We start from the raw sequence: 72,089 nt of genomic DNA, 5'->3' as shown, positions 1-72,089 counted from the left end.
TTGTTCTTTTTAGTTATACATGACAGTGGATTGTACTTTGATATTGCATGTATACATGGAGTATAACTTCCCATTTTTGTGGTTGTACATGATATGGAGTTAACTGGTCATTTATTCATATATGAACATAGGAAAACTATGTCCTCTTCCTTCTACTGTCTTCCCTATTCCCATCCTCCCTCTCTTCCCCCCACTCCACTCTGTCTAATTTGTGGAACTTCCCCTTCTCCCTCCCGCTACCATGCATTTTTTTTTAATCACTGCACCCCTCATTTATATAACATCCTCATTTATTGATTAAAAATTAACATTTTCCAGAGATGAAAAATTAAAAAAGGTTATGAATTAGAAGGATCAGGAATGTGTGTATATGTACAAAAAAGAGATTGTATAGAATATGAGCAAATGACAAAAACTAATATTTATTCATTTCTAAAGACATGGATCAGAGATACAGAAATAATCTTTTATTTTAGGTTTCAATCTTTCTACTGAATGTTTATATTGGAATATAAAAGGAAATGGGCACCGGAAATAAGAGTTGTTTTTTTTTTTTTTTTTTGACAGTGCTAAGGATTGAACATAGTGCCTATTACATATGAGATGTGCAAGACAGGTGCTCTGAGCTAGTGAGTTAGCTTCCCAATCCCTTTTTTAAGTTCATTTTGATAGTCTCACTGAGTTGCCTAGCCTCAAACTTACTATTCTCCTGCCTCAGCCTATGGAGTACTTGGGTTTATAGATGTGCGCCACTGTGCCCCACTAGTAAATGAGTTTTACCATTACCCTTTGTGCTCCAGCCTTTTCTGCCTTTAGGTCTACAGGGCTGTGAAATTTCCTGACAAGTATGTTGTCTTATTACCCTTGGAATCTTATCTAGTTTCATGCCTGGCACATAGTTGTTGTTCAAAAGATATCTGCTAAATGAATATCTTTTTAAAAAAATATTTATTTTTTAGTTGTAGTTGGACACAATACCTTTGTTTCACTTATTTATTTTTATGTGGTGCTGAGGATGGAACCCAGGGTAGCACACATGCGAGGCGAGCGCTGTACCACTGAACCACAACCCCAGCCCTAAATGAATATCTTATTTATTTTTTGTATCTTGATTTATACAGTAAGGGGATTTGTATTTTAAAAAAAATTATTCAACACATTTATTAAGTTCCTACTATGTTTTAGGTAGTTGGCTAGTTTTGGGGTGAGATTCAATGCTGAATAAAGACTAACACAATTTAGGATTCTTCTACACATTCAGGGCCCATATATTCTAAGAATACAGGCTAGATGAGTTATTTGATGGAGGACTCATTAGAGTTGATAGAGGCGTATAACTGAAAGGAAGTTTAGGTGTAATCTAATCTAATGGGCTTATTTTATAGATGAGGTAATAGAAGTCAAGAAAGTTGAAGTGATTTGCCCTTGTTATGACATCTTATTATTGCAGCTCCTGTCATAGCTATGAACTCCCTTCTCAGGGCTTTATCCGTTAACATTCATCTTGCTGCCAAGCATTTAAATATGTAGAGAAGCTTTTTTATTTTTTCAAAATGAAGGTATTAATTTGCTCTTTGCAATTTGTCATTTATTTGGTATTTATGATAATATCTTGATTTGGAATAAGATGGGCTGTTTACTTTCAGAGGACTTAAAAAATGCTGATTCATTTAAAAAGCAAACAATGAATCTTTTACAGCAGGAGTGGGTAAACTACTGATCACAGGCCTGATTAACTATGTTAGCTTGTTTTTTTGTATGATTTGTGAGCTAAGAATGGGGTTTTTTTTTTTTTGTTTGTTTTTAAGTAGTTAAAAGCAATTAAAAGAACTGTGTTTTGTGACATGTGAAAATTCAAATTTTAGTGTCCTTTAATTTAGTTTTATCAGAACACAACCATGCTCATTTGGTTAAGTATTTTTTCTGCTTTTTTCGTTCAACAGTGATTGTGAATAATTGGTACAAACATAAAGCTTAAAGTATTTACTATCTGGCCCTTTACAGAAAAAGTTTACTCTTGCATTATAGCAAAAAACATCATACTATACTTCCATCCCACTCTCAATACTTATGAAACATTTTATAGATTATTTAATAAGAACCAGTGGTTTCAATCTTTGAGGACTAAACCAAAATTAAATTGCAAATAACCCAAAATTGGCCCATATTTTTTCTTATTTTCTCTTTTTTCTTCGATACTCTGTTTAATGTCTGTATATTTCTTTCCTCAAAAAATTAAAACTTACAAGGGATGTTTACATCTGGAAAACATAAAAGCTTTCTACAGCATACCAACAGAAGGTATGTATTGAAATAATTTCTTAATGAGATAGGAAAGAACAGACTCTCCGTGGGATGTGACTACTTGTCTGCAGTGGGGAATTCTTGTGGGTGTGTGTGTGTATGGTTACTCTGTCTACAGTTTCTTATGCTCTATGCCTAGATAATGAAAATTAAATATTTTATGTGGATTTAAAAGCTTAAGGTTTTTTGAGAAGGAAGTTCTGGACTGACAAGGGAAATAGTCAAGAAACATTTTCTTCTTTTACTCAAAGAGACTTCTCAAGTTATTGAAACACATCATATAACAATTGTACCTTCAGCCCCAATAAAATTTACTAACAGTGAAGTGAGAAAGAAATAAAAATAAATGAATAAACATATGAAAATGTTTGCTTACATTAGAATTTAAATACTATTTATAACAGTTATGGGATGACATTTTTCCCATGTTAAATTGCAAAGCTTAAAAGATTACATTTCTGGGCTGGAGTTGTAGCTTAGTGGTAGAGCACTTGCTTAGCATGTGTGAGGCACTGGGTTCAATCCTTAGTACTACATAAAAATAAATTTAAAGAAAGGTATTGTGTCCATCTACAACTTAAAAAGAATTTTTAAAAAAGACTACATTTTCTAATGTTGGCCATTGTGTAGTAGCACAATAAGTGTTAATGTTCTGTTCTGAGACAAAGTTTATTATTTGCCTCAAAGAATTTAAAAAAGATGTAAAAAAGATATAAATTGCCATTCAAAAGAATTTACTTCAACACTGCAGGTTTTGGGTACTATAAAAAATACAAGAATGAACAGTAGGGGGCAATTCACATTCTAAATTAAATTCCACCTTGGATATACTGTTATGTAACTAAGGTGCAAATCTAACATGCTGCTCTTCTGCTTAAAATCCTTTGAGGTTCGGGATAACCTGCTGAGCCAGTCCAGCATCTCTACAGAGACATTTAAAGTCTGTCATATTGGCATGGACTCTCTTACTTTCTATTATTTTACTTACACAAAAAATCTTTTCTCCCTTTGCCTACCTAAATTCTTTTCTCCATCAGTTATCTCCCAATTTCTTCCTTATCATCCCTCCAGCTTCTTTACTGGATTTTTTTTTTTTTTTTTTGCAAATGTTATACTTTCTCTTATCTTTTTGATTTTTTCCTCTAGATCTCAGACACTCTCCTATTGCTATCCACCTTTTCTCTTTTTCTTTAAAATAAACTTTTGAAAGGGTTGCCTATACTCTTCCCATGTTCTGCCTTGAATTTTTCTCTTCCCATTTTTTCTTGAATCCATTTTTAGTTTTTTTATTATGAAAAAATTTAAATATATAAAAAAAGAATCATACAAATCACTCTACACCCATCATCCATTTTCCACTGGATGCTGGAAGCTGATCACAGATATGTAAGCATACTCTAAATAACCTGCTAGACTCATCCCCTGCCAAACTGCTCTTGTCAAAGTGAATAGTGACTTTGATAGCCCTGTGCAGTGGCAATGGTGCACACCTGCAAGATCTGTCTCAAAATATAAAAATAAAAAAGGCTGGGGATGTTGCTCAGTGGTAGAGTACTCCTGGGTTAAACCCCAAGTGCCTCAAACAAACAAACAAAATCCCTCAATGACTATCATGTCATTTATTTTGTGGAGTAGAATACACATAGTCTTCCACAAAGCAAGAGTATAGATTGAAAAACATTTATCTATAAAAACTAAAAAACGAAGAAATAATGCCACTTAGAGAAGATCATCAAACAAAACAAACTCTTAATTTGACAAAGATAAAATAGCCCAAAGGATTTATCAATAAACACCCCTTGGAACGGTGAAACACTTGGTAACATTTTAGTGTCTCATCCCAAATTTTTTTTGAATATTAAAACGTACTTAAAAAAACATTATACTTTTTTTTTTCTTTAACTACCAGGTAGTAAAATGAATTATTTAAGTTTAATCATTAAAACAGCAGATTGCAGACATAACAATAGATTTGAGTACAGTAAACAGACTCTATAATAATTTACTTATGTACTATATGGAAAAATTGGAATTCCAAAGGCAGTATATAGGAAAGAAAGTTTTATTTGACAAATAATTGTTAGATAATATTTTTTAAAATTCCATTAAAAAGAAATTAAATTTAGATACATTTCAAGTTAAATTTAAATGAAAATAAGGAAAAGGGAAAAAATAGAAAAGTGTTCCAAAGAGGGTAAAACAAAAACAATCTTAAAGCAGTAATTAAAGTGTAAAAGGAAAATATTAATAGATTTGATAACAAATCTATGAAATAATTCTGTACATCAAAAAATGAAAAAACATTATACTTTTTATACATTTTTTTTCCTTTTTCCTTTTAGTACTGGGGATTGAACCCACGGGTGTGTTTACTAATGAGCCTCATCCCCATACCTTTTTATTCTTTAATTTTGAGATAAGGTCTTGCAGTTGCTGAGGCTAGCTTCAGATTGTGGCTGTGTGCCATCACACCTGGCTAATCAATTTTATTTTGTGATTTTTCCAAATTATCTATACTTGTACATTTGTGTTTCTGTTTTTAACCTTTTGAGTATTGAACCCATGGGCATTCTACCTCTGAGCTATATCTAGTCCCTTATATTTTATTTTGAGACAGGGTCTCACAAAGTTGCTCAGGCCTTGAACTTGAGATTCTCCTGTCTTAGCCTCCTGAGTAGCTGGGATTTCAGATATGCACCACTATGCTTAGCTTCCAATTTTAGCTTTGATAAACATTATGTGAATGATCATTCAGATAAAGATCTTTGTGTTTGCATGCTGTATTTCTATAGGATAAAGAAGATAATTTGGTAGGAGCTGGATGATAGGCAGAGGGGTGTGTTGTTGTACAATTCTTTTTGTTTTGTTTAAAATTTTCTGTAATAGAAAATCAAAAGAACAAAAAAGAATGGGTTCAAGAGAAAATGGGAGGGCAATTAAAAAAAAATTAGTATTTAGAACTGGGGATTGAACTCAGTGGGGCTTTACCACTGAGTTATATCCTCAATCCTTTTATTTTTTATTTTGAGACAGGGCCTTCCTAAATTGCTGAGAGTGTCCTTAAATTTGAGATTGTCCTGTCTCACCTTCTTGAGTTGCTTGGATTACAGGAATATACCACCGCGCCCAGCTCGAAAGAATGTTTTCATTTTTATTTATTTATTTTTGTACCAGGGATTGAATCCAGGAGTGCTTAACTATGGAGCCACATCCCTAGCCCATTTTTAAGTTTTTTATTCTGAGACAAGGTCTTGCTTAGTTGCTTAGGGCCTCTCTAAATTGCTAAGGCTGGCTTTGAACCTTTCATTCTCCTGCCTCAGCCTCCCGAGCTTCAGATTACAAATATGTATCACTTTGCCATCCAAAGCAATGTTTTTAAAGCTACAAGTATTTAACCTATAGAATCCTAGCCAGTTAGCAAAAGAAATAACATGTTGTAACATATCGTTTAATGGTAACTTGGGGTTATAGGGAAACGACAAGGAGTGTGAAAATACAGTGCTTCTTAAAATCTTGCACCATTTCTAAGAAAATTGTGGTGAATGGTGAATGGGTGATGAGCCTGAGCTAGAGGTTTTCCCTAAGCCCACCCAAGCCTAATAGAGGAGGATAAGCCTTTTTTATAAGCAGTCTCAGATTTCTCATTAATAACGGGGGTTTTGAAAGCTGGCCAGCTCTTTGCTGTAGATGTGTACCTAGTTTTGATGGGAATGGACCATCAGAAACAAAAGCTGAGCCCTCTTACAGAATGAGCTGGTTTGGGGAACAAATCTTCAGTTTCTTTTTTGATTTTTCAAAATCTCATTAGCCATAATATTCTTACTTGTGGGTTTTAAATACATAGTCTAGCTCAAAAAAAATGGCTATAAAATATTTGAGAAAGTATCAGAAATGCTTTCAAACAAAACAAACTCTTAATGTGACAAAGATAAAATAGCCCAAAGGACTTACCAATAAATACCCCTCAGGATGGTGGAACACTTGCCTAGCAGGTGTGAGGGTCTGCATTGAATTCCTAGCACTGCAAAAACAAAAAGACCAAAAGCAGGGCTGGGGTTGTGGCTTAATGGTAGGACGCTTGCCTAGCATGTGTTAGGCACTGGGTTTGAATTTCAGCATCACATATAAATAAATAAATGAAGGTCATTGACAACTAAAAAAAAAGACCAAGAAAAATAAGTAAACAAATAAATAAATAAAACACCCCCCGCACGCGCTTCAAAGAGTCTGTAGAAGGTAACCAGTTCCTTGTCTAAGGAAGTTTTTCTTTGGGGAAGGGAAAACTAATTTTACTCATAGAGGAAGTTGGTTCCTAAGTGAACCTGTTTTATATGTAAAAAATACTCATAGAAAATCACACATTAACCTTCCTGAGAAAAGAAACAGTCATCACGAAGTCTGTTCACTCTTCTAACTTGAATTCTCAAGTGACCTTTAATTCTGAAATTGTGAAAAGGGGTCTTAATATTGCTTCTGTGTCTGATTTCAAATGTTTTCCAAATGCTGAGAGAAGCCTAATAACTGACATTTTGCCCTGAGTTTGCAGTCATTTCCATCAGCTTTCAGAGAAAGCTTTTGAAATGCAGAATGCTAAACTAGATCTTAGAATTGATTAGCATAGTTTAAATAATAATGGAAACTTAAAAAAAGTCAATAGTAAATCATACTTTTACTTTTATAACTGCAATTTACAAGCCTAAATAACATTGTTTTGTTTTGTTTTTAAAACAAGCTCTGCCAAGTTTTATTAAAGAAAAATTTTGCATGGTTTACTTTTCACCAGTCTGTTCTGGCATGCTTCTAATGATATCAGAATCATCTGGACCAATGATAGTGTGCACACTCTGAAGTATTTTCTGCATGCTGTGCCCAACTCAATTTTATTGCCACTGCACTGATGGTGAGGCAAGAGGATCAGCCTGGACAATTTGTCAGGATTGAGCCGGGGGTCCTTACCACTGAGCTATATCCCCAGGAGATATGTCTCCTGTTTTTTCTTTTTTTGATTTTGAGATAGGGTCTCCTAAGATGCTGAAGGTCTTGCTAAGTTGCTGAGGCTGGCCTAGAATTTATGATCTTCCTGCCTCAGCCTTTTGAGTTGCTGGGATTATAGGTATGTACTACCACACCTGGCTCAGCCTATATAAATTAGGAAAATTGCCCCCCATTCCACCCCTCAAAAAACAGTTGACTGGTTATTTTACATGAAACTTTTCTGATAAGTCTAATGAGACTTAAGCTATGACTTTTCATAGTTACAGGACTAGAAGTTACCATAGATGTATTGAGTAGAGCCTTTCACCCTGTGGAAGGATTTCTTTTAAAAGTATCCATTCTCTGAAATGGTCATCTTCAGTTTTTTATTAAGAAATTATTTAGTCATAAAAGTCCATTAGAATAGATTTACCTTTAAAATGTATTTTTAATTTCAAAAGTTAAAATTTTTAATAAAATCATTTTCTAAGGTGATAAATGAATCAGACCTTTGTAAAATATCTGATCATTGTTTGTAGTTCTGTACTTTGTGGCATCCCATAATTAATGTAGTTCCTCTTTAAAAATAATATTTTAGATAAAATATCTTTCAGTGTTCTGAGAAAAACTTTGTGATGCCTCCAAAGGTTTCTATTCTGTCATTTAGGCATCTTTAGTTTCCTCAAGAAATCTTCCTACGACATGATCTGTATATTTTATCCTTTGCTATTCTGAAGGATCTTCATTTTTTTTCCTTCAGTTTTTCAAATGCAAAGTCAAAATCAGAAAACAAGACTTGGGGCTGGGGATGTGGCTCAAGTGGTAGCGCGCTCGTCTGGCATGCGTGCGGCCGGGGTTGGATCCTCAGCACCACATACAAACAACAATGTTGTGTCTGCCGAGAACTAAAAAATAAATATTAAAATTCTCTCTCTTTCTCTTTAAAAAACAAACAAGACTTTACGTTAGATGTGAAGTCTGTCAGGTCCAGAGTTTTTGTTGCTCTATGTGGGTCAATGTATGCTACAAATGCATTTATTAGTAGTGATCTTTGAATAGAGCCAAGTACTGGTTTTTATCATGCCAATTTCACTAACAAGCAAATGTCTTTTTTTCCCTGTCTAGTAAGAAGTAAAGATGTGTTGATTTTTAAAGAATTTGCTTTTTTTTTTTTAATTAAATGAATCACAAATGTGGTAAATGTTCACAAGAGAAATGTTGACTTAGAACACGAACTTTTCTGTAATCTCTCTCTCCCTCATAAACAATGTAAATAATTGGCAAACAAAATTTTATAGATTTTCTCCCATGTGTTTATATTTAGTGCACATATAGGAAAAGAACTTTCTAGGAACTTGGATTTTGAAGTCTGATGGTTTTAAATTCCGACTCTGGCAATCATTAGTGGATGCTCTTTCCTCTTATCTAAGGTGATGATAAAATAATATACATATATGATTAGGATGTTGTGAATATGCAAAGAGATGATATATAACATGTTCAATATACATTGCAAAAATCGTTTTCACTTAAAGTAAGCCTGTTTATGTTTTTCTGGTGATTCAACCCAGGGCCTCACACATGCTATGCACGTCCACTGAGTCACACCCCAGCCCAGGGTTCCCTTTTTGCTCCTCTGCTGGAGCACACCAATGCTGGTCTTTGTTTTGAGGAATTATGGTGATTCAGTATTAATATTGTCATTACTTTCAATTAACATAGGGGCCTATATGCACAGAAAGCAGTGATTGAAAACTTTTGGCTTTAGAAATAACTATTAGATGTTCACTGGGGAAAGACATATATTTTCCCAGACATCTTTCTTTAGTTTTTCCCATCTTGAAGTGTATGGATCACAGAGAGGGAGAAAGGAGATGTAAATTTGAACCCTAACTAAATTCCATTCCTATTCTGCAATTCTATTGCTGTCACCTCACAAAAACAAACTTCTTTTTACTTATTCTCGGAACAAGAAGCAGGCTTGTAAAACGCAGATTAGTTCTCGAAGGTACATAGAGATGTACAATGGAGAAGATCTATCAAGGAAACATCAGGAGGGCTAATAAACTATGGGCATAGAAGAAAGTAAGCTAATCCCCTGTGTTCACTGCTGGTACTCCTCCCACCCTCACACCCCATCCGGGAGGGTATTGTAAAAGCAGTGTGGGCGGAATGAGAAACACATGGCTAGTTTGTGCCGGAAGGTTTTGTGCCATTCATACTAGTCCTACTTATTTTGAAATACTTAGATAATTTATTTGACAGTTTTAGATAGGGTTGTCACTTAAGGGGTAAAAAGAAAAAGAAGAAAAGCCAGAAAAGCCAGGCTCCACAGTAAGCCTGGCTAAGTAGCCTGAAAGGACAGGGGCCAGCAGAGACCAGAATACACTTTACCCTCATTTGCATACCAGAGCTCCAGAGTGCAATTGACTGAGTTGTCTCTGAAATGCACAGCAGCAATTTTAATAAGAGTATAGTTATACATTTAGTTTACAGAAAAATGTTAAGTGAAAGTTCTAAATTTTAGAGAAAAAAAAAGGTCGTATATATACAGTGCCTTTTTAAGATTAAACATTAGAGCAGCCAGAGGAGGAGTGCAGAGAGGGAAAAAGAGTAATTTCACTGGATGTTTCTCATCTTATTGGAATATCAAATATTTCTACACAGATACCCAGCTGTTTAAATGAGAGGTTAAGACATCCTTATTTTTCTCTATTTTATCCTGAAATTAATGTTATCTCTTTTTTTATATGAATTAAAAACAGCAGATTTAAAATAATTGATGATTTCTGCTTCTAAAAGATGGAGTGTGTTTACTGTGGGCTGGGGTCACTGTGGGTAAAAAAGAATTGTTAGGAAGGTTAAAGAAATCAGTTAAACATTAAATTATTTACTACCAATGCTGTGTGTTGATATTTTTGGGAAAAAAAGAAAGTAGATGGGAAATCCTCATTACTAGTAATTTGAACAAACCTTGAATATAACCAAAACGCTTTTTATTTGCACCTGTAACTTTTTAGACTTTTCCTTTGGTTTCAGTTCATGAAGTCTCAGCCCCATGACCCTTTAGCAAGCTGAGTGACCTCCAACAACAAAACTCAGTCACAGGTGACTTGAAAGTGGGAGGGGTACACAAAAAACATAGGGCTCAGACTGAGATTATATTTTATCAGTATCTCTGTTTTGTGTAAATAGTGTGAAAGGGTGCTGTGGGCCATAACTTGATTGGGTCAGGGTACACTAGTAAGTTTGCAGATACGTGTTGAGGTCGGGCAGTTGTTACCTATCATAGCTTCCCTACTTGCCACTTGTCAAACAAAGAGCGATGTCAAAAATAATCATAGGGAACCAAATGACATCAGTTTGTGATCACTCAATATTACTATTTTTTTCCATATCATTTTATGATAGTGACAACTTCTGAGTGATTTCACTGTTTCTGTTTACAGAAAACAGTTATCTCATGTAATTTATGAGTAATCTTAAGTAGTGATTGTGTCTGTTTTCTGGTTAAAGTAGATTGCCAGTACCTTTTTATTTTATTTTATTTTTTTTTCTAAACCCGTTTAGTATAATTTCATTGACTTTTAGGTATACCTATTTGTTTAAAAATATGTATTTAGTTGTAGATGAACACACAGTGTCTTTATTTATTTTTATGTGGTGCTGAGGATTGAATCCAGTGCCTCACACATATGAGGCAAGCACTTTACCACTGAGCTACAGCCTCAGCCCTGAGGTATACTTATTTTTAATGTGACTAACAGTATTCCTAATGACAAGAATACTGTTGAGAAAGTAGGGGGAAAAAAAATGTAAACAGGACTGTGGCCATCTCCTGTGACATGATCACATCTTCAATAAAACCACATTCCCATAGTTCAGCCTGGGAAGTTTGTTATACACTGGTTAAAAAGGCACAATACTCCTTTTCTCTCTTCCTGTCATGAAATGTACAATAGTGCTGTTCAAAAGGCACTGAGCACCTTAGTACCTTAGTGCATTAAATAATATTACCCTGTTCCAAATATAGCACAGCCTCAACTATTTGCCAGGGTTTATTTTTGGCAATTAAATGAAATGTGGTTGAGGTTAGTATTGGTGCTCTGGGTTGTTGTCTGCATGGTTTATCTCTACAGTGCTTTTCAGCTGCTTTCATATTTCTCACTCTTACAAGTAATATCACTTAATAAAAAAATAATAAAAGCTTTCCCCCACTGCTCTCAATGTATGGGAAAGGGAGAAGGGGGTTAAATTCCTTGCATTTGAATGACCTTTAGGTGTTCTTTTGTGTATCTATTATGTGTAAAAATGGCTAACAGCATAATGGAAAACTTTGTACAATAATAAAATGAAGAAGCAGTTCCAAAGAAAAAGCAATCATAGGGCTGGGGATGTGGCTCAAGTGGTAGCGCTCTCGCCTGGCATGTGTGCGGCCCGGGTTCGATCCTCAGCACCACATACAGACAAAGATGTTGTGTCCGCCAAATACTAAAAAAACAAATATTAAAATTCTCTCTCTCTCCCTCTCTCTCATTCTCTCTCACTCTTTCTTAAAAAAGAAAAAAAAAAAAAAAGAAAAAGCAATCATAAATGGGAGTATTAAAGTGCAATGAGAGGGGCTGTGGTTGTGACTCAGTGGTAGAGTGCTCGCCTAGCATAGTGAGGCACTGGGTTTGATCCCCAGTACCACATAAAAACAAAATAAAGATATTATGTCCACCCAAAACTAACAAATAAAAAAAAATTTTCTGTTTCTTGTTGTAGAGAAATAATAAATAACTTAAACAACAAACAAAACTGCCATGGAGACTAGATTCAAACCATGGGCATAGGAAAACCATCAAGAAAGATATTTTATAAGGGTTGGGGTTGTGGCTCAGTGGTAGGTTGCTCGCCCAGCATGCATGAGGCACTGAGTTTGATCCTTAGCACCACATGAATATAAAATAAAGATATTATGTCCACCTACAACTAAAAAATAGATATTAAAAAATAAGTTTAAAAAAAGATATTTTATAAGATGGATATTGATAACGGCTACCATTTACTGATCTTATGGGTAGTTGCTGTGTTGGATACACATCATAGCCTTTAAACTTCTCAAACTAGTAGGAGGAAGCTGTGAATTAAGCTATTCATCTTTCCCAGGATGAAACAAAGGTAGGCTGGGAGAAGTTGAATAACTTGTCCATGGACTTAAAGCCAGTAGCAGAGCTAGGACTGACCCATCCTTCACTGTGGATGGTCCTGCTGACCTCCTTTGATGCTTGCCCTGCTATCAACTGTGAGATGAAGAAAGATTATGAGCTTCCCATTTGTTCAAGTCAGATCTTATCAAGTTTGGTCAGATTTTCATGTCTTAGGAGTAAAGAGGAAACATTTGATTTTCTAATTTTTGGATTCTGGAATTATGATAAGGGATAAAAGCATAAACTTACTCTTGTAAGTGCAATATTTAAAAGATTTTTTTAAAGTTTTTTTTTTTTTTTTGTCAGTGCACCTTTATTTTATTTGTATGTGGTGCTGAGAATCAAACCCAGTGCCTCACACATGCCAGGCAAGTGTTCTACCACTGAGTTACAACCGTAGCCCTTAAAACTGTTTTTGAGCATGTTAGCCTTGTGGAAAGGGATGTGTTTTTCCAGAAGAGAAAAATAGTCTCTGAAGCCTCTCATGTGAAGTAATATTTAATGAAGGAGCCACTTTTATTTGATTAATTTATTAATTTTGTGGTACTGGGGATTAAACCCACTTGATCTCTACCACTGAGCTACACCCCCAGCCCTTTTTATTTACTTATTTATGTATATTACTTTGAGACACAGTCTTACTAAGTTGCTCAGGTTAGCTTCAAACTTGGCATCCTTGTGCCTCAGCCTCCTGAGTTGCTGGAATTACAGGCGTGAGCCACTATGCCAGGCTAAAAAAGATCTTTTGGTTCAATATTTGTGGAGCTTTATTGTTCTATATAATATCAGGAAGTTTCAGGTTTTTGAGTTGGAAACTGCTTGTTTTTCTGAATGTGATTTGAATTTATGTTAGAATTGTTACTATGAAGGATTCAAGCAAGAACAATGTCTTTTATGAGTTTAGAGCACAATATAGACAGATAATATATGCAGTGGCTCATCGGTAATTGAGGCAACTATCACAGGACAGAACACAGTAACTAGAAAATTATTAGCTCTGTTAGTACACATTGGAAGTCATGAATTATGGCTTGCTTGTATATTACCTGTAGATTTAGTTTCTTGAATGATGTTAGTATATGCTCATTATTTATTTTATTTTTTTGGTACTGAGGATTGAATCTAGAGGCACTTTACCTCTGAGCTACATCTGCAGCCTTTTTAATTTTTATTTTGATACAGGATCTCCCTAAGTTGCTTAGGCCCTTGCTGAATTGCTGAGGCTGGCCATGAACTTGCAATCCTCCTGTTTTAGCCTTCCAAACTTCTGGGATTATTGGCATGCACCACCAAACCTGGCAGTATGTGCTTATTTAAAAGTTATTGAATAAGTTGTTGGTGTAGCTCAGTGGTAGAGCATTTGCCTAGTATGCTCAAAGTCCTGAATTTGATCCCTAGTACCATGCCCAAAAAGAAAAGTTATTAAATAAAGAAAATAAAAATTTCAAAATAAGTTATAAACTACTTTGCCAGTGATTTTCAGATTAAGTGATATGTGTGTATATATTATCTATTACTTTATTAATGTATTTAAAAATTTATATATTTTTATTTAAAAAATTACTGAACAGCCAAATAAAATATAGAGCATAATGTTTTAATTTTTCCTTCTTTCTGAATGCATCTTAGATAAGTAATCTGAAGTCTTCTCCCTTCTTTGGGCCATGACACAGTTCCATATTACATATGAGATATTTCCCTATGCTTCACTTTAAGGCCTTGCAAGATTAAATATTAAAGTAACAGTGTAGTTAAACATATAGTAGCTTGAAATGGTAGGTAAAAGAGTTAATCCTGGTGTTATGGGAAATGATTAATTTGTTGATATTAGAATAGATTTTAGCTGCTCTGTGTCTCAAAGTTATTCCCAGACATATCTTTGGAATTACTCAATTATTACCACATATGGTGTGAATATCTACATTTTCATAGATCCTTTACAGTGGAAAAGTCATTTAATTTTCAGTTTCATACTATACCTGTGGATGATTTAAGAAATGATCAGTGAACATAATTGAGCTATAACTCAGGCTAAAGGCCTGAATGCATGTGTAATTTCATTTGTTGTAAGTGGATGCTAGTTACACAGCTAGGCTGTGGCTCAGTGGTAGAACACTTGCCTGGCACATGTGAAGCACTCTGGGTTTGATCCTCAGCACCACATGAAAATAAAATAAAGATATTGTGTCCACCTACAACTAAAAGAATACATATTAAAAAAAAGACAAAAAAAAAAAAAAAAAGACCTGATGCTATTATTTTCATTAACTATGTGATGTTTTATTCCAGGAATTTTTAATTTTAGTTTTGGGTTATTTATAAAACTTGGCTTTGAAATGTCTCTTTTGTTTAATGATGTTGGGGATTAAGTCCAGGGGTGCTTTACCACTGAGCTATATACCCAGTCCTTTCTATTTTTTTTTTGAGACAGGTTCTCCTTAAATTACCCAGCCTGGCCTTGAACTTGCAATACTCATATCTCAATCTCTCCAATCTCTGGGATTACAGGTATGTGCTGCTATGCCCAACTTGAAATCTCTAATTTTTCTTTATGAGTGTGCTCAAATCTACTTTATTTTTTTTCAAGTCTAGTTTAAACTGAACAATTTTCAGATTAAAAAAGAGCAAGGTGATTTTATTTGATAAATCATCAAAACCTAAAAATTAAAAAGAAATAATAGAAATTGAATTAAAAGAAAGACTTTTCTTTGTAAGCTTTGTAATCTTAGTATGTTCTAGTAACATTTATTGTTCATCTTCTAACTTCATAACCTTTTCATTTTACACTGAACTTACACTGAACTTAAAATAGAATGTTTCTAGGTCCAGATAAATGTATTTCCAAAATTTTATTCAGATTATACTTATACATTATGCTTTCAAAGAGCAAATAAATCATTGTGGTTTTTCTATAAAAGTCAAATGAGTATGAATATTTCACAAGTCCATTATTTGATATATTCCTTTAAGATATGATCCCAAAGCTGGGTGCAGTGATACATACCTGTCATCCCAGCTACTCTGGAGGCTGAGGCAGGAGAATTGCAAATTTGAGTCCTGCCTGGGCAACTTAGTGAGACCGTGCCTCAAAAAATAAATAAATGAATAAATAAATAAATAAACAAACAAACTAGAGATGTAGGTCAGTGGTAAAGTGTTCTTGGGTTCAACCTCCCATAAAAAAAAAAAAAAAAAAAAAAAAAGAATGACCCTCCCGGCAAAGCATCCTCAGAAGCACTCAATAAATTTACAGGTCAATTTACTTCTATTTTCTCTTTTATAGTCTCCTTTCCATATATTACTGAGTAAATTACTGAGGATATAGCTTCTCTTGACCTACATTCCCAGACCTTTTGCCACTCATTTAAGAGACACTGAAACAATGATAAAGGGTTTATCTAACTACTCTCCTCTGCCACCAGCATTAACTGACAAAGCCTAGTAAACACTGATAAGACATCAGAGAGCCTTCTACAAATGTCTTAGCTCTTGGGAAATCTTCAGATCCTCATTCTTCAGATTCAGTAGAAGAGAAAGAAAATTCTTCCTCTTCTCCCTCTTCTACATCACCTTGATAACCATAAGCATACCTGATATCAAGGTTTGGTGAATGGTGGACTTAGTTTTTTTTAAATGTACTTCTAATTGAAGAGATCAGATAGCATGAGGTCCATTTTCTCATTGGGACCTATTTATCTGAGGTGCAGGGTAGCATAAGACAAGATAGACCAATTTCACAGACTTGCTGGTCACCCATAGCTCTTCACTCCAACAAAACAATGGCAGATTTTTGTCCCATTTTGAGTCTTACTTTGTTTACATTCAGGCTTCTGCTTCTTCAGAGGCTAAAGAGATTTAAGAGTATCACAGGTTACAAACATACTGCGTGTGAGCATTAGCTTTACTTTTATTCAAAGTGGGTCTCATCTCATGCCTTCAAAAAGCACAACTAAAAAACTGTTTTGAATGCAATCACGTTTCATACTGACTTTGTAGAAAGCACCGTTTTAGTTAGTGGGGCAGAAGTAAGCAATTTATTAAGACAAGCCTATTGGTTGGAAATTTACATAGATTCTACTAGGGATTTATTCAAAACACAGGGCATTAGCACGTGTGGAAAAGGGCTTCAAAAGACGAATCAGCCAGACAGGTAGGAAAGAGCATTTCTGGCCTAAGGAAGTATGGGCTGAAAATCAGCACAGCCTGCCTGGTGCCTGGAGTGAGGGTGAGCGCACTCTGAGATGCAACCAGAGACCTCAATAGGCACCAGGTTTTGCAGGACCTTGTTGGTGGAGTTAGGAGTTTTAATTTTATTATCAGTACAGTGGAAAGAAAAGGGAGAATTTTCAGGAGTCTGTTGTGGGTTGGTGGTGTTGAAGGGTGGATAGGATGACTAGGAGTTGGTTGAGTACTGAGCAGATCTTTGAAGAGCTCTCTCTGGTTACATAGTGAAGAATGAATGGAAGAGTCCGTGTAGATGGGAGGCTCCCTCAATTGTGATGAGAAATGACTAGCTGGGACTCAGGTGGTGGTGGGAAAAGGGAAGGAAAGTATATGGATTATGTCTTTAAGGTTCTTTGTAGTTTCAAAATCTGTGAAAAGACAAAGAAGTAATCTAATGAGTAATGGAGGAAATGCTATGGGTATAAAGTGGGAATAATTATAATATCTTTTAGTATGTGGCATGAAGCCTGATTTTTTCCCCCAATACTGGGGATTGAACATAGGGGCATCTATTACAGAGCTGCATCCCTAGCCTTTTTTTATTTTGAAACAGGATCTCCCTAAATTTCCCAGGCTTGTCTTGAACTTGAGATCCTCCTGCCTCATCCTCTGTCACTGGGACTACAGACCTGTACCACTATGCCTAGCTATGAAGCCTCATTTTAAATATGACTATTCTAATCTCTAATGTTGAAGGAGCAAAATATAATTCATTTTAGGAAAACTGGAGAAAAGAAGTATCAATTTGAACTATTTTATAAAATATTACACTAAAAATTAAGATTAATGTAGGCTTTCTTTTTTAGACAGTTAATTTTGAATTCCTTATGTGATTAGGCCACAGAAGATTTACTTTAGTACTTACAGCAATAGATTTAATTGGATACTTAATCAAAATTACAGGTTTTTCTCTTGAATTCTTATACAATGAAACTGTGATGTAATTGTTGAAATTACTCTCATTTGACTCATAGCATTAACAAAAACTTAAAGTTGAGAAGCTTGTATAATTTGATCTACAGAGTATTGAAATGGGTTTTCCATATGGTCTAAATCATTTAGAGTTATGTTTGTTAAACCACAATAAGAATTGCAGCAACAAAGCATTTGTGCTTTTGTGTTTTTTTTTTCCCCAAGAACAAAGGAATTTTTCTTCTTTTTTTGTTATGAAGAATTTGCTGTGGTTTGCAAATCTTAGCCAGTTTTAGCCATCACGCAGTTTAGATGTTGTGTCTCAAAGAAAAGCCTTGAGTCAGTTGTGGTGGTTCATGCTTGCAATCCCGACTACTTGGGAGGCGGAGGCAGGAGGATTTCAAGTTAGAGGCCAGCCTCAGCTACTTAGAGAGACCCTGTCTCAAAATAGAAAAAGAAACCGATCTGGTAACTGAACTCAATGGTAAGTCACTTCTGGGTTCAGTCCTCAGTACCAACAACAACAACAACAACAACAAAGCATGTTCTGTTTCTTCCCAGAAAACTTAAAGATCATCCAGAATTTTATTTTCCAGACTTCTATTTAAAATAATATCTTTGGGGATGGGCATGGTGGTACACACCTGTGATCCTAGTGGCTTGGGAGGCTGAGACAGGAGGATCGTGAGTTCAGCAAAAAGTGAGGCCCTCAGCAACTCAGTGAAACCTTGTCTCTAAATAAAAATACGAATAGGGCTGGAGATGTGGCTCAGTAGTGGAGTGTCTCTGAGTTCAATCCCCAGTAAACCACCCCTGCCCCCGCCTGCCAAATAATAATATCTTTGGAAAAATCTTTTAAAACATTATAAACTAGTCTTTTTTTTGTTGTTATTTCAGGATGTATTTAATTTCATTCCCTCTTCTCCCCCTATTTGCTGCAAAAATCACACCAATGCATCCATTTGAGGACCTGTAAGACAACTGACAGGGACAGTCTTGAATCCTTTGTTCAAAATGTATTGGTTGGTTCTTCCTCGCTGCCCTACTAAAGCCTCTACCCACAGCTTTGCCTGTGAGCCCAAGGAATAATTTGAATCTCCTGTGCTATGTTAGGAGGGAGTTTTAATTTTTCCCAAGATCCTGGGGTAATATTATGATATCTTCATTAAACTATCCTGTCCTCCCTCGTCCCCCCTCCCAAAAAAAAAAAAAACAAAAAAACAAAAACCACTTCACAACTGCAGAACAGCCTAAAATTATTCTTGGAGTACTTCCAGTGACCTGGAGAGGGGTTCAGAATTACCAAGATTAAACCTCTGAGATTAACATTTTTCATTACTTTCTTATAAATGTAAATTTGTGATATATATGGACTTAAATACATGCCTACAAATTTATCTTATTTATGATTTTCTTAGCTTATTTTTACCTTTCCTTTTGGAGAATGCCTTTCTCCTCACTGAAAGTTAATTTAAAATCTTAAGGCTGGGGTGTATGCTTGCCTCACATGTGTAAGTTCCTGGGTATCTTAGATATAAATAGAAAAGTTCTTATTTCAACCCAGTTTGATTACTTTAGTTAATTAATTTTTTCAACACTCAGGATTGAATCCAGGGGCACTCTACTATTGAGTGACATCCCCAGTTCTTTTTTCTTTTTGAGATCCTCAGAGTCTTGTTAAATTACAGAGGCTGGTCTTGAACTTGTGATCCTCCTGGTTCAGACTTCTGAATTGCTGGGATTACAAGCCTGTGACAACATGCCTGGCAAAAGTTTGTTTTAGAATTACTTAATTTCTGAATTTAAATTTTAAAGCATGTGTAATATGACCTCTAATCTTCTGCATTTTAAAGTCTGAATGAGCAGGGATATGCTCCTACAAATGTTTTCTTGACTTCATGTTCTGAGGAGGCAGAAATAATATAAATAGGGTTTCTTAAATTGGGCAGCATGGCAGTTTCTTGAACTTTAAAAAAATTCCATGACTGAGAAAGGCTATGGAATCTAGAAAAGCATCTTGTAATTGATATCAGTTGGTCGCTTTGGTATGTTAGGAGGGAGATGGTTATATTTGGTTCTACAAATACCACTGAAATGGTAGGGAGTGGTATTTGTAGAACCAGCCCCCAGCACCCCCACTTCACATCTTTTGTCTGTGACCCCTTTAATTTCACCTTGCTCCAGTCCCAGAAGCCTAGTTGGAAGCACCCACTGCTGCCCTGTGTTCTCTTTCTAATTTCCTAGTGCACCTTATTGTTTATGTTCCCATGACTTAAGTGATGTCAACAGTATTTTAAGCAAAGCTAGACTTACTAATAGTTTTCATGGGTTCTTTCTAGTGAGTAGAAACAAATGGATGGAGCCCTGAAAATGTTCTTGTTTGGGTAGGGGGTGGGCACATGTGATTTCTGGGAGAAAAGTCACTGGCCAGAAGGCCAAGGACTCAACCACAGTAGCAGAGCAGTGTAGTCCAGACTGGGCACTTTGAGTCACTTCTGGATTATGTGGAACAAAATCTGTCTTTTCGAGATTAGGAAAATACAACTTGCCCATCTTTCCACATTATTCTTTCCATGTTTTTTTCTCCCTACAAGGCTTCTGGTCTTTTCCTTGTGCTTTTATATCTTTTCATCCCTAAGAGGGACTTAGGGATGAAAGGCAAAAAGGTTAAAACTTAAGCTGGTTGGTCTAGTTTCTGGTTAGCTCTTCAGATAATAGATTGTTTGAGATTAATCTTGAAACCACTGAATAGAGACAGCTTCTTATATTATTCATGAACTTTAGTTATTTTTTCTTTATTTACAGGAAACACAAATAATAGATTATTGTTTTACCCTTAGAACAATCTATTTCAATTTTAAATTCATTACATTTGGGTGGATAAATGCAGAGGTAGCCTTTTGAACACTTCTGTGTATTTCATCAGTCATAAGGGCCTGGAATGCAAAGATTTTCTTAGGAAAAAAGTAACCCAGAAGTCTTGTCCTGGCCTTTCTTTCCAAATCAGACCAAAGATAAATAATGTACTTTAGTCTTCATTCAGTTAAAATACTGATAGTTGGAAAAATAACAAACATTAGAGCGTTTTTCTGCCTATTGTAAAGTAAAATAAAATGTTTACTTATTGGGAACACTATACCTTCTTCAAGTCTCTGTCTTTCTCTCCTATCTTCTTATTTTTCTTGATAGAATCTTTCTCTTATCTGAGCAAACATTTCTTTGTTTGGCTTTTATTCTCTGAGCAAATGTGAGAGTGACCCTTCATTTTAGCATGAGCTCTAACTGTTCCAGTGTGGAAATCCAAAATACAATTCTTATCCATCTTATTTCTCCAGTTTGTAACTCTTCTTTATTGCCTTTTAAACACTTCATAAGACACACCTCAGGGAGGGGCCTGAACACCAGGAAAGGAATTCCTTCTGGCTAAAGCAACCAGCTCAAAGTGAATCAAGTCTACACTGACCCAAGAGAAAAATCTCCATCTACACTAGATCAAGGGAAGCCAGTCTCCATCTAAAATGGCTCAAGGTAGGGGCAGAGGAGACTCGTGGTGGATTGAGATGTGCTTCTGCCTGGAATCCGTGTGGAGAAGCCAGAGCTAGTTTGCACATCCTCATTCCTGCAGCTGTTTGAGTCCATGCCTGGCTGATGCCCACACTGTGATGTCAGGATCCACAGAGCTCAATGTCTTGGGCTGTTCATTGGTTTTGTCTATCTCAACCCTCCACTTTCTTTTCTTTTCTTTTTAAAATTTGTTCTTTCTAGACATACCTGACAGTGGGGTATGTTTGACATACATACATAAAATAAATATAACTTGTTCCAATTAGGATCCCATTATTGTGATTGTACATGATGTGAAGTTACATTGGTCATGTATTCATATATAAGGATAGGAAATTTATGTCCAATTAATTCTACTGTCTTTTCTATTCCATCGCTCCCTCCTTCCCTTCATTCCCCTTTGTCTAGTCCTATGAACTTCTGATCTTCCCCTCTCTTGTTGTGGGTTACCATCCACCTATCAGGGAGAACATTCTACCTTTGGTTTTTTGAGACTGGCTTATTTCACTCAGGATGATAGTCTCCAGTTCCATCCATTTACAGGCATATGTCATAATTTCATTCTTCTTTATGGCTGAATAATATTCCAGTGTGCATATATACCACATTTTCTTTATCTAATTCATTCATTGAAGGCACCTAGGTTGGTTCTGTAGTTGTGAATTGAGCTGCAATAAGCATTGATGTGACTGCATCACTGTAGTATGCTGATTTTTAAGTCCTTTCGGTATAAACCAAGGAGTGGGATAACTGGATCAAATGGTGGTTCCATTCTAAGTTTTCTGAGAAATCTCCATACTGCTTTCCATGGTGGTTGCACTAGTTTGCAGTCTCATCGGCAATGTATAAATATACCTTTCCCCCCATCCTTGCCAACATTTATTGTTACTTGCATTCTTGATAATTGCCATTCTGTCTGGGGTGAAATAGAATCTCAGTGTAGTTTTGATTTGCATTTCTCTAATTGCTAGAGATGTTGAACATTTTTTTTCATATATTTTGACCATTCATATTTCTTCTTCTGTGAAGTGCCCATTCATCAATTCTCCAATATTTATTTTTTTAGTTGTTGATGGACCTTTATTTTATTCATTTATTTATATGCAGTGCTGAGAATTGAACCCAGTGCCTCACACATGCTAGGCAAGTGCTCTACCACTGAGCCACAACCCAGCCCCTCAACTCTCCATTTTTATTTGAGCCACTCTGTTTCTGAATTTAGTACATTTTCTGCCCTCCTTTCCCCAGGGCCTCTTCCCCCCAATCCCTAATGCTGGCCCACAAAAGCATGACATGCAACCACACAGTCATTAAATGCAGGTGGCGATCCTCTTAGTCAGTCCCTTCCAGCCCTTGCTGTTGTCATAGGGTTGCCCTCTGTAAGGGGAGTTTTCTTCTGACCCCTGACCTGTACCTTGGGAAGACTTGCTGCTGTCTGCTGTGTCCCACCTACTGATGATGCTCCAGGAGCTGGGCATGTGGGATGCAAGGTCATGCTGGGAGCCTAGGCTCAGAGTGAGGGCCCTGTGTGCAGGAAGCAGAGATAAATGGCAAGCAAGCTGCCTCTTCCACTGCCCTTCTGCCCTGACTGTGTGGCCTCCTCAAGCAGCTGCTGCTCACAGAGCAAGGGAAAGGTGGGAAGGGTAGGCTCACTGGCACTCCTCGTTGAGCAGACAGGGAAATTGGAAGCATTTGCAGAGCCTGGGTGAGGCCCAACCCCACAGTGCACAGGCTTCACCTGGAATGTGCAAATTGTCCCCCAGGGTTTATCTGGTGCTGGAATCAGGTATGTAGCCATCGCCTCATATTTTCAATTTTCCAAGAGCACCCAGGTATTATATGGGTCAAAACCCATGTCAAACAGGTTTGGCATAATTGTGGGGTCTAGGAGTTTGGGGAGCATCTCAAAAGAATGACTGGGTGAATATTCTTGACCCTGGCTCAGTCATGGGTGCCCCATGATTTGCTCCTCTGTGGGCTCCTGCATGGATCAACAGTCAGGATTTGACTGATGAGGCTCTGTTGCACTTTGTAAATGTGCAAGGCTATGTTGCACCTGTTTGCACTATCTTCTCCTTCAGCTGCTTAGTGGTGGTCCCCCTAAATGGGTGTCTCCCTGGGACCATAAATACAGAATGACACCCAGGACAGATGTCCACTAGGTGGGGCCTTCATATTCATTATACTAGATGACTTCCAGGGCAAGGTACAAGAGAGTGCCCCAAAACTTGTTCAACTTCTGCTCAGCCATGAACCTGGTACCCAGGCTAAAATTGATTAGTTTGGTGTTGCCTCTGGCATCCCTAGGATGTTCTCTGCCTTCTGGTCTTAGTGGGCAATGCCCTTCTCATGGAATGCAGGGCACTTGCCATCTGCTTGAACATTCTCTGGACCTCTTCCTCCTTCATGCCACTGGCCTCTTGAACTTGGTGCCTCAGCTGTCCCCCACCTGCATGCTCCATGATGTAGATATTTTTTGATATCAATGATCTGAAAGAGCTAGATCACATTTTGGTGTTCCATGGCCATCAGCATATTAGGTTCAGATAGGATGGGGATGTTCCACTTTACCTTTGGCAGAGCTTTCACCACCACCTCTGTCCTGGTCAGGAGATGGTGGGCTAGTTTCACCTGGGCAAAGCCACCCTGACCAATGTCCCTCAGGACCAGATAATGGTCTGTGAAGGAGATAGCAGGAGTTGGGAGCTCTATACTACTATGGTTACTCTTACGACATGTTCTAAGCAGGAATACCAACTAAGGATGCTAGCTAAAAATCAAACAAATAAAAACCAAAACAAAACAATACCAAAAACCAAACCAAACCAAAAAAATGAATTTTTAAACTTTAAATATCAAAAGATTACAATCACTAATCACCAAACAGGCTGTCTAGAAGTCAAACTGGTCACTACCAAGAGCTTTCTGTACTTGGACAAAAACTCAGCCACAGCCAGACTTTTATATGGTGGTTTATGAAATGTCCTCACTGTGGCTCCTAGTGAGGTTAGAACAAGAATTGGCCTTGTCACACATGGGCATAAACTGCAGTTGTCACTGCACTTTTTGGCTCCCAGAACCTTTTTGAGTTTTCTAATAAGAATAAGAGCCAGGCGCCGTGGCTCATGCCTGTAATCCCAGGGGCAGGAGAGGCGAGGCATGAGATCCGTGAGTTTAAAAGCCAACCTCAGCAATTTAGCAAGGCACTAAGCAACTCAGCAAGAACTTGTCTCTAATAAAATACAAAATGGGGCTAGGGATGTGGCTCAGTGGTAGAGTGTCCCTGAGTTCAATCCCTAGTGCCACCCCCTCCCCCCCCCCCCCCAAAAAAAAAAAGAATAAGAAAGGACTCTGGAACTTTTTTGCTTCAATTAGTTATGGAGACTGATATTTACTTGTTTAGAAATTAAATTTTTTAGGATACTTCAGTGGTCAAAAAAAAAAAAAAAACCTTCATAAAATAGAAAACCCTTTTGAATAAGAACAGCTAATTCTCTGGCAGGTGCACAAAGAAAAGCTATTAATGGATGAAAGGTTTCATTGTCAAATATTTGGTTTCTTGAAAGTTGATATTAAATCAAGAGGAGTCTTCATTAAGTGTGGTTAAAATTCAAAGAAAATGTCTATTTCTAAAATCCTCATATGAGGGGCTGGGGATGTGGCTCAAGCGGTAGCGCGCTCGCCCAGCGTGCATGCAGCCCGGGTTCGATCCTCAGCACCACATACAAACAAAGATGTTGTGCCTGCCGAAAACTAAAAAATAAATATTAAAAAATTCTCTCTCACTCTCTCTCTCTCTCTCTGTCTCTCACTCTCTCTTTAAAAAAAAATCCTCATATGAGAAAAAACAAACTATCTCTCTACATTTAAAATAAAATTCAGAGAACAAGTATATATTTAAACCTATAATAACTGCACACATCAAAACAGAAGGCACTTGTGATGGGTAAATTTCAAAAGATCTGAGAATTGCAGCAAACAGTCCAAATTTCATATACTTATCTAAACACCTTCAACAAAAAACCAGGATGGAAAGCTATGAGAACAGGATTTCTTGAGAGAATTCCAATACCTTTCTGCGTATGAGAGAGTCAGCTGTTTCTCACACAAGTTACTATTACTCTTGGCTGTAAACCAGAAATGATAGAGCACTTAGATGACATAAAAGATGAGGGATTTATTAAAATATTGAAAAAATAATTTCGTGCTTCATGAGGATAAAGCCAAAAAACATTTATTGATCTGAGACAGTTTTGTCTACCACAGACATGGATATGCAGATGTGATTAGCATAATTCTTACTTTCAGCATGATGTCTCTTATACTGTAAATGAAGAGTTCAGTTGTTTTGAAGCATATTGGTTTGCTATGATTGGGTGTGCTTTGGGTAACAAAATAATAGCCTGGGATTTTAGCTGTTAGTTATTCCATAAACATGTTAGAGAGATTTTATTTCACATCTCCTCTTTACCATCTGTGTTGGCAATATTCTTAATTGTAAAGTATTTCTAGTCAGTGAAGCATTAGGTAAGATGGGCTAAAGAGACTGAACTAGTCAGCATCCAAATATTTTGAACCATGTTGTAGATTTTCCTTCAAATATCAAGGGAGTATAAATGCTTGAAATAATAGCAGCTAGCCTTGTGCAACTTCTCAGGCATCAAATTCCATGTTTTATAATACAATTTCTTATCCATTCCTCTATTCGGCAAAGAAAGTTTTTTTTTTTTTTTTTTTTAAATTCCTTATTTTTCAGGAAGAAGGGCAAGCCTTAGGATATTGAATAATTTTCCAAAGATCACATACTAAGAACAAATTGGAGCAAAGTTTCAAAACCAGATCTGTCTGCCAAATCCTGCTCTGTCCTCTAATGTAGTGAGATACTTTAAGTGTTTGGTGTTCTGACCTGGATGACTGCTTGGTTAACTTTGCTAATTAGTTGGTTAACAGGAGAATTCCTATAAACAGGCATTCTATGGGATGGAAGCATCTTTATTAAATCTTGCAATGTGAGTGAAAAATATAGAGCAGGGACAAGTATAGGTGAGAGGGTCTTTCATATTTCTGGAACTTGGTAGCCAGCAGCAGTGGAGACCTATATCAGTGATTAGTACTAGAATCTGGTTGCTATCTTTGGCAGCATCACAGATTCCTTTCTGTCACTATAATGTCAGTATTGATTGCTATGATTTAATATTCTTAAGGCAGTAAAAGATAATCTTTTAGGAAAGAGATGGACACAGAACGGCACTTTTCCCTGGATGCTTACATTATGGATATACATAGTACCAGAACCAAAGGTTAAAAAAGTCATGTCTTTGTAAACTATATCGCTTTAGGTTATAAAATCCACCAAAGCAATGATAATATTGCCATATAATATAAAAATTTCAAAATTTCTGCTTTAAGCCTGTAAAAAATTTGTTTTTTCTCATTCAAGTTTATTTTAGATACAGAAGTAATAATATGGTAAATACAGCTAACTATAGTTTTTCATCAGGAGAATTAAGGCATATTAGTTATCAAGTGTATCTCAATAAAAATGTTTAAAATTATTTTCTCTCTTACCAAATGATAACACATGTACTTTGGGCTTTTATTTCTTTTTCTTTCTTTCTCTCTCTCTCTTTTTTTGTAGTGCTGGGGATTGAACCCAGGGCCTTGTGCACGCAAGGCAAGCACTCTACCATCTGGCTATATCCCCAGTCCCTAGTTTGGGCCTTTCTTGCTCTTTGTGCTACTTTATTATTGTTGCCACTTTGTACATATTCCCTTTTATAATCCATAATATCTAGCATGGTGCTGTGCAATAGTTCTAATAAATATTTTTTAACAAGGTTGAGTCACAAAAATATTATGAAGCCTCTTTTTCCATACTGAGTTCATAAATGAACATGGTCAGCTTGAGTGACCAGTCAGTAATCTTTTTCTTGCTTTTCCCCTTCTCTTGTTGTTTCCTATATTAAGTAGCTCCTGTGCATAACTTCCTCCATCTTCTTAGATGGAAATCTGTGGCTTTGATTTCATAGGTGGCTATGAGATCATAGCTAAATCATTTCAATTCTGTGTTCTTCCTCGGAGCACTTTTTCTTCTTTCTAAATTCTTTTCTTTTCTTTTTCTCTTCTTTTATTTGGCATTCTTCCTCTAAAAAAATTAAAAGAAAGGAGTAGGAGTTAACCATTTGGAAAAAAGTAGAAATTAACTTTGGTTATAGAAGAACTTGGGTCCTCAGTAATGTAACTTTATCTGTTGGCCAGGAAAGAGACTACACAGGGAATGAGGATAGAACAAAGAGAAAGAGGAAATTTGACCACTCATAAGAAAGACTGAACACTCATTTCTTCCTAGGTAATGTTTTCATTCAATACTACAAAGGCTAAAGACATCCTTTCCAAGATGTCAGCTGTCTCTGAAACATACAAACATTTATGTATCAGCGAAGAGTTAGGGAATGCTGGGTGCAGTGGTGCACACCTGTAATTCCAGCAATTTGGGAGACTGAGGCAGGAGGAGTGTAAATTAGAGGCCAGCCTTGGCAATTTAGTGAGAACCTGTCTCAAAATAAAAAAATAAATGGGGCTGGGGCTGTAGCTCAGTGGCAGAATGCTCCTAGGTTCAATTCCCAGTACTAAACAAACACACACACACACATGCACACACACATACAGAAAGGAAAAGTAATAACACAAAAGAATCAGATTTTTTTTCTTTCTTTCTTTTTTTCTTTTCTTTTTTTTTTTTTTACCATCAGTCTTCGCTCTTACAAATCTTTTTTATTTCTCAGGGTTTTTTTTCCCCTAATTTTTAAAAAGGGATTGTATTGGGTGAGCTTTAAAGCACTTTATGGATTTGAAATTCCACTTTTATAAACTTTGATGTTCATATAACCTATTTATATTATTTAATGATGATATAAGTTAGCATTGTATATCTCTAACCATTCATTCTTTCATTCAGTCATTGAGCCCATACCTTGTATTGGACTTTGTTCTAGGTGTTTGGAGTGTATCAGTGAATAAAACCGACAAAGAGCCCTGCCTCCTTATGACAGATACTTTTATGTGTCAATTTAAGTGAGCCAGGGAACTTTCAGATTAAACATTGTTTCTGAGTGCATCTGTGAGGGTTTCCAGGATGAGATTATCATTGGACCCGAGATACTCTGAACAGTAGATGGCCTTTTCCGTTATGAACAGGCATCATCCAATCTGTGGACAACCTAAATAGAACAGAAAGCAGAGGAGGGCTGGGCATCGTGGCTCATACTTGTAATTGCAGTTACTTGGGAGGCTGAGCCAGGAAGGTTGCAAGATAGAGGTCTGCCTGGGCAATTTTGTGAAACTCTGTCTCAACATAAAATAGAAAGAGCTAGGGATGTAGTTCAGAGGTAAAAACTGTCCTGGTTTCAATTTCTAGTAGCAGGAAAAAACAAAAACAAGCAAACAAAAAGTTTCTAACAACAAAACAAAATAAAACAACAATAACAACAACAACAAAGCAGAAGAGGGAAGAATTCCCCTGTCCCCTTTTTTCAAGATTCACTGCTTGAACTGGGGATCTCATCTGTATTCTTCTTTAGACTAGGGTTTACCACTGGTCCTCCCGGTTTGAAGAATTTGGGACTCAAACTGAGTTAAACCCATCGGTTTTCTTGGTTCTCTAACGTGCAGATGGTAGATCATCTACTACTCACTCTCCATAATCATGTGAGCCAGTTTCTCATAAAACCTCCTTTAATAGCTACCTATATCTGCCTATATATCCTATTGGTTCTGTTTTTTTTTTAAGAACCTTGATTAATAAGCTCCCTTTTCCCATATTTCTCATATTTACATTCTGACAGTTATAGAAAGACAATAAATGTTAAAGTATAATAAACAATAAAATTTATGTTAGTGTGTGCTACATAAAATAGAGTAGAACTTGGCAAGGAAGGTCAGTACTGAGATGAAGAAATTAAAGTTAGTCTAAATGGTGTGGCTTGGGTAAACCTTACCCAAGGTAACATTGGGTAAAGAAGGAAGTAAGGAGGTGAATAATATTAGTTGGAAGAGTGGCTCAAGCAGAGAAAGGTCAGTGGGAAAGCCCTGAGGCAGGAACATGTCTGCATTTTGCAGAAACAAAAAAGAAGACAGTGTAATCAGGGGTCCTGTGGGAGACAGGAAAGGTGGTCAAAAGGCTGGAGGAAAAACAGTTGACTCTGAGCCATTGTAGAAACATTGGCCTTTTCTCTGGATGAAATGAGAGACTATGCAAAGGTTTTGAGCCAAGGAATGACATGACCTGTTATTTCAGTACTCTGTGAGAGGGGATGGTGGCTTGGATGATGGTGGTGGCAGTAGAAGTTTAATGAGGTGATAAAATTCTGCGTGTTTTGAAGCTAGAAGTGACAGAATTTGCTGACAATTTGGATATGGGATATAAAAGAAAAAGATATTTGTTTTGAGCTACTGAAAAGAGGAAATTGCCTACAACTTTAAGGGGAAGGTAACAGGTGGAAGAGATTTGGGAGCAAGATAAGGAATTAAGTTTGGGTGTTAGACTTTGAAGTAGAGATGCTAGCAACAAAGAAGTCTAGGTTAGAGATATAAATTTGTGAATCATCAACTTGCAGAAAGTGCTTCCAGACAAAGAGACTGGATGAATCCTATCACAAAGGCAGTGTGTGCAGATAGAGAAGAGAGGTCTAAGGACTGAATCCTGGGCATTTCACCACTAGAAGGAAGATGCAAAGGAGAGGTAAAGAACGAGGAGAAGGAAGGGGAAACCAGGAATGTCTCTTTATGTATTTCTCATTATTGAAGGAATTCATATATATAATCATCACTGCAGAAATACTTTTGGCGGAAGTGAATGAATTAGGAATTTTATAAATTGAATCAATTGGATAGAATAAGAAGTGATGTTATAGGATTTTATTTTTTTTAACCACACGGTGAGCTGAAAACTTAACCACAACAGAATGGACTATTTGAGGATTATTCAGAGGAAAAGATTCAAATTAATTTATATATTTGAGTAGGCAAGTTCAGGCATTGACACAGTTAGTTCTGAACCTGTTGAAAATTAGCCCATAAACTCGGTATTTCTATAAACTTGTGAAGACATTATCACCCTCCTGAAGCCCTTTGAAGATGTCACTGATCACAAGGAGTTAAGGTGGGGATTTCCCTCAATGTGTCTGAGACCATCCAACTTGAAGCCGAATGGAGAGATTTGAGATATTATCCCCTCACTAGCCTATGCTTTCTTTGAAGGCAGAGACTGTGTTTTAGTATTTTTTAAAAAATATACATATTGGAGATTGAAACTAGGGGCGCTTTACCACAGAGCTACATCCCCAGTCCTTTTTATTTTTAGACAAGATCTTGCTAAATAATTGAGGCTGGCCTTGAAATTGTGATCCTCTTGCCTCTGCCTCCACAGTGTACCACCGTGCCCAACTTTATGTCATGTGCACTAGCATAGTGTAAATGATCAATAACATAATAATTAATAGCACTATGAACTGGTGTAATGAATACTTGTCCATTCCTTACAATATAACAGGGTCTGGGAACATAAAGACAACTAAAATACAATCTTAATTAATTTATTAAGCATTTTCTCTTCCCAACAACCCTGTGAAGTAGTTTTCTTAGCTCCTTGTTACAGGTGAGGAAAAAAAGAAAAAGAAGAAAGAGAACTGAGGCTCATTGAGTTAAGCATTTTATCTAGGAAGTCAGAAAACAAATTTATAATTTGAATCTGGAACTCTCTTCAAAGTGATGATACTATGTTGCTTCCACTAAAGATTAAATTTTGAAGCAGAGCTGTGGGGCATGCCTGTAATCCCAGTGGCTTGGGAGGCTGAGGCAGGATTGCAATTTCGGGGCCAGCCTCAGCAATTTAGTGAGGCCCGAAACAACTTAGCAAGACCGTGTCTCAAGATAAAATATAAAAAAGCTCTGGATATAGCTCAGTGGTAAAGTGCTCCTGGGTTCAGTCCCCAGTACCAACAAAACAAAACAAACCAACATTAAATTTTGAACTGTTAGGTAGCTGAATTTAGAGTCTGCAGTGTAAAAATAAAGATCTATTACTATTGTGTCATATTAATTTTGTCTTTTCATTGCAAAGTATATAAAGAAGTGAAAAGTCCTCTTTCTAATTCTACTCCATAGAGATTATGATGTTAAGAGGTCATAGTTTCTTGTGTATCTTTTTTAGACTTTAAAAAAAGTATTTGTGCATAATCTGTTTCTCTTCCTTTCTATGTTCTTGTGTATCTTTTTTAGACTTTAAAAAAGTATTTGTGCATAATCTGTTTCTCTTCCTTTCTATGTGTATTTGTGTCTGTGTGTATTCATTTATTTTAGTTTTTAATGTTTTTTTTTAAACAAATATGTGATTGTACTATACACTTTTTTTTAACACTAAAGGTTATAAACATTTCCCACATATTCATCTACTTTATTTCTTTTAGTGTCTATCTAGTGTTACATTGTGCAGTCATATCATTTGTTTGACCATTCTTCTATACCCAGATATTAAAATTTTTTCTCTCCTCTCCCTGCTTCTCTCCTTTCCTTCCTCTTTTTCCCAGTGGCTATGAAATATGTTTCCTCTAGTGGAGGTGAAACTAAGCCTTTGCTTAGATTACTTAATGATTGATAACACGTCCAGGAGCACAAACTATGCTACTGATTTCAGTGATTTGAGGCACATAAATTCACCTTCCTTTAGGTTTCCACTTCTAAACACTTTTGGATTTTTGCTGTACAGATGTATGGAATGAGATATGCATAAGTGCTTCATGATCTTTGAGAGGATTTAAAAAAATCCTGATAGACTATAGATAGCAATAATGTACTGAATATTTTACAGAGCTAGAGAAAAGAATTTTGCCATAAAGAAATGGTAAATATTTGAGGCCATAGACATATTTACCTCAATTTAAACATTACACAATGTATATGTGTATTGAAATATCACATTGTACCCCATAAATATGTTCAATTTTATGTTTTTATGTTTCAGTTAAAAGTAAACTTAGATAAAAATTTAAAATTCCCAGTAATATGAAATGTGCCTTCTTAATCTTTTTTTTTTTTTTTTTGGTGGTATTGGAGATTAAACCCAGGGCCTTGCCCATGTGAGGCGAGTGCTTTGTCACTAAACTACATCCCCAGCCTACCTTCTTCATCATTTTTAAGTGTACCTACCTTCTTCACCATTTTAAGTGTATATATTTATATTATTGTGAAACAGATATTCAGATCTTTTTAATCTTGCAAATCTGAAACTCTGCATACATTAAACAATAACCAAAAATGAATGAGAATCACTGCTGTAGGCAGTTAGTATAGACTAACTAGTTTTTAAGAATGACTAAATGTATTAAAATATATTATAACTTTTAAAACTTAGGAATTACAATGTCATTTTTTTTTCTTAGTAGGCAAATAAATTTGTGTATTTAACAGAATTAAATATTTCAATGACAATTAAAGGTGAAAATAGATCAACACAGGTAAATATACATAAAAAGTAGCCTTTTAAAAATGAAAAACATTTATTATTTGATTGAAAAATATTAACCCTAAATATTTTAAGGACTTTGTAAGATCCATTCCCATATAACCTGTAAAGTAAAAATAGAAAACTTTATTTTTCATGTTAAAATTGATCTTGTCACTTTAAGATTTTCTGTTTTTTAATTTTGAGAAGCCATGGTTATGGCATAATGAGAATCAAAACTGTTGCTAATTTACATTTATTTGTAGCCAGAAGAATTTATGGATGTGATGTAAAGTTACTTAAAATGAATTACTCATATGTTGAAATTTATTAGATTAGTTTAATAAGGATTTTGAAACCTGTAAAATAAGCAAATAATTCAGTTTTCAGAGTTTGGTTAATACTTGAATGCTAATTCATTTTAAAAGATCTTTTAAATGTAATATAATTCAAGTGAGTGATACCAAGTGAAGTATTTGTGTAGCTCATAAATTTTTCAAATTTCCTGTTGAGGTGTTTTAGTCATCATGCATTTCATGTTTATATTTTAAAGTAAAAGGAGTTTAGAGGAATTCTGATGCTATGTGCAGCCTTCTAAAGACTAGGGAATCATGAATTCATTGCTTCTCTGATCCTTGTAATTTATTATGGAGAGAAGTGGGCAGAACATAAAGAAAAGGAAGCTGAGAGTGGTCATCTAGTGGATAAACGCGTATTTCAGGATCTTAAGTCCTCTTCTCAGTACAACTAGATTTTAGTCCTTTGCTACATATGAAGGGGCATTCTGCATTGAAGTTTTAGTCTTGTTCAACATATCATGGAATAACTAAGAGGTCTCAGAGGATAGGAAATCTTAGAGAAACATTAATTTTTTTTTCAGAGAGGTATAAAGGATGAAAACAATTTATTCTCAAGAACGAGTACCATCTTCTGACATTGCTTTTCTCTGAGTTGCAAGAGGCTCTGGGTAACACATGCATACTTATGAAAAAGTATCAAATTAACAAAATCATGAAGATTTTGTTAAAACTCTTATATCTCTGTTATTGACTATGGGATAAAACTGATCTATATTTTATTCTTTTCCATTTATAAATTTTATCTAGAGATAGGAGAAGTATTCCAAAGGGTAAGTTACCAATAATTTATATAGAGAATGTTGTGCCTCTATTCATGAGGTGTTAAGACAAATATTTTGATAGTCATGAAAAAATGCAATCATTTAAAATGGTCATGTTAAATGACAAGATGACTTATTTAAATAAGTATCACATTTTAAAATTATTCCTTAATCTAAGCCACACGGATTTTTTTTTTTTTTTTTCCCCAGGACCAGGTATTGAACCCAGGGCTTATATGCGTGCTAGGCAGTGCTCTACTGCTGAGCTACATCCCCATCTTTGGCCACTTTTTTGTTGTTGTTGTTATAATATATTTACACATGTACACAATAAAACAGTATAATTTGATCAGTTTCATTCCCCACTACCTCCCCTTTCCCTCCCTCTTCCCTCCCCTTTTCCTCCCTCTAATCACCTTCTTCTATCTACTGGTCTTCCTTTCTATTTTTTTTTTTTAAATTTGTTCTAATTAGTTATACGTGACAGTGGGATGTATTTTGACACATTATACACAAATGGAGCACAACTTCTCCTTCCTCTGGCTGTACATGGTACAGAGTCACACCAGTAGTGTAATCATACATGTATATAGGGTAATAATGACTGTCTCATTCTACTGTCCTTCCCGTCCACATAGCCCTATCCCTCCCCTCACTCATCTCTGCACAATCCAGAGTTCCTCATTCTTCCCTACCTGCCCCACCCACTATGGATTGACCACCATTTTTTGATATTATAATAGGATGTCATTGTAGAGATGGGAGGGACTCTAAGTCTTTGCCTGGATGAATTCATTTATACTTCTGCTGCTTTTGATTCTTTCACCTTTCATACCAATGCTATTAACAGACTTATTTCTGCATTTCAGAACTGTCAACTAAGTATTTGCAATCCTTGGAGTCTGCAATGAAGCTGATGGAAAAATTCCTATGTTAATAAAATTGTTCTGTAAGTCTTCTTGTGTATGTAGGGCAAAAAAAAAAAAAAAAAAAAAAAAAAAAAAAAGTCACTTTTAGTTTTTTCTGTTGTCCTGGGGAGCAAAAACTAGGATCTCACATGTGATAAGCAAACACTCTGCCACTGAGCTACATTCCCAGATGGGGAATAGGGTGGAATTTAATCTTTTTTTTTTTATAGGACACTGTAAGATATGAAATTCCACATAGAAAAAAAAAAACTCATTTAGAGGATAAGTTTCATACAGTATGTAGAGTTTGGAACTGTTCAAGTATGGTTTTGTTGTGAAAAGTGCTACAATACAAAAACATTTAAAAAGAGCTCTTAGGAGAGAAATAGCAAGACAAACTTATACTGAACGTAGAACACAACAAAATTTATACCTCGGCTGTACAGCCTAGAGGTTAGAGGTCCCAGAAGTCCCTTCCTGAATTTGGAAGGTATAGCCTTCAGAGGTAGTTTCTGGCACAATATTTCCATCTTCGTCTTCCTCTACAGAAAAATACTCAATCAAGCTTAATGAAGCCTTGTACACAGACTCATTTTCATGTTTCTGTAGAGCTTACATTTTGCCCAAGCCTCCACGTTCTTTAATCATTCTACTCAGTTTCACTAGTTTTTCAGCAGCCTGAAAGATATTTGAAATGACATCTAGAATAACCAGAGTAATTGTGGTATCTTTCTCAGTTAAGAAGTTAGGTTCATCAATGGTTCTATTATGCCACAATGAATGAGGTATACAATCTGTTGAACTGTCCCACCACTTGTATAATTGCTCACAGCCCATACAACTTCTTTTTGTGTCTTAAAGTCTGCCTTAGAGAGAACACCAATGAGTAATGGAATTAATCCATTATTGACAACTTGCTGTATCTGGTCCTGTCGGTCAGCTGTGATGTTTGACATTGTCCATGTAACTTCCTTCTAGATATTAGTTTTGGGTTATTTAGCAGGCTTTCCTCAGCTCCACGATAACTTCTATTCGACACTGCCTCATTTCTGTATCATCTTTTCCTGTTATTCTTGACTCTGTTAAGATGGGCAGCTGGTGATTTAGCATTCTCATTGGTGGACATAATTATGAGACAAAGGGAGAAAGCTGCACGGAGGGCTCAGGCTTCCACAGGAGGTCATGCCAAGCTCACAGCTTATGGATCGGCTGCCCTCTGAAACGTCCACTGCGGTTCAGCCCGAGACTGTGTAGGAATAGCTACTTTTGAGACATGTTTTTCAGATCTTATAGAACTTTCCAAGTAAAAAGAACATCATTGCATACAAATTAATGATTTATTTTTGTTTTTGAGGCAGTGTCTCCCTATGTTGCCCAGTTTTTGTTTGCCTTTTTTTATATTAAATTATTTACTTATTCTAATTTGTTATATACAATGGCAGAATGCAGTTCATTTCATATTACACATGTAGGGCACAATTTTTTAATTTACTTGTTGTACATAAAATATTTTCACACCATTTGTGTCTTTATACATGTACTTAAGGTAACGATGTCTACCTCATTCCACCATCATTCCTACCTGTTTGTCCCCTCCCTTCCTCTCCCTCTCCTTTGCCCTTTCTAAAGTTTCTCTATTCTTCCCATGCTCCCTGCCCATAGCCATTAGGAGTCAGTATCCTCATATCAAAGAAAACATTCAGCCTTTGATTTTTTGGAATTGGCTTGCTTCACTTAGCATTATATTCTCCAACCCCATCCATTTACCTGCAAATGCCATTATTTTCTTTTCTTTTAATGCTGAGTAATGTTCCATTGTGTATATATACCAAAGTTTTCCTATCCATTCATCTACTGAAGGGCATCTGGATTGGTTCCACAATTTAGCTATTGTGAATTGTGCTGCTATAACCATTGATATGGCTATATCCCTGTAGTATGCTACTTTTAAGTCCTTTGAGTATAAGCCAAGGAGTGGGATTGCTGGGAACCACCTCATTTACAATAGCTTCAAACAAAAAAACACCCCCCCCAACCAAAACAAAACTTGGGAATAAACAAAAGAGGTGAAAGACCTCTACAATGAAAACTACAGCATGCTAAAGAAAGAAATTAAAGAAAATCTTAGAAGATGGAAAGATCTCCCTTTTTCTTGGATAAGCAGAATTAATATTGTCAAAATGACCATACTACCAAAAGGACTACACAGATTCAATGCAATCCCAATCAAAATCCCAATGACATTCCTCACAGAAATAGAAAAATCAATCATGAAATTCGTCTGGAAAAAATAAGAGACCCAGAATAGCTAAATAGTAATCCTTAGCAGGAAGAGTGAAGCTGGTGGCATTACTATTCCAGACCTTAAACTATACTACAGAGCAATAGTAACAAAAACAGCATGGTAATGGCACCAAAACAGACCTGTAAACCAATGATACAGAATAGAGGACAGAGACTAACCCACATAACTACAGTTATCTTATATTAGACAAAGGCACCAAAAACATGGGTTGGAGAAAAGATAACTTTTTCAATAAATAGTACTGGGAAAACTGGAAATCCACATGTAACAAAATGAAATTAAACCTTTATCTCTCACCATGCACAATACTCAACTCAAGTGGATCAAGAACCTAGGAATTAAACCAGAGACCTTGCACCTAATGAAAAAGTGGGCCCAAATCTCCATCATGTCAGATTAGGCCCCAACTTCCTGAAGAACACTCTTATGGTACAAGAATTAAAAACCAAGAATCAATAAATGGGATGGATTCAAACTAAAAAGCTTCTTCTCAGCAACGAAACAATCAGTGAGGTGAATAGAGAGCCTACATCTTGGGAGGAAATCTTTACCACAAGCACATCAGATACAGCACAATCTCTAGGATATATAAAGCACTCAAAAAACTTAACACCAAAAAAACAAATAACCAAATCAATAAATGGGTCAAGGAATTGAACAGACACTTCTCAGAAGATGATAAACAATCAATCAACAAATATATGAAAAAATGTTCAATATCTCTAGGAATACAATCAACAAATATATGAGAAAATGTTCAATATCTCTAGCAATTAGAGAAATGCAAATCAAAACTACTCTAAGATCATCTCACTCTAGTTAGAATAGCAGCTATCAAGAATATAAACAATAATAAGTGTTGGCAAGGATGTGGGTGAAAAGACACTCAGACATTGCTGGTGGGCTGAAAATTGGTGCAGCCAATCTGGAAAGCAGTATGGAGATTCCTTGGAAAACTTGGGATGGAGCCACCCTTTGTTTGCTTTTTTAACTTTCAGTTTTCATCAAAGCTCAGAATTCTCATCTTCTTTCTTTTGGTTAAAACACAAAATCAAACTCATTTTACTTACTAAATAATGAATTTTGTACTGACTAGCATATAGCATATCAGAGAAGGCTATTAGAAATGACTTAAAATTTCTCAAAAACAGGTGCAAAATATAATGTGTTTCTTTAATCTAGCTCCAGAAGTGATCTTAAAATTTAGGAGAGAAACATAGATTAATATTGGATACTAGTAGTTAGTTGATTTTAAATATTTCTTCATCAGTACCACATCTAGGAAATAGATTTTTGTGACTCTGTTTCTCCTTTTATAAAATGGAAATTCAAATATTTTCCATGGCTCTAATATATGAAAACAAAGGATGTAAGATATTTGGGGAAAGATACCACTTATGCTTTTAAATATTGTTACAATCAGAAAAATCACCTTTAGTGAGCAAAAACAGAACAATTATATTCAACATTAAAAATGTTCTTCTAAATCAGGACCATGGGGCTCAATGACTTCTAGTGACATTTGTATTATTTCCAAATGAAAGTGAGGAATTGACATCTTAAAAGTGTTTCTGTAATCCTGTCTTCCTAAAAAATCAAGACAGATAATGGGTAGAGTCTTAGAAAAGCACTAAACCCAAGGGCTGAATGGAACATAGACTGAGAATGCTATTATAGTTCTAAAAAATTGACCATAATATGTATACCAAGGTAGCATATTTGCTCATATGTATTTTGCTCAAAATGTTTTTAAAATGTCTAAACCAGAAAATGAGGCTCCATTTAAAATTTTTCTTTGAAAAGACTGATTTCAAACCCTGAAGAGATTAGAAGAGAACAGGATGAAAAACAGACCTATACCCTTGGACAGATGATAGTATACATATGTTTATATAAAACACATTTTCTAAAAAGGTAGGGATTTGGAGGTCAGGGTAAAGAGATCTAGAATTTCCATTATCCGTGGAAGTCAGTTCTAGTTCATGACATTGAGATTCAGCTGTCAAGGTGGAAAGAACACAGAGAACATTGGGCCTGCCCTGACTTTATCCACCAGTTTTAGTTAAAAAAAAAAAAAAATCCCAAGTGCATATTTTTAATTTGGAACAAAAAGAAATAGAGAAAAGAGGGAAAATGAAAGAAAAAGAAGACAGATGGAAGGAGGGAGGGAAAGAGAAAGAAGAGAAGGAGGGGAGAAGAAAAGTAAATAGATAAATCAAGATACAAGTGAAATCATGTATCCTTTGGAAAATATGCATTTCCTTCTGAAAACACCTTCTAGTAGTTAGAAAAATCTTGGCATATCATTTACTTTCTTCCCCTATGTTGTCCAGGGAAGAGTAAAATTAATTCCACCAGTATCTTATTTTTTAAAAAAATTTTAGAATTATTTAATGAAAAATGAGGTAAATAAACATAACTTTAAATTATTAAAATATAACTACATAATTCCATGGATAGTACTTAATGTTACTTCTCTCCTTAAATTGCTTTCTTCAAAAATTTCTGGGAAGTGTTTTTTCGTTTGTGCAGAGAATGATTGGTGTCAAATATAGCCTCATGGTTCCACTAGAGATTTTAAGAAGAAAGTTGAAGCTATGATTCCTGTTGGTTTATGGATACTTACCTAATTTCAACCTTTTTTTCCCTTAAATATTTTTGTGTTCTGTGCTTGCTCGTTTATATTTAAAAAGGTGTATCTGGGTGAAGTCAAGCAGGCTCTAAGCGCTTTCATAGAGTGGCCAAATGTTCAAACAAACTGTGACAAAACCTTTGGGATACCCAAAACTCAATCTGGTTTTACTGGTTGGATTCTCAGTGGAGAAAACCTTGCCACTAGCATTTAAACAGAAAAGAAGAGGAACTTCAGTAGCTGAAGTATGAGTACATTTTCTGGATGACTGATTTTTAGCCCCATTATGCTAGGAGAAAAATACCTATAAGCTAAAATATGTTTTCAAAAGTAAGCAAATATTAATCTCCTTTTGTCTTAATATCCTTAAATTATAGAGTTTCTGGCAATAATACAGATATTGATGGCAGAATTTTAATTTCCTATAAGGAAATGTGGTTGTCAGTGTTTCTGGGAAGATGTCTTTGATGTACTCTTTCTCCTGTAGCATGCACTATATCCTGGGAAGAGCTTCTAAGTAGCTTTTGAATGGGATTTTCAGTATTTGCTAGGAGTTTATCATCCATTACATAAAACTAGAGCTACAGTGACTATAGCTGCTGGCAGGTGGGGGGTTGGTTTACTGGGCAAATAGTTTAGCAAACATTGTTCAACTAGGATTAAGTTCCTGGGAAATTGTGTTGTAAAAATAAATTCTATTATTTTCCTAAAATTTACAAAGTTGATTTTTCCTCAAGGTTATAATTTTTAGATGTAAATTTGATATTGGTTTATTATATATAATTTTGTAAAAGTGTTTGCTTTCTTGACCATCTTAGATGGGAAACCATTACTTTTGGTTTTTTTAGGGATTACCATTATGCCTCATAAAACATAGTTTTTGCTATCTACAAATTGAGGTTTGGAATGGTATTTAGGAAGCTCAGTGGATCTCTGCTATCTGTGGCCATGACATTTAATAACCTATTCCAAATGATATTCTGCTTTTACCATTGTAAGAAAGTGTCTGATTCTTATAATTCTCAAAAACATGGGTTACTTTTTTTCTAAAGATACACATATAGCAAGCTTAAAGATTATGTAAATTTGTACATTGCATAACTAAAAGTTGGATCTTTATCTCAAGACTATTTTAATAACAAAGAAAATATATTTAGTGCCTATATAAATAATTACTTGACTATAGTTAGTATTGTATAATTACTAAGGTTCATTTGAGTTCACCATCTCATTTGGTACTCCTCCTGGATAGAGTAAGTGCTGTTATATACATTTTACAGAGCAGGAGATTGAGGCTTCCATATCTTTGACAATAGAGCTCCAACTTCAGAGTTAGTTATTTAAGTTTTGAGAAATTAAGTATAAATTAATAAAAATGTCTAAAGAGATCCATTTTGGAGTGATTTTAACAGCTCCTATCCTGGAGAAAATCTTTCTTTTTATAATAATGTTACAATACTATTTGGTATTGGTATAAAAAGCAACATGTACACCAATGAAACAAACTAGAGAACTCCCAAGTGAATCCATGTACAGACACTCAAATAATTTTTGACAAAGGTGCCAAGAGCATCCAATGGAGAAAGGATAGTCACTTCCACAAATGGTGCTGGGAAATCTGGATATACATATGGAAGATGAAACTAGATCCTTATCACTCCATGTACAAAAATCAACTGAAAATGGATCAAAGACTTAAATGTAAGAGTTGAAACTATACAATCTTGGAGGAAAACATAGGTCCTTATGTAAGGACCTCAATTAATTTACCAGGAAAACCCCAAGTAATACAATTTAAAAATGGGTAAATAATATGAATAGATAATTCCCCAAAGAAGATATACAAATAGTCAATAAGTATTTGAAAAAGTGCTCAATATCAGTAGTCATTGGGGAAATACAAATCAAAGCCACAGTTAGACAACATCACACTCCAGTTAGAATGACAATTACAAAGAAGACAAAAAAATAACAAATATTGGAAAAAGTGTAGCGAAAGGAGTACTCTCATATACTATTGGTGGGATGTAAATTACTACAGCCATTATGGAAAAGAGTGAAGATTCCTTAAAAACTAAAAACAGAACTATCACACAACCTAGCAATCCCACTACTAGGTATATATCCAAAGGAAATGAAGTCATTATATAAAAGAAATAGATACCTGCATGCCCACGTTTATTGCAGTACTATTGTAATAACTAAAATATGGGAATCAAGCAAAGTATCTGTCAGCAGACGAATGGATGAAGAAAAGGTGTTTCATATATAATGGAATATTATTCAGCCATAAAAGATGAATTCCTGTCCTTTGCAAAAGTGGATGGAAATAAATGTTGTCATATTAAGTAAAATAAGACAGGCACAGAAAGACAGATGCAGAAAGACAGATTCTGATCTCTGCTGGTCCAAACACACAGAGAATGTTCTCATTTATTTGTGGAAATTAAAAAGTCTAGAAGAAGAGAAGGAAACTGGTCACAAAAGTCTCAAAGGAGGAAAGAGGACAGAAAGAAGATGGATAGGGATACTAAAATACAGTTAGGATTTGGATTCCTATGGAGGAATTATATCTGGTGTTTTATAGTCTACAACAATCTATGATACATTTCAAATAACTAGAAAAGATTTTGAAGGTTTTCAGCACACATGACAAATGTTTGAGGTCATGGAAATGCTAATTACCCTGATTTGATCAGTACGTGTTGTATACATGTATCAAATTCTCATAGGTACCCCGTGAGTATGTATAAATATTGCATGTCAATTTTTTAAAAAAGTCTATTTGTCCTACTTAGGGAATTAAAACTAAACCAAACCGAACCTAATGAAAACAAAACAAACCCTGACAAAACCTTCAGAAGCAATTGATGATAGTAAAGATTGTTCTTATTTTATGCATTACTACTGATCTTTGCTGGTCCAAACACACAGTATCCAAAGGTACCTAGACCACTTTATTTCTATAATTAGTCCAAATAGCCCAGCTGTGGAACGTCCCATTGAGATGTGCCCATATTGATTCTTGTTCTGATTCCCAGGTGTACAAGTAGGCTGTAAGAACTCCAAGCTAGGCTTTTCTTATTGGCATCTCAGCACTCAAGGAAGTAAACTATTTGTAGATCTTACTTCTCCCAGCATCTTTTGTCCTCCCTTAAACATGAACCAACAAACCAGGTTCTACAATTTACTGGCTTAGTGCTGAATTTCTATTCATATGAAATTCATTAGGAATATCTAATTCCACCCCTCTTACTATCTGTTAGACATTTTCTTATGCAATTCAAATGGCTTCTTTTGCATTAGAAAATGCTTAATCTGGATATTTGGCATATTCTAATATCAAGAACCAATGGCATCTAGCAGCTACATATACCAATCACAAATTAAACTGCTGTTTGTTTCGGAGTTTGAGCATATAGCGAAGCAAGCCATGGTGTTTAGTCTATAACGTAAAGACGGGTGGTCTCAGCAGTCAGGCTTGGAATGTCCTTTGTCCTCTAGCCATATATTTTACCTCTCCCCAGGGAGTGGTGAGAAAGTCTTGATGTTGTTACAGTTTCTACACTATTAGTCTCACTTCCCAGCTGGGCCCCTCACGCCAGTTTTTTTCATAGTTAACTCTACTTTTAATTTTTATCTTTTAGGGCCCACCATTTTTACTTTGTTTTTCAGCAAATGGTGCATGAGCAGGAGCATTTATTATGCCCTAGTGAGGGAAAATAATGCCTGGAATCCTTGTTATTTCCAGGTTATTGAAGTTGTACTTTGAGAGTTAAATTTGTGTCTGTGTGTGTGCTGCAGATTGAACCCAGGGACTTGACATATTGTACACATGTTCTACCACTGAGTACATCACTAACCCAAGAGATTAATGTAAAAATGTAAAAAATTTGTGTGGCAAAGAAAATTGCTTTTCTATTTTACATTTTCTGAGGTTTTTCTTTTTTTTTCTTCTTCTTCTTTTTTGTTTTTTTGGTACTGGGGATTGAACCCAGGGATGCTTTACCATTAAGCTACATCCCCAGCCTTTTTTACTTTTTATTTTGAGACACGGTTTCACTGTTGCCTCACTAAATTGCTAAGGTAGGACTTGAATTTGTGATCTGCCTGCCTTTGCCTCCCAAGCTGCTAATACAGGTATGCCTCACTGTGCCCAGCTGTAAAGTAGTTTCTAAGTAAGAATAACTTTTGTTGTCACAGGGAACATTTGGAAACGTCTGGAGATGTTTTTGATACAACTGGGAGGAGTTGGGGAGTGCTACATGTATATAGTGGAGAAGCATCCTACAGTGTACAGGACAGCTTCACACTGCAAAGTGTTAGCTGCCTAAAACACCACCAATGAGGTTAAGAAACACTGAATTAGCTTGATTCATTTGAGATTCATTCATATGTTTGCATTCATCAATAGTTCATTCCTTTTTATTGCTTAGTAGTATTTCATTAATTTTTTTTTTAGTTGTAGATGGACACAATAACTTTATTTTATTTATTTATTTTTATGTGGTGCTGAGGATGGAACTCAGTACCTCACACATGCTGGGCAAGTGCCCTACCACAGGGCTACAACCCCAGCCCCTGATTAGTAGTATTTTATTGCATGAAAGTATTACATTTGCATGTATCTTAGTCTATTTCTCTATTTACCTGCTAAAGAATATTTGGGTTGTTCCTAGTTTTTGGTACTTATGAACAATGGTCTAAACATTATGTTTGTGTTTTTTGTGAACATAAGTACTGGGAGTATAATGGCTTGGTCATTTGGTAAGTGTGTGTTTTATGAGGAATTCCAAACTACTTTTTAGAGTGGCTGCACCATTTTGCACTCCCACATGCATATGAGAACTCCAGTTGCTTTGCATCTTCAGCAGCACTTGGTATTTTATGGGTGTGTGTTTAGCTTAGTATAAATACATTTAAATTTTAGTTATTCTAATAGGTGTATAGTGGTATTTCATTGTGGTTTAGGTTTTAGGTTTGTTAATTTTAGAACTGTAGCAATTTTTTGAGATTTCAAAATAGTATCATTATATGAATGAAGGGGTAATAAATGGTATAAAGTTCTTAATGACTTTGTAGATCTTCATTTTGCTCTTTCTCACTGTGCAGCTACTGATCCTTTTACAGCTTTGGTTTTAAGAGAATCCAGTTTACCAATCTCGGGATTCATTGTTCTACCAAGTTCTCCACTACACACCTGGCACAGGTCCCTGCCTACTCTCCTGACTTAGGGAAAAGAAGGAGAAGCTACCAACATTTGAAATATTATAATGGATTATAAGTGAGACTTGCATACATTTCTTACAGTTTATTGGAAAAAAAGGGGCAGAACTTTAGTGTTCCCAGAATGGAGCCTGGTGAGAAATTAGTTCCACAGAAATAGCACTTGAGCACAACAGGAGAACATTATTTTTCTTGACTCAGGTGTTTGTAAAACATTTCTCTTAGCTGGGTGTGGTGGGACACGCCTGTAATTACAGTGACTTGGTAGACTGAGACGGGAAGATAGCAAGTTTCAGGCTTACCTCAGCAACTTAGTGAGACCCTGTCTCAAAATAAAAATAAAAAGGACTGGGGATGTAGCTCCGTGGTAGAGCACTCCTGGGTTCAACCCCCAGTACTGCAAAACAGACAAACAAAAAAAAAAAAAAAAAGAAAAAAAGCAAGCAAACAACTCCATTGCTCTTTACGGGTTGGCTGCTGCAATTACTTCCTAGAAATTATATGGAGGAGTAAATATGTTGCCAGTTCTCAAAATTTGCCATTTCCTCATCTCTAACAACCTGGTATTTTCTGGGTTAATAATCCTTCTTTTTAAGAATAACTTTATCAATACCCCTATCTCCCTAAACAGAAATGTTGATGCAGAGAGAATGTTTTGATTTTACTTAAAACCAACTTAAAATTTGCCTTCAGAAATAATTATGTGAAGCCCTGTCTCATTCCAGTTAAGTTCATGGATTTCAGCTAAGCGAAATCGGTAAGATGACCCTAGTCTCATTTATGGCCATACATACTTGACTTTGGACAATGTTGTTCATGAAGGCAGAAGGCTCATTATGTCCAATGAAAACAGAAAAACTGCAAAAAACAAAACAAAAACAAAAACAAAAAAACTCAAACCAAAAACAACAAAGAAACTAGTCTTAAAAACATGCACAATAGTAGAGAATCTTCAAATTAGCCAGCAATGGCAATTTAGTCTTTTACTAATAGGGTTTTTCCTCACTTATGTGAAGTGAATGCAGAGGCTTCCAATTTGGGATCCAGACATTCTGGCATTTTACCCCAAACAATTTAACTGGAAGCCTTGGAGCCTGTGGCCTTTGGCACCCGCAGAACTATGCTGTGAGGTATTAGCTCAGCATGCCCAGTAGTTCACCCATGCAGTACAGAAATAGCCTGGGGTAAACCCACTTCTAATTGCGAGCAAATTGGAAATGTACACAGTCCTCATCTACATTCTTTAAGATCACACTGTTTTAGTTATATTTATCCTGCTGCGGAATTTTGCTGGTACCCAAAGACATTTAATTTATGTTCAATCAAACTTAGTTCATTACAAGCATGACTAAAGAAGAGAAAACCTTAGCTGAAAAGGATGTAGTGGATGCTTGGATTTTCTTTTTTCAATATTACTTTACATATTTCCCGGGGTCACTTTAATTCACAAAAAGTTTGTTGCTATAGTAAAGAGTGGTGAATTGCCAGCCTGTGTCTGTCCTTTTTCAAGGAGTACTAAATGTGTGTATAAAATCATGTCCTTCCCTTGCTCAAATCACTAACTCTTGTCCCTTTGCGCCTGAGATAATAAAATCAGAAATCTTGATTGGGCCTCTAGCCTCCGTTACCTCCCTTGTCTCAGCTACTCTGTTGATCAGTGATCAAACCACACCTGACATCTTTTTAGTTTCTTGTGCCCCTTCCATGGAATGGCCTTGTCATTTGGTCTTCTGACAGACGGAATGCCAGTTCTTAACTTCCCTGCCCTCCCCACCCCCCGCCTTACTCTATGCTCCATCAATGGTCATCAGCTTACATATCATTTGTTAAGAGACATTTTTCTTGTTCTATTACATGGGGTCATGTCTTTCTACTGTAAATCTCTTGCACTTCGTATTTATTACTGTCACTTATCATAGCTGTAATGAAATAGTTATATGGTTAGGTATCCAAAGTCCCGATCATTATGTTTGTAAGTTTTATAAGGACAGTTTTACTCAAAAAACCATAGTCAACAGATATCTGCAAAAGTGAATGTATGGGGCTGGGGATGTGGCTCAAGTGGTAGCGTGCTCGCCTGGCATGCATGCGGCCCGGGTTCGATCCTCAGCACCACATAAAAACAAAGATGTTGTGTCCGCCGATAACTAAGAAATAAATATTAAAATTCTCTCTCTCTCTCTCTCTCTCTCTCTCTCTCTCTCTCTCTCTTTAAAAAAAAATTAAAAAAAACTGAATGTATGCTAAGGTTTCAGTAAATATTTGTTAAATACATGATTGACATACATGACATACTCAGTACTGTTGTCAGTGTCTAGAATACAGCAGATGCTTAATGAATATTTGTATATTGAAAGAATCAATATTTTGTCTATTCAGAAAGAAAAGAGGAGATATATTGCATGGAGCCATTTGTAGTAAATCACAGTGAGAGGAAACTATGAGCACAATGAAAACCCAGAAAGAAGATGTGATGGACTATTGGAGTGTTCATCAGTTCACCAGAGCTTTTTTTTTTTTAAATTAGTTCTCTCTCTCTCTTTCTCTCTCTCTCTCTCTCTTCTCTCTCTCTCTCTCTCTCTCTCTCTCTCTCTCTCTCTATATATATATATATATATATATATATATATATATATATACAGTAGAATATTCACCAGAGCTTTTTAAGTGGAGAGTTTGTCAAGTTTTGCTTGTTCAGGGAGTACAAAGGACATTGTACTTGTGTTGGGATATGTGGTTCTTCTGCTTACTAACTATGCAACTTCAGGAAACTGCTTAACTCCATTTCCTAGAAAAGGAAGGACACAGGGATCTTCCTGCAACATGTCACAGGTTGGTGAGAAAAGTATAAAAGTATTTTATAAGCTATATGTGGTAACATATGTATTATTTTTATTTTTATTATTAATAGTAGAGTAGTATTGGAGACTGAACCTAGGTGCCCTTCATCACCAAGTTACATCTCCAAATCCTTTTTATATTTTATTTTGAGACACTGGGATTACAGGTCTGTGCCACTGTGCCTGGCTTGTATTATTATTTAACTATGGAAGGAATTTATAGCATGTTGCTAGTAAAATAGTTCATATCAGTTCAGAAAGATGTCCAACCTCCTCTCCCAATTCCTCTCTATAGAGTAGTGACCTATTCCTGCCAGTCATTGTGCATTGTTGTCCACCTAGATATGATTGATACATTGACTGGTCTATGTTAATTAACTGATCTACATATTCATACATATGCATATGAAAACATGTATAAAAGTATATTTGTAAACCTAAAAGTACAAATGAAATCATAATACTATTCAGCAGCACACTTATCTTCTTATTGTATATTTGTATATTTTCTTTTTGTACCAGGGATTGAACCCAGGGGTGCTTAATCACTGAGCTAAGTCACAAGTCTTTTATTATTATTTTATATATTTTGCAACAGGGTCTTTCTAAGTTGGTTAGGGCCTCACTAAGTTGCTGAGGTTTGTTTTGAACTTGTGATCCTCCTGCCTCAGCCTCCCAAGCCACTAGGATTATAGGCGTACGCCATTGCGTATTTTTAATGATAGTTCATATGAAGTTCTTTCAACTACTACTTGTTATCTATGTGTGCATCTGCTATGATTTATTTTATCTTCTCCACATTAATAGATGTCTAGCTTGTTTCCGTTTTTAATGCTGCAATCATATTTCAGCAAACACCCTTGCTTAATTTGATCTCTTATCCTTTCTGCTTAAAATCATTTCCTATTTTTATACTCTTCATTTACATCCTCTCTCATGTTGCAGAAGCTTAGAGAGTAGCAGTAGGACTAAAGCTGATTTTACAATATTGCTTCTAATTTCAGGGCAGTTTCAGAATTGTCTCTGGTTTAGATAGCCTCCCTACTTTGGCAAAGTTGGCCTGTTCACTGCATGTGAGTTTCTATCTTATTGCCTTTGACCATTTATATACTCTTTGTAAGCATGTCCTTTGTTAAAAAAAAATATTCTTTAGTTGTAGTTGAGTGCAATACCTTTACTTTATTTATTTATTTATTTTTATGTGGTGCTGAGGATCGAACCCAGGGCCTCTCACGTGCTAGGCGAGTGCTCTACCACTGAGCCACAACCCCAGCCCTAAGCATGTCCTCTTAATCCTATAAATCTCCTCTCTTATTTTTTTCCTTCAAAACACAACTAGAAATCTCCTTCTTCCCACAAGTATGCATAGGCTAATTCAATTTCAATGTTTTAATGTCATCAATTTTTTAGTTATTTTTTTTTACAAATAGGCATTTATAGAATCTTTATGGGACCATCTCATTAACCACAAATAAATGAAGATATGAGAATTTGGTAAGATTTCCTTTAATTATTCATTGCTTACAAACTGCCACAGGCTAAATTAAGGATAAATGACAGGAGTGCTATAATTCATCCTTGAGAATGCTACTGCCAAATTTTGATCAGTAAATAAAAATTTACATTTGCTACCACCAAGTGTGCATCACAGTTCAGAACACTGTCTGTGAGAGGACCTGTTAACTAGAGAAAGTAATGTGATATAGCTTTAAGTGGAATAAAATTTACCCTTTTAAGAGGTTTAGGAATTCCCTAATATCAGATCAATTCTGAAAGATTATGTGCTCACTGGAATGTGTAGGAATGGTACCTCATGAATATTTAAAAGATTGTGATCAGGGCAGTGAACCTGTTAGTCAACAGTGTATGCATGGTGACCAGTTGTTGAGTGAAGTAACTAGGGAGGCATTGATAAGCTTTGTAAGAGACAACTGGGTCAGAGTTGTGACTGTGGTGTACCAATTGCTGTTTGTTCAATGATATTTTGTCTTTGCAAATGTTCCTGTACAGATATGACCACCCAGTTCTAGAATTCATAAGTGTGCCTGGAACAAAAAAAGATTTTATTTATTTATTTATTTGCTAACTAGCAAATCTTTCTAGAACATAGGAAGCACACTTTCTTCTTTTGATGTGCTGTAATGTCTGTTACAGGCTGAGTAGCAGGTACTCAACAAATACTTCTCACTCAGTTGTCACAGACAACCATAAAAAACAAAATTCAAAAACCATACCAACCAAACCAAAAAACAACACGACCCTCCCCCAAAGACCAACCCAAAACAAGACCAGATAGAAATGAGACTTCTTTCAACAAACTCCATTTGTTTGGGGTTGAATAAACAGTGTAGACAAATGCCAAGAGTATTTGGTTGACAATAGCAAACAGATCAATGCAGGAGGCAGCAGACAGTCTACCTACAGGCTGTTAGAGTGACAGAGCCACAGGCTACAACAGCTTACAAAAAACAGACACAAACTGAACAATTGGAACAAAACCAGCAAAATGACAACAAAATCAAGAAATGTTTATGACATGTAGTGTTGTGTTTTCAATATATCATTGCATTTTATACTCCCACATTTTAATTCTTACAACAGTCCTGTAGGGGTAATATATTATCTTCATTAATTTTTATATAAATAAGTGAATCTGGGAACATTTATATAACTTAGTTGAGCCCACACTGTGAGTAAGTAGCAGGAATGGAACTCTGACCCTTTCCCATCTCTTTCTAATATACATATTTTAAATATTATTTTCTACTGACCTCTCCATCTAGTGTCGTCAGGTAGAAAGCATTTTAGGGCTTTTTGGTCATATTGACACAATTAGACAATAGTAACTGAAATAGCTAAATGAATTCTTAACAAACAAAGTTTTGAAATCTAATGAAAGTATTCTAATAATTTGAAATTAATCCTCATTTGGATTGTTGGTCCACCAGCTTTGGGCTTCATTTCTCTCTCTAGACCTGTGTGCGTCATGGATGAAGTCTTTAAGTCTGTCTACCTGGTAGTGCCTATGGCTGTCCTGGAAGGGAGTGTCTAGCACAGGGATGTTGGGTGGCTATTGTTTGTCAGGAGGTTGGACACACCTTTGATGAAGGATCATTACCTACCCAGAATATCTTTATAATTTCCTGATGGGTCACTTACATTTTATCACTTCCTACTGGTCATTAGACCAGCTTTCAAAGACAGGGCCGGATGTGCAGGTGGACAACAACATAATTCTGGCAGGAAAAAGCTGCTACTACTGCATCACTATGTGCTATTCTCCAAAGATACAAAGAGACTGTTTTACTAATCTTTTCTAAACTGATACTGCAGCTTGAAAGTATTAAATTTGAAATTTCAAGAACAATTAAATGGATGGAAACAATTCTTTATAATTCAAGGACATAAAACAAAATAGTGGTCTGGATAATGTTAAAAATGGAACTCTGTCTATCAGTCTGTCTATCTACCTATCTTTGTTTTTTCATGGTGCTGGGAATCAAACCTAGGGCCTTATGTATGCTAGGCAAGTGCTGTATCACTGAGCTATGCCTCCACCCCCAAATTTGACATTGGTATACAATATATAATTTCTTCTGCCCAGCAGTATACTCATCCTATTTATGTTTTATTTGACTGAGATTAAAATGCATTTTCAGTTCATGAATATATCAAACCTGAATATTACTGATGGGTGATCCAACAAACATGGAATACCACTATGAAAAGTCTCTGCTAATTTGTGCTATTCTGAATTGATTGGTGGTTTTCTAGAAGGAGGTTTATAAATAGCTCAGATAATATCTTTGTACACAAATCAGCCTATCATGATGGTCCTGCTCATTCGCAAGTACATGAAAATTTATAGACAGGATTCTAATGGGTCTTATTTTGGGATTTTAGATATAGTAAAAATATCTGCCTCATATGTTTAGATTTAAAATTAAATAATATTCATAAAGTAATGTAAACAATTATTGGGGAAGAATCAGTAGGGAAGAACTACAGAATTAGTGAGAAAGACAATGTGGGTGCTAATGAGTTTGGAATGCAGATATTGAGCTTGCTTGGAGAAAAAAGCATAACAATTCATTTAGTACTGAGTTATGGAGAACTGTCTATGTCTGAGGTAGTGTTTTAAGTGCTAGGAAGAGCAGTGACTAAAACAGTAAATCTGTGCATGATGGAACTTACAAAATGTAACATACAAAATGTTTTTATTCTTAAAAATTCAATTTTGCTAGTTTGTTGCTTTATTTTTGGCCTTATAAGGGAAGGGTTAATAGGGAAACATTGGATTTCATTTTTCTGTGGACATAGTTATCATCATGTATTTTCTATCTGTTTATCTCTTTCATAAAATTCTAAGGGGAAGACTGGTGATTAGTTAATTTTTCATTTCCACTCCACACCCAGCACAGTGCCTCCCTGCAAATAGCACAGAGTAAAACTACACTTGCTGAATGGTCAGACAATTCCAGCAAATTATGGAATAATGGTCTTATTATTTTGTAGTTAAATTTCCATTCATACAAAGATAGCAAATAGTACAAAATGATAAAGATAAGCAGCAAATTAGTGATATATAAATATGTACTATAAACATTCCATAGGATGAGTACTCATTTGTGATTACAATGATTAAAGAAGAGAGGAAATGAATTTAGCCTTGAATGATACATAAGATTCAGGTAGAAAAAGAGGAGGAGAGCATTACTGATCGGTAATAGAAATTTTCTACTTGGAAGAATGCCTCAGAGCCTTTGGGTACTCTTCATTTCACTTCGTAGGCAATAGTAAATTAGTGAAGATTTCTACATAGAAGATGAACATGTAGTTTGGAAATGGTCTTCTGAGTTATACCTGGTGCTAGTGTCTGAGTTTAGAGCTTAGAATCTGTAAATATTTAATGAATCAGGTGGTTCACTTAGTAGACTTTCATCAGCCTTATTAAAGTGAAAAACAGAATACAAAGTATTGGAGTATGTCACCTGAGGTGAGGCTAAGTACTGTTAAGAAACTAGTATTTCTTTTGTACACATGAGGGTATGTTGTGGGTAGAGAAGAGGGGATCTGGAAGTGGGTTCCAAAAAATGAGACAAGTTCCAAAGTCACTGAGCCATAGTCCCTAATGAGATTTTACAGTCATGAACATAGTCTTACTAAGCTACTATATTGTCTTTAATCATACCCATTTGACATTATCATATAGAGGGACCAGGCCATGTTTTGTGAAGGACAAAACAGAGAGAGAGGAAAAAAAAAGAAAAAGGTAAAAAGAACAAATAAGAGTCTTATCCAGGCTATTGGGTACAGACAGCTCTTCAAATCCAAAGATAAAGTGCCCCGGCAGGGTAGTTTTACTTTAGTGTCTTATAGGAAGAAGTAGAAAAGTTACAGCTGGGTGATTTACACTTGAGATTGCTTTGCTATCAGTTGCACAGGAAATGTTTATCTCTGTATCCAGCTAGTTTCAAGGAGACAAATAGTTCTAATCTCAATATGACAAAGGACAGGGCATTAGAAGGTCTGCATCTGTCCTTGTCAGTAGTTGTAGGCAAAAAAGGAAAAGTCTGTGTTTGTCCCTGTCTCAGGTCAACAAGGGATTCCTTCTAAGTCTTACAGAGGTCGTGGGAAAAGTGGACAGTGAATCTTATCCACTTCATATGGGAAAAGGTAGTTTTTTTGGGTAAAGCCACTTCCTGTACATGAGAGTGAAGGAATTTTGGAAGAAGAGGGTTAGGTGTATGTATCTTAACCATAGCTGTTTTTCAGAAGTGCAGAGCTAAGGTAATGTTCAGTATTATCAGTTTTATTCTCTGGGCTGGCTGTAAAGCAAAGAACTACATTTTCAGAACACTTTCTACCAGTAACTAGATTAATGAGCATGCCTTCAACTAATTTCTTAGATGATAACTGATGATAGCACATATAACTCTGTAACAGGAAACTTGTTTTTAATCTGAAAATAAATGGTACTGGAAAAGGTCATTTAAAGTGGATCTAGTTGAGCTTGGCACAGTGGCTTGGGAGGCTGAGGCTGGAGGATAGTTCAAAGCCAGCCTCGGAATCTTAGGAAGGCCCTAAGCAACTTAGCAAGACCCTGTCTCTAAATAAACTATTAAAAAGGGCTGGGATGTGGCTCAGTGGTTAAGCACCCCTGGGTTCAATCTCCAGTACAAAAAAAAAAAAAAAAAAAAAAAGTGAACTTGAATGATGACAAAATTTAGTAGAAGAAAGGAAAAAAAAAAAGTTCAAATGAATTCTATCTGGAAAATTGAAACTAAAAATGAAGATAAAATTATCATTTATCTAAAAAACAGTTTATTATTTAATAAATATAGTACTTATATAATCAATACAGTTTGTAATAGCAAGTATAAACTAATTTTAGAACAAAGATGAGTTGAGATGTTGATTTGGATCACCTTTTTTGACATACTTATGTCACAGCTTCATTCAGTAATAGTGTTATTTGTGATTTTCATTGCCCTACTTTATAGAGGATACCATTTTTGAAAAATATTCAAATGTTTATCAGTTTTCTGAGGTATCTTTCAATCCTTCAATATTCATTTCATTCTTTTTTGAAGCACCTGAATGTCTTTTTCTTTTTCATTTGATAGATGTCTGATTCTATTTGGTGTTTATTTTCAATGGCTTTGCTTAAAGGATTCAGGTAGCCCTAACCCTTCTCTAACATTAGACTTTTGTAAGATATGTGATGTTTCTCTGAAGTTAATTTAAATTGAATTTATTTTATTGCTTGATATTTAAAACAAAAACATTGACCTAGTATATTGGTTGAGTACAAATTGTATTGGTTCTATAGGAAATATTTCCTTTATCTTATAATGACCCTTATTTTTCTATACTAATCATGGAGAAGCCAGAGAAGAAAACTCCAATAAACCTCTGTTAAATGCTTTATTTAATTTAATTCTCACTTAAACTCCATGAAGCAGGTACTATTATATTATTATACTCAATATTCAAATGACAGAATGATGTCTTTGATAATGTGCAATTTGCCCTAAGTCACAGAGTTACCAAATAGCAGGGCATGAACCCAGGAGGGTTTAATAACAAAATCATACTATTCTTTTTAACAAAGGAAATTATCTTAATTAATCCCTTCTATAAAGTTGTGGAGTAAAATAATTGAAAATGTTAATTAGAAATGAGATAGTGAATTCATAAACTATTAAGACTTGTAGAGATCTTAAAATATGAAAATATTCTGATTTGTAAAGAATGACTATGAACTCTTCTAAACCAAAAACATATTTTCTTAAATCTGAACCTGCAGGCTCTGAACATCTGTGGAAACCAAGGCAAGAGTAGTATAAGAGTGTCTGTGGCCCCTTCTTGTCCCAACACTGTCTCTGTCTTGCACCATGAAGGGCTTTGCTTGTGGGTACGTGAACACCCCAGTCAAACTCCCTCCTCACCTTTGCCCACAGGTGACCTTGGCCACTCTAAGGCTTAGGGTTGTGTACATCAGTGGCTGAAGTCATCCTGTGAAGGATCATGGTCACTGTTAGAAATGAAAACTCAGGCCCCACCAAGATCTACTGAGTCATAGTCTACTTTAAAAAAAAACTTATTGAAGGAACTTCTTTATTGTTCACTCAAACATAGTCAATTTCTCTACAAAATCTTGGATGATTTCTGTGCACATTAGAGTTTGAAAACCTCTACCCCAAAGTGGACATTGAGGTGTTGGGCCTTCATCCCTTAGGTTTAAGGGCAATACCATTAAAAGGCTCACCTTATCTCTTCACCTCGGAAAGGATTGAAAAGTTTCTGGCCAATTGTCAGTTCTTCTGAGTTTCTTGTTGGACTTAAGCACGTTTCCAATTATAGCTCATTTTATATATTGAATAAATATGACTCAATTTGAAGAATTAATTTTATAATTTGGTAGAATTTGAATTAGAATTTTATGCTTGGAATTCATCCCACTACACCCTACCCTATTCTACTTTGTCCAGATCTATTTCAACATCCAATTGCACCAAGATGACTGTCTCTTCTGTGAAACCCATCTCAATGTCCCTGAGGAAGATCTTTCCATTCTAATCTTATCATCCTTAATAAGAACCACTGGTATTCCATTTACTCCATTTTTATCTAGTTGCACACTTGAATTTTCCACTATACTATCAGAGTTGGGTGGGGGGATCCAAGTCCTATCCATCTTTGGATCCTCCATTATTTAACTTATATTTTCAACAAATGTGTGTTAAATTAAATCAGGACCTTTTAAGTTTATTACTAGTGACTTCTGCAATGCTGTACTGGTGCTAAGAAAAAAATTAAAATAGTCCCTTTTTTTTTTTGTGTGTGTGTATGGTGCTGAACATTGAACCCAGGACCTTGTTCATATGAGGCAAGTACTCTACCAACTGAGCTATATCTCTAGCCCTAGTTCTGCTATTTTAATGAAGATAGATTTCATTCATAGACCTTATCACATAAGAAAGTGTACATCTTTTGTATTTTCAAATAAAATTGTGCTTATGTCTGTTCTGCTGGTTGTGAGGAGACATAAATGCTATGGTAAAAATGTTCTTTGTTGGGAATCTGTTAGCAAGCAGTTGTAATTTTGTCAGTGATCTACCCTGCTGAGTGTAATAGTGTTCAAACGGAGGAGCTTTAACTTGGGAAATGAACATCAGATATAGAAGGAATAGAGCTGGAGAAAAAGTTATGAAAAACTGAATGTGAAAATACATTGGCAAGTTAAATTTCTATGGCTGGTTCAATCCTTTTGGTCCTCATGCTCATGGGTTCTAATTAGATAGAAAATGTAGTGTAGAATATGGGGTAGTGATCCTGGAGTTGGGGATAGGGGACTTGTGTTCTAATTTTGGATATTCTACTAATTGAATTCCTGATTCTGTACTTCTCGGTCAGGTACGAAAGCTAGACTAATGTGGGGAACTTGTTTAAAGACTTATGGCAAAGTGTCACACCTAGAAATGTATATTCACTAGGTCTGTGATTAGCCTCAGGTGATTAACCAGACAGGTGTCTTTCATGACACCTGTCTGGTTAAGAATCAAGAGATCACCTGGACATGGACTCTAAACATTTTTTTCAAGCTCAAATCTTCCCTGATTCATGACTACCAGGTGTGTAATGATCGCATGACTAGGGGCACATGTGTGATAGGCACTGATGATTTTACTTTTCTTCCTTTAGGATCACACATTCAAAATTCTAGCTGGGCATATTACCTCTAGGAATAAAAATTACATATTCAAACTTCTCTTAGCTGTGTTCTAAAGGCTGGACAGAAGAAAATGGCACATGCAAACTTTGCAGGTGCTTTGAAAGGAGACAGTGAGCCATTCTTATTTTTTCTTTCTTTTGACTAACTGGCATGCATAACAGGTAGCAAAAGATGGGTCAGCCATCCTGGCCATGATAGGGATGCTATAGGTTGATCTGCTAGCAGATCACCCAGGTAGTACTGGGTCCAGGGCATCACAGAGTGCCATGTCAGTCTTGAACTCACTTCCTCCAGGCTTCCTTTCCCATGTGAGAGAAAATACATTATTATCCAGTTAAAGTACTGCTATTTTGGTTTTATTCTTTCTTTCAGTCAAACCCACTTTAAATTAAAGCAATGTAAACAATTTGTGAAGCAGAAAAAGTTTCCCAAACTGTGTCAGCATGAATTAGAATGTCTATTTGCTGTGGCTTTCATTTTCTAGGTAGCATATGTCTATAAGACAGAGAAAAGTCTTTTATTTAACAGATGGTACTTCTTTTACAGCTAAGAATTAATATGTATGTGTGTGCGTGTGGGTGCGCACTCTTGCATGTGTGTGGGTGGGTGGGGTTGACTAGGAAAAACAAGCAAAATTTGATTTGTATGCTTTTATCTTATTCTCTACAAATACATATAATTTCCTTGGCATGTATTTACACATAAATATATATATATATTTTTTGGTCTTAAAACATAATGCTCCTCCAGTTATCATCAATTTTGCATGAAACTTGGTGGGCTCTGAACTACCAAGCACAACCATTTAAATTATATACTTCTGTTGTTAACAATTATTATTGGCAATGAGCAAAACATGTGTGGTATAGGGTTTTAAAAATACTTCTACATATTTTTCAAATGTTTGGGCTTTGACAAGAACTTATTTAAAAAAAATTCAGATCCTTTTCCTTTCCATATGTTGAGTGAAAACACACATACATGTTACAAAACAAAAGAAACTCATCCTCACATACAGAATAGAAACCAAAACAAATTCAACAATACAGAAGATGGTGGTGAAGAGAAAGGAAACAGAGGGCAGCCACAAAGAGTTCTCTCTCTTTACCTTCATTCTTGTCATCCGGGCTAGTGTAGATGGAAGCCAGGGTAAATAAGGAAAAGATAACAAAAGCCAGTAAAATGAATGCCACTTCTAGGTTGGTGAATGGAAGCTCCATGAACCACCAAAAGCTTCTTCACCTACAGTAGAAAACAAACATTGGCTTAGCATACTGTAATCCAAAGACAGCTTGCAGAGCAATAATTATTTTAGAATCAAGTATATGTGAGTGAGACTTGTTAAAACTTACCAAAATCCTTATATGTACCTGGAACAATGTATTTCACACTGGCAAAAATGGAGTAGTGCTATCTTTTTTTTTTTTTTTTTTTTTTTTTGATACCAGGGATTGAACCTGGGGTGTTTACCACTGGGCCACATCCTTACCCCTTTAAAAAAATATTTTATTTTGAGATGGGGGTCTCACTAACTTGCTTAAGGCCTCTCTAAATTGCTGAGGTTTGCTGCTGGTATTACAAGTGTGCACCATTGTGGCTGGCCTAATTTTTTAAAAAAATTGACATAATTGAATTTCCACCTTATTGTGTACATGGGAAAAGAACATGAAAGACTGAAAGGTAGAATCAATGTATGTTTACATAACTTTAAGAGAGTAAAGATAGGGTATATTTCATTTTTTGAAGGAAAAAATAGTAATGTTGATATCTGGCTATGACTATACACAGGTTGAGGGTAAAATCTCTGTGGCTTTTGACTTGAAATTTCCTGGAATCTGCGAGCCAGGTTGTCAACATACAACTGGAGCACCTTTTAATGTACTGAAACCTTGTATCGTAGTTTTTAGCAATCTCCACTGGCTTAAACTAGAAATCTAAACCACATAAAGATAATGTGTTAACAATTCAACCATGAAAATTTTGATTTCAGGCCCCCCAAAATAGAGCTCATGTATTTAGAAAGGAACCAGTACTTCCACTGGGAAAATCAGAGCACTATCTTGTTGTGAGTAACCTCTGTCTTTCTTCCACTGAGTACTTAGACAAATGCCAAATATTTAAACCTTTACAGATGTAGAAGAGACAATTATAATTCTACAGACACCTAGAGAAAGAGAGATTTCACATCTTTGCACTGTAACTTATCTTAAATTCTTCATCCACTGTTTATTTCAGGTTAATAATTTTTCAGAGTCTTTCCTCTAAGGTTTCAGCTTCCTCTGAATGTGTTTTCAAGATGACCTCCTCACAGTCTCTAGATTATTTATTTATTTTTCTTAATTATAATCTTCTGTATTCCTGTAGCAGAACAGGGTTGGGCGAGGGATGAGTGAGTTCTTTAAAATCTTCTGGTTTTGTACAGATTTCTGATATTTTTAATTTTTGCCTTTTAAAATTTTATTTATTTATTTATTTAACATTTCATAGTAATTTTGGAGATATTGCTTAGATGGTAATAGCTTTTCTGTTTCTGTAGAACAGAATCTTGGACACAAAATTTAGTGTTATAGGAATGTACATTTAAAAATATGAAATATAAAGGATACCATCAAGGGGGTTAAAGTGTGTCTTGGGACTTTTCCATACCAGTGCATGTTGGTCTAAGCTTATTCTGGTTAATGACAATATAGTGTTTTAGAATATGTCTCTACCACCACTCAAGTGACTGACTACTCTTCAGTGGGTGCACATTTGGTTTCTTTCTCATTTTTCATCATTATCAACAATGCAGCAGAAAAGATTTTTATAAACATAACTTTGCACACAGGTATAGATATTTTTCATGGAAAAATTTCTATAAGGAGAATGATCTATAAAATGATCTATAAAATGATCTATATGAATGATCTATAAAATTTCAAAATACTATTCTTTCAAAAATTTCCCTAGGATTTGCATGTATACAATACTATATTAAAGGTCTGTTTCCTTGATTCTTTACTAAACACTCTTTTTCAATTTCTTTTCCCCAACTTGAAGTTAAAAATATGATTTCATTTTATATGGTTTGCTCTTTGAATTATTCGTTCATATTCTTTGCACAGTTTCTATTTGAGCATTTGTAACTTCCTCACCTATTTGCAGATACTTACTTATACATGGCCATATCCAAAATATGCAATGAGTGTCTGATTATGCATTATATGGATCTCTATACCCAAGGGTTTAAACTTATTAGAAATAAAGAAAAAAAATTTAAATAAGATGTAACATATATTTTATTATCTTAAGTCTGTTTCTTGTCTTTAATTTTGCCATGTCTGCTTTATTTTTAAGATATGAAAATATTTTTTATGCTTTTAAACCTATTATCATTTTTTATAGTTTGTGTCTTGCTCAAGAATATCTTATTCACCAAAACATTTAAAAAGGTTTTTTTTTTTTTTTTTTTTTTTTTTAACTGGGTGTGGTGGCACATGACTGAAAAAGAGTATCACTTTTATTTTATTTTATCATTTTATAATTTTTAGCAATGCCCATTGGTTTAAGCCAGGAAGCTTGTACTGTTGTGTTGTGATCAGTTAGGAATTCCAACATCAGTATAAGCACTGGATGGAGAAAAATCCCCAACTTTATTAGCCTAATCACACTGATGGCCCAGAGTTGTGTTATTTCGTAAGTCATGTGGTCCACTGTTGATTTTGAGATTAATTCAAAGACCAAAGGCAAAGTTTAAATTTGGAATTGTGTTTCTTCTATTATCTTTCCTTCTTTTTTTTGGCAGTGCTGGGGATTGAACCCAGGACTTTGTGCATGCTAGGCAAGCACTCTACCAACTGAGCTATTTCCCCAGCCCCTCAGTCTGTAAGACATTGCTTTCATCTTGAGGCACCACAGCTATTATCTCGAGTTACCTTGGCTATTACAGTGACCACCTTTAGTTGCAGTAGCATACATTGAGGGACACCAGCAGGGTCTGGAAGCCCAACATCAAGGTGAGGTACAGGCAATCTGCATAGGTACTACAAGAATATAGGGTAGAAACTGTAATATCTCAGATCCACACTGCAAGAAGGAAAGACACATAGACAACATGAAAAAACAAGGGAGGAAAGTGCCCCAAATAGATCAGGATACTATAATAATAGAACCCATAGACAGCAAAGTTGATGAAATGTCAGAGAAGGAGTTTAGAAGGTTCATAATTAAAATGATCTGTGAATTAAAGAATGACATAAATGAGCAAATACAGGCAAAAATCGATCACTCCAACAAAGAGATAAGAAAGTAAATACAGGTAGCAAAAGATTACTTCAAGAAAGAGATAGAGGGCTGGGATTGTGGCTTAGTGGTAGAGCACTCGCCTAGCATGGGTGGGACCCGGGTTTGATCCTCAGCAGCACATAAAAATAAAGGCATTGTGTTGTGTCCATCTATACCTATAAATAAATAAATAATTTTTTTTTTTTTAAAAAGAGATAGAGACTCCCAAAAAAAAAAAAAAATCAGTCAGAAATCCTTGAAATGAAGGATACAATAAACCAAATTAAAAACTCAATAGAATACATAATCAACAGACTAGCTCTCTTGGAAGAAATAATGTCAGATAATGAAGACAAAGTATATAATCTGGAAAATAAGATTGATCACACAGTGAAGATAGCAAGAAACTATGAACAGAACATCTAAGAATTATGGGACAGCATCAAAAGACCAAATCTAAGAGTTATTGGGATAGAGGAAGGCACAGAGTTTCAAACTAAAGGAATGCACAATCTCTTCAATGAGATAATATCAGAAAATTTCCCAAGCATAAAGAACAAATTGGAAAACCAAATACAAGAGGCTTACAGGACACCAAATATACAAAATTACAGCAGATCTACACCAAGGCACATTATAATGAAAATGCCTTGAATACAGAATAAGGATAGAATCTTAAAAGCCACAAGAGAGAGGAATCAGATCACATATAGGGGGAGACCAACTCATATCTCAGCAGATTTTTCAACCTGGACCCTCAAAGCCAGGAGATCATGGAACAACATATACCTAGCTCTGAAAGAAAATGGATGCCAACCAAGAATCTTATATTCAGCAAAATTAAGCTTTAGATTTGATGATGAAATAAAAACCTTCCAAGATAAACAAAAGTTAAAAGAATTTACAACTAGAAAGTCCGCACTATAGAACATCCTCAGCAAAATATTCCACGAAGAGGAAATAAAAAACAATGGTGAGAATCATCAGAGGGAAGTATTATACTCAAGGAAAATTTAATCAGAGTAGAAACCAAGTCACGTTAAATACTAAAACAAAAATGACTGGGAATACAAATCATGTCTCAATAATAACCCCGAATGTTAATGGCTTAAAATAACCAATCAAAAGACATAGACCAGCAGATTGGATTAAAAAAAAAAAAAAACACCCAACAATATGCTGCCTCCAAGAGACTCATCTCATAGCAAAAGACATTAACAGACTGTAGGTGAAGGGTTGGGAAAAATCATACCCAACCACATGGACTGCAGAATCAAGTAGAGGTTTCCATCCTCATATCAAATAAAGTAGACATTAAGCTACAATCAAAAGGGATAAAGAAAAACACTACATACTACTCAAGGGAACTATACACCAATAAGACTTAACAATTATAAATATATATGCCCCAAACAATGGAGCGTCTATGTTCATCAGACAAACTCTTCTCAAATTCAAGAGTCAAATAGACCACAACACAATAATTTTGGGTGACTTTAACACACCTCTTTCATCACTAGATAGATCTTGCAACAAAAGCTGAACAAAGAAACTATAGAAGTAAATAATATAGTCAATAACTTAGACTTAACTGACATACATAGAATATTTCATCCTTCAATGAGATAATACACTTTATTCTCAGCAGCACATTGATCCTTCTCTAAAATAGACCATATATGTTGCCACAAAGCAACTCTTAGCAAATATAAAAAAGTATAGATACTACCCTGCATTCTATCAGATCATAATGAAATTAAATTAGAAATCAACAATAAAATAAGAAAAGCTAATCCAACACCTGGAAACTAAATAATATGCTACTGAATGAACAATGGGTTGCAGAAGACATCAAGGAGAAGATTAAAAAAATTTTAGAGGTAAATGAGAACACAGATACAAAATATCAAAATCTCTGGGACACTATGAAAGCAGTTCTAAGAGGAAAGTTCATTGCATGGAGTTCATTCCTTATAAGAAGAAAAAGTCAACAAATAAATGACTTAACATTACATCTCAAAGCCCTAGAAAAAGAAGAGCAAGTCAACACCAAAAGCAGCAGAAGACAGGAAGTAATTAAAACCAGAGCTGAAATCAATAAAATTGAAACAAAAGAAACAATTGAAAAAATTGACAGAACAAAAAGTTGGTTCTTTGAAAAAATAAATAAAACTGACAGACCCTTAGCCATACTAATGAAGAGAAGGAGAAAGCTCAAATTACTAACATATGTGATGAAAAAGAAAATATCACAACAGACACTACAGAAATACAGAAGATAATTAGAAATTATTTTGAAAACTTGTACTCCAATAAAATAGAAAATATCGAAGGCATTGACAAATTTCTAGAGTCATATAATTTGCCCAAATTGAATCAGGATGATATACACAATTTAAACAGATCAATTTCAAGCGACAAAATGGGAGACACCATCAGAAGTCTACCAACCAAGAAAAGCTAGGAGCAGGTAAATACATAGCTGAGTTCTACAAGACCTTTAAAGAAGAACTAATACCAATACTCTTCAATTTATCAGGAAATAGAAAAAGAGGGTGCACTTTCAAACTCATTCTATGGGGCCAATATCACCCTGATTCCAAAACCAGGCAAAGACACATCAAAAAAAAGAAAACTTCAGACCAATATTTCTAATGAACATAGATGCAAGAATTTCAATAAAATTCTGGCAAGTCAGATACAAAAACATATCAAAAAGATCGTGCACCACAATCAAGAGGGATTAATTTCAGGGATGCAAGGTTTGTTCAGCATACAGAAATCAATAAATGTAATTCATCACATCAATAGACTTAAAGATAAGAATTATAGGATCATCTCCATAGACACAGAAAAAGCATTTGACAAAATACAGCATCCTTTCATTTCAAAACACTAGAAAAATTAGGGATAACAGGAACATATCTCAACATCATAAAGGCTATCTATGCTAAGCCCCAGGCCAACATCATTCTAAATGGAGAAAAATTGAAGGCATTCTCTCTAAAAACTGGAACAAGACAAGGATGCTCTCTTTCACCACTTCTATTTAACATAGTTCTTGAAACACTGGCCAGAGCAATTAGACAGATAAAAGAAATTAAAGGGATACACATAGGAAAAGAAGAACTCAAATTGGCACTATTTGCTGATGATATGATTCTATACCTAGAAGACCCTAAAAGTTCCACCAGAAAACTTCTAGAACTAGTAAATGCATTCAGCAAAGTAGCAGGATATAAAATCAACACCTATAAATCAAAAGCATTTGTATATCAGTGATAAATCCTCAGAAATAGAAACGAGGAAAACTACCCCATTTACAATAGCCTCAAAACCAACCAACCAAACAAACAAACAAAAAAAGGAATACTTGGGAATCAAAAGCAGTGAAAGATCTATATAATGAAAATCATAGAACTGTAAAGAAAGAAATCAAAGAAGACCTTAGAAGATGGAAAGATCTACCTTGCTCTTGGATAGGTAGAATTAATATTATCAAAATGATTACACTACCAAAAGCACTATACAGATTTAATGCAATTCTGATCAAAACCCCAATGACATTCCTCATAGAAATAGAAAAGGCAATCATAAAATTCATCTGGAAAAATAAGAAACCCAGAATAGCTAAAGCAATTCTTAGCAGGAAGAATGAAGCAGGTGGCATCACTGTACCAGATCTCAAACTATACTACAGAGCAATAGTAACAAAAACAGCATGGTATTGGCATCAAAACAGACTGGTAGAACAATGGTACAGAATAGAGGACACAGAGACTAACCCATAAAATTACAATTATCTTATATTAGACAAAGGTGCCAAAAATGTACATTGGAGAAAAGATAGCCTCTTCAACAAAGAGTGCTGGGAAAATTGGAAATCCATATGCAACAAAATGAAATTAAACCCCTATCTCTCACCATGCACAAAAGTCAACTCAAAATGGATCAAGGACCTAGGCATAAAACCAGAGACCTTGCGTCTAATAGAAGAAAAAGTAGTTCCTAATCTACATCATGTGGGATTAGGCCCCAACTTCCTTAATAAGACTCCTTTGGCACAAGAATTAAAATCAAGAATCAATCAATGGGATGGATTCATACTAAAAAACTTCTTCTCAGCAAAAGAAACAATCAGTGAGGTGAATAGAGAGCCTACATCTTGGGAGCAAATCTTTAATCCTCACACATCGGATAGAGCACTAATCTCTAGGGTATATAAAGAACTCAAAAAGCCAAACATCAAAAACCCAATAACCCAATCAATAAATGGGCCAAGGACTTGAACAGACACTTCTCAGAGGATGATATATAATCAACAAATATATGAAAAAATGTTCATCATTGCTAGCAATTAGAGAAATGCAAATTGAAACTACTCTAAGATTTCATCTCACTCCAGAATGGCTGCTTTCAAGAATACAAAAAACAATAAGTATTGGCCAGGATGTGGAGAAAAAGGTACACTCATATACTGCTGGTGGGACTGCAAATTGGTACAGCCAATATGGAAAACAGTATGGAGATTTCTTAGAAAATTGGGAATGGAACCGCCATTTGACCCAGCTGTTCCTCTCCTCGGCCTATATCCATAGGACTTAAAAACAGCATACTACAGGGACACAGTCACATCAATGTTTATAGTAGCAAAATTCACAATAGATAAACTGTGGAAGGAACCTAGGTGCCCTTCAATAGATGAATGGATTAAAAAATGTGGCATAGGGGCTGGGATTGTGGCTCAGCAGTAGAGTACTCACCTAGCACAGGTGGGACCCGGGTTCGATTCTCAGCACCACATAAAAATAAAGGCATTGTATTGTGTCCATCTACAAAAAAAGATTCATTCTCTCTCTCTCTCAAGAATAATGTGGCATATATACACAATGGAATATTACTTAGCAATAAAGGAGAATAAAATCATGGCATTTGTAGGTAAATGGATGGACTTAGAGAAGATAATGCTAAGTGAAGTCAGCCAATCCCAAAAAACCAAAATGCTGAATGTTTTCTCTAATATAAGGAGGCTGACTCATAGTGGAGTAGGGAGGGGGAGCATGGGAGGAATAGGCAACCTCTAGATAGGCAGAGGTAGGTGGGAGGGGAAGGGAGAAGACATGGGGTCATAAATCATGGTGGAATGTGATGGACATTATTATCCAAAGTACATGTACAAAGACAGGAATTGGTGTGAATATACTTTGTATATAACCAGAGATATGAAAAATCGTTCTCTATATGTGTAATAAGAATTGTAATGCATTCTGCTGTCATATATAAATTTAAAAAAATTAATTAAAAATATTTTTCATCTGCAGTTGGTTGAATCCATGGCTGTGGATCTTGCCTGTATGGAGGGCATATGAACTGCAACAACTCTCCTTATGTCTCGTTTCCTTCTGTGAAGGTAGAGATTTTTGAGGGCACAGTCTCCCTCTTTTGCCCTTTCTGTGGCATCTATCATGATTTTTGCCCTGAGAAGGTTAAAGTCTAGAGTTGGAAAGAGGCAATTAAAAGACTGATAGCACTCACTAAAAAAAACTAAACGCACACACACAGTTGTGTGCATGATAAATATAAGAGAAAAATGTGATGCTAGTTCAGGAAGTTTAAGGGGAAGCTGTGGAGGAAGTTGGAACTTTAAACTTGGCATTATGAAGCTCCATCTTTCAGTAGAGGGGAAAGGCTTAGTCAATCTAAAGAGAATGGATTCAGGTTTCAGTCCACATTTCTTGAGCTTGGCATCATGGTAAGTTGCTTGGGTGTTGAAGTGGGGTGATGAGAGGAGAAGGAAGCAGGGCAGGACTCATGGGTGACACGAAATGAGCACCCATGGCCAGACCCTGCTTCAAGAGCTTCACATCTATTAACTCTTTTAATCCTCACGACAACACTAAAGCCATGTACCATTATGGTCTCTGTTTCATGAATGAGGGGACTGAAGCACAGCAGGTGGGATTCTTACTTTAAATTATAAAACCAGTGGATGGCAGAGTTAGAGTATTAATAGTAGCAGTCTGGTTCCTGAATCCATACTTTTTTTTTTTCTTCTTCTTCTAGGTACTAGGGATTGAACTCAGGGTTCTGCACATGCTCTTCCACCAAGCTTTTTATTTTTTATTTTGAGACAGGATCTTGCTAAGTTGGCAATATTGGCCTTAAACTTACAGTATTCCTACCTCAGCCTCCCAAGTAGCTGAGCTCAAGGCATGTGCCATTATGTCCTTCCCAGAATCCTCAATTCTTAGTTGATATACTTTATTAACACTCAATTAGCCAATCAGCCAATTAACAAATCAACCAACAAAACAAACTACAACCCAATCTAATAGTTAGAATTATAATTGGCATGTGGGTTGATTGGAAGAGATTTTGATATTAGGTAGCAGGAGAGGATACAGTTGGTTAGGCAAAGGATTGAAAGAATCCAATGCCAAGGTGAGTGGTTGGTTTTGATTCAAATGGTATTGGAAGGTGATATAAGGTCTTTGGTAGTACAGGATATGATGAAACAGTGTTTGAAAATATTAATTGCATCTCCATGTGCAGGATAGACTGAAGGGAAAAAAGAAGATAATTTGAAAATATCTCTGTGAGATTTTTAGCCCTGTATTAGGATTTTAGCAATAGGTTTATTTAGAAGGACCTGCAGGAGGATTTTGGCAGTTTATGGGCTAAACAGAGTGCACAGAGTACCCTAATACTAATTAAAATGAAGTGCAAGGAGGAAGATGGAGATGAGAATCTCTGGAGAAAAGATCATAGAATCATGTGTGAATTAAATATAGAGAATATTAATCCCCTTACTTCCTTGTGGGTAGGTGAGATCTAGATTTATTCTCATACATTGTGCAGTCCAGCAGTGTTTCCAAATTCGGTTGATCATGCTTATGTTTCTTCAGGTAATGTTAAGACTGTCAATTCTACTAAGGCATCCGATAGAACAGAAATTATTTTCATTGCTAATATTCTGTGAAATTTCCTCACGAAGAAATAAAAAGAGGAAAAAACATAAAAAATAAAAAGACATGGTGCCACCTGGTGGTGTCTTAGTGCTGTAAGTTGGTGAAAGAAAAGAGATGGCTTCCCAAACTCCACAGAGATTTCACTGTGCATATGTGGTACCACATGCTTATGCAAGATGGCTTCACATGCTCTCTGGTTTTGCCCCAGCCTGGAACATACACTTATTTTAACATAACTGTTCATGAAAAGAGGCAGCCATTCATTTTTTCTGGCTACCCAGGTCGTATGCAGTGAGCTACTTCTAGTTCATCGTCCTGCATGCCGTCATTCTAGGCATAATAAACACAAACCAAAGTAACCTGTGGATTTTCAGTAGAAATTGGAAGTTGGGTGAAAAGACACAGTGGGTAATATTTTCAGACATGAACTTAATCACCTCCTCGTGTAGTACTTCAGGGTAAAAATCCCTAATCAGTAGTTACCACCATGCCCTTAATTCCAGAAAAGGTGATTCCATCATCATCTTCTAGATCTGAAAATCAGTTAAAATTTATTATCTTGGGGATGAGGGGTGTAGCTTGGTGGTAGAGTGTGTGCTTGGTGTGCCTGAGGCTCTGGTTTGATCTCCAAATAAGAATACTGTCTAACAGTAGAATGAATTGAACATAACTTTCCTATGTTCATATATGAATACATGACTAGTGTAACTCCTCACCATGTTCAACTACAAGAATGGGAACTTAACTGGAATAATTTATACTCCATGTTTGTATAATATGTCAAAATGCACTAATAATGTATATCTAAAAAGATAAAATAAAAAAAAAAATTTTAAGCACAAAATAATGATCCTGGCGTTGCCTACACTGTCCCCATTCTGGAGTATCCTTGTGGGTGCATCTGAAAAACAGTTGATTGTGCAACCTGCATGTTTTCCTGAGTTGTATACCTGTAGTCAGTTCTCTGGATACCTTTCTCCATCTCTGCTTACTTAATAATGATGAATAATGTACCACCTGTTCCCTGCAGCTTCTCAAGGGGCTAGGACTACCTGCAATTACTATTTAGCAGCAAATTGTGGATAAAGTATATACATTTTTACATGATAAAACATCTTACTCCTTTTTATCATATTGCATGTCATATTAGATCACATTTAAGCTCTTCTCAGCTTACCAAGTTATAGTTGTTTACTAATAAATAAAGTATGTTTACCTTGATTTGTTAGGTAATTCCAGGAAACCAATTAAACTGAGATAGTAGCTTCTTGATGGGGGAGAGAATTGGGTCATTAGACTAATCTTCCCCATCATTCTATACTCCTTGCACCCTTCATATGTCATATAATATGTCAAAATGCACCAATAATGTATATCATTGAAACTGATCTTTATAAATGTAATTCTTATCATGTCTTTCTCCTGCTCTTTCCTGCTTAATAGCAAATGGCTTCCTTTGGATAAAACCCAAGCTTCCAATCCTTTCCTAGAGGCCCCGTTATCACCTGCCTCACATCATTTCTGATGGTAGAGCCTGTGATACCTCGTACAGGTCAACACTGGCCTTGTTTGTGGACGTGACGAGCTCATCCCTGCCCAGGCCCCTTGCACAGCTCTTCCTCCCACCTGAGAATCCCATCCACATTGTCATAGGTCTAGATTCTGGATGGCCTTTCCTCTTCAGTTCAAGCATCACCTCCCTGCAAAGACTTTTCTTGACCATCAACCTAAATCGTGTTCTGAACACGTTTCATTACAGTTCTTGTTATTCGTGTATTTTGCTATTCTTTGAAAACCTGTCCCTCCATTATTTATTTTGGATTTTGTAGGGCTTAGAAATATGACTGGTGTGTAATAAAATTGTCTATAAATACTCATTGAGTGTACCTGAATGAATACCTGAGTGAATGAAAGCAGCACATAAATAAACAAGTTGATGCAAAAGCCTGAATTTCATAGCTATGGACAGAAAAACTGGGTTGAAGATATATTCAGAAATCCCAGTGGTATCAAGCATTCTACTACTTGCAAAAATCCCACCCAGAGGACAAGAAGTGTACCTTGAAAATGGCCTTAAGGTCTCAATAAAATAGGCAGTGTGGTTGGATTGATGGTTTTCTTACTGAGATTACTGCCCCACCTGGGGGAGACATGATTTTCTCCTTTGTTGCTTTCTCTTTCTCTGCTTTGGTTGCCTACCATGCTCACTGCTCTTTTCCTGCCTCATCCATTTATTCCACTGTGACACTCTTAAGTGCTGTTATGACTGGGGACTGTGTGGAACATGCTCTTCTTGTTGAATCTGCTTCCTAATGTAAATACAGTGCGTATGCACTGAGGGCCAAAGAGACTGGGTAAAATGATTGCCTTAATCCTAAGAAAAAACCTGCCAGAGTCAAAATAAAGGGCTCATTCACAGAAAGTAAATAAACTTTCTGGCCACTGAGGAATTTTTTTAGTATTTTGAATTCTTACAGCTTGCTCCTTCAGAAAATGGTAGGCTGAGAAATTCTATGAGATATTGTGGTCTCCCCTCTCTGCCTTGTTTTCAAAAACCCTGGGGGGAAAGTCTTAAAGTTGTACTATTTACAGACATTCTCATTAAAGAATATTCACATTAAAGTGCAGCCTCTGTCCACTAACTCAACACACCTGCCATTTATCTACCCTTTCTAAGACCAAATATCTCACTCTCCTTGAAAATTCTGGACAATACACCTGCTGCATGGAATGCTTACCTCATTTATGTCATCTGAAGCCAGCATCACCTCTTTCTTTCTTTGTGTCTATAGGGATGTGGATGTTATGCATATGTTTCTGTCAGGTATGAACATCATCTGTAAAACAAGGCCTTGAACTATAATCTTTTCCATTTCTGAAAGAACAACACTCATTCGTCTCTGTACGTGTGTTCCTGAATGATTTATTCACCTTATAGGTTCATATAGGCAGAAAATGGTTTTCTTGGTCACTCTCTGTCACCAAGTGCCATGCAAATTGCAGTTGCTGAGTGAAAAAATGATGTGTCTCCAGCTCCTGTCACTGTTGCATCTACTTCACATTTTAACCTGCTAAATGTCTCCTTGGTTGATTTTCTGAATCTTTTATATCCCCATCACAGTTGCCTTCTTCTGTTTCTTGGGCAATTACATATTTCAAACCTTCTTCTCTTTTTTCTCTGACTAAAATGCTACCTCTTCCCTGAGAACTCTCTAAATTTCAGATTTGGGAAGAAAAATCAAAGATTGTTTTGTGCAAATACCATAGAATTATTGGGTCTTTCTAAACTATTTTGCCCCAATAAGTACCCAACCTATACTTGTATTCCTCTAGTGAACAGAGACTTAACCACCATCAGAGGCAACCCATTTAATCTCTGTGTAGCTCATTAGAAAATGCTTCAGATGAGGGCTGGGGATATAGTTCAGTGGTAGGGTGCTTGCTTAGCATGCATGAGACCCTGGGTTCAATTCCTAGTTATCATCCCCTTGCCCCCGCTACCAAAAAAAAAAAAAAAAAAAAAAAAGCTTCAGGTGAGCTGAAATTCCATTTCTTGAAGTCATTACCAGTTGGTTCTTGAGTATAGAACTTTTTCTTGAAGACAATGAATTTATCATGTTGCCTGGGTTTCCTTTCCTTTTTCTAACAGGTATTTCTCATGTGACAGTGCTGTGTTCCCTTCTCCTTTGTGCTTTCTCTCCTTTGCTTCCCAATCCTAAAGACAATTAACCAATGAAAAACAATGAAGATCGTTTAAAATTAGGTTGACTTATGTTCTAACAGGGCAGAGGCAACATCTGCTGAATTTAGCTGTTTTCTTTCTGCCAGTGGTCTGGTTGCCAGTAAAGACTCATTTTTATTTATTTACTTATAAAATATTGTATCTAATGTCAGACTAAACCCACTGCATCTTTTTTTT

General features: G+C 35.7%; 1 protein-coding gene and 1 non-coding gene across 2 annotated transcripts; both read right to left on the bottom strand.

The window, feature by feature from the left end:
• Nucleotides 1-48,900: 48,900 nt before the first annotated feature.
• On the bottom strand, nucleotides 48,901-48,973 carry Trnaa-agc (transfer RNA alanine (anticodon AGC)). Its single transcript has one exon. It is a non-coding gene; the product is annotated as a tRNA-Ala (tRNA).
• A 9,003-nt stretch (nucleotides 48,974-57,976) lies between these two features.
• Nucleotides 57,977-58,159, bottom strand: Smim31 (small integral membrane protein 31). The gene has a single exon (XM_076855253.1). It carries the CDS (start codon nucleotides 58,157-58,159, stop codon nucleotides 57,977-57,979), a length of 183 nt encoding a protein of 60 aa, XP_076711368.1.
• Nucleotides 58,160-72,089: the final 13,930 nt, after the last annotated feature.

The sequence above is a fragment of the Callospermophilus lateralis genome, chromosome 4, assembly GCF_048772815.1.
Source record: "Callospermophilus lateralis isolate mCalLat2 chromosome 4, mCalLat2.hap1, whole genome shotgun sequence".
Classification (NCBI taxonomy): domain Eukaryota; kingdom Metazoa; phylum Chordata; class Mammalia; order Rodentia; family Sciuridae; genus Callospermophilus; species Callospermophilus lateralis.
Note: the sequence above shows the minus strand (reverse complement) of the source record. Positions and strands in the feature narration are given on the sequence as shown.

Excerpts from the sequence above, each read along its gene's own strand:
- Smim31 (XM_076855253.1), bottom strand. The coding sequence starts at position 58,159 with ATGGAGCTTCCATTCACCAACCTAGAAGTGGCATTCATTTTACTGGCT.